Source organism: Toxotes jaculatrix, chromosome 18, assembly GCF_017976425.1.
Source record: "Toxotes jaculatrix isolate fToxJac2 chromosome 18, fToxJac2.pri, whole genome shotgun sequence".
Taxonomy (NCBI): domain Eukaryota; kingdom Metazoa; phylum Chordata; class Actinopteri; family Toxotidae; genus Toxotes; species Toxotes jaculatrix.
Window position 1 is genome coordinate 11,752,149 of NC_054411.1, and position 60,948 is coordinate 11,813,096.

A 60,948-nucleotide genomic window follows, 5' to 3' on the forward strand; every position below is an offset into this window, starting at 1 on the left:
TCAGCCAACGTGAGGCTTTGAAGTTTTTCATATTCTACAATTCTTAGCAGGTATCTGACAGACGCCTGCTCCCTTGTCTTAGTTTGACAAAACATGAAGGGAGCTCCAAACAAAACCTGCTGTGATACTCTTCTCTGTCTGTCGTTGTGAAAGAGGCTAATGGCTTCATCTGCTCCTGACAAGTGTTTGCCGGCAGATTTCTAAATATATAGAAATGATAGCATCAGATCATGTAGCACATGCAACAGCACAGCACTGGCTGGCTGCAGAAAGAATTATCTCTTTTTCCAAATATTGTTCTCCCTCCTTTTGGGTTATTTTGAGGAGAGGTTTTTGAGATAGTTTTCTTCGAAGGTGTTTCCATATGAAATAGCATCTTGGGATGAGATTTATGTCAGGAGGGGATTTGATTTGAATATTAGAAAATGTTTGCTGCTTAGTCTAAAGTTTTTACATATTGTGTTTCCCTCTTTGGATGGATACATTTGCCCCTCTGACAACAGACACAACCACAAACTAGACATGGCATTTTTTTTTTCACTTGTTGTTCATGTGAAACTGTTATCTAATGGTTATAGAATAAACTCCTACCAGCCAGATTAAAGCAAACACCAAGGATTATTCTTCTTAGTCCTATTTGGCCCGAGGTCACAAGTATTATATTTGCCACAAACACACACCAATAAACCTTTGCTGTGTTTATGATCAGCCATGAACAAAGAGGTGATTTCAGATAAAATAATTACTGTGTCCTCACATCAGCATCATAATGTGCCCTCTTAGCCTGACATAATGAAAATCTGGTAATGACTGGGTCGACGAGGGCAGTTTCAAAAATAGAAACGTTAAAAAAAAAGTTACTCTCCTTTAATAGGAGCAACCTGGGTCAAACAGAGACCTCCCCATTGCAGAGTATGCTGACTGTCTAATTAACTCTTAAGAGGAATATGTTCCTTTGTGCCTTGTGTTATGAGCATTAAATGTTAATAGCAAACTAGAAACAATCCCTGACTTTATTCGGCATGACCCTGGTGCCACTGAGCAATCATATTTTCACAGCAGGACATGTGGGTTTGACATGTCCTCAGTCTGTTTTGTGTTTAATTTCAGCACATAAATCCTCACAGCTCAAAGCCATGTTTTTATCAAAAACAAGGCAAAAATAGTCAAATTTCACCAGTGCCACAAACCATGCTGTGTAGAAAACTGAACTCTGCTTCTTATGCATAGATCAGAGAAATTAGAAAAAGCGATGGGAACTGGTTTTAATTCAAGTCACACCATCAAACTTCCCATTTGAACTGTGGATTTAAACTGGATTTGCTAATCCTTAAAGTCTGACCTCAGACCAAACGTGCCCTCTTGAAAGAATTCTAGTTCAAACAAATTCAGACACTGTGGATCAAAGAGTGTGTTAACATTTCCCCAATGCATTATCCAGACAGGTGTCAGGATATCAATCATTACTGCCAATATCATTTGGTTAAATGGTTGGTTGAATGTTACATTACATTATTATTTTCGGAAAAGGCCCTGAAGAGGCTGCAGGCTTCCAATACACGCATCAAAACGGATGACGACTGAATAAACCTTTTGGAGTACTCACTCTTTATGTGTTCTTGTTTGACAGCTTTGACATCTCTAAGCGTCGGCGCATCTAAACAGGTCGTAATAAGTCAATGAGACATACCCATAGCATGACTTGGATCCACCGGGATTCAGTGATGACGTGGGCTGAAGCCGAATAACCGGAGCGCACAGATGATGAGCGGAAGCGCCAGTGCGCACCTCCCCACAATAATCTGGCTGAGCAGCGTCGCTGTCTTTTCAGCACCATTCACTGACAATCCAGCCAAGCGGAGAGGCAAGACAGGCGAAACTGAGTTCTCTGCAACCAAATGTGGATTTTCCCCCTCGAGATAACAAATCAACACAACTTTTCTTGTTTTTTTCCAGGGGAGGAGATAACACATCCTGATTTTAAGCCACCTGCTGAAAGTAAGAATCTAGATTTATTGGTCCCTTTTTTTCCAAACAGGACCGACCATGTGGTTGGATGCATGATACAATATTTTTCACTGCGGATACTGCTTTGTTTTTTCCACTCTAAACTTAGTTTGGTCTTTTTATTACACTTTGGAAATCTAGAAAAATGTTCGCAACCACTTGATTTGACGCGTTGTTGTTGAGAGAAGTTTATTTTATTTTTGCTCCGGGAGTCTTCAAACGCTAAGACAGTCATTTTAGGGTTCATTTGTTTTGCTTTAATACGTGGAATTTGTGTATTTGGTCGGGATGCTGACTTTAGTAGTTGGACTGTTGTACCTGGTCAGTGGACACAAGGTGCGAACCCAGGATGCTACAGGTAGCCGCTTCGTTTGTAACGCCATTCCCCCGGGCGCAGAGCCAGGCTGCGGGTATGTTTCTGCGGGGAACCGTGTACAGAGCAGCAGCCCCGTGGAGGACGAGCTGCGGAACACGATCATTCAGCTCCGGGAGACCATCCTGCAGCAGAAGGAGACCATCGTGAGCCAGCAGGGAACCATCAAGGAGCTCAACTCCAAACTGGCGCGCTGCGAGGCTGCAGCCGACGTGTCGTCGCAGGGCAAGTCCCGGGGTCAGGGCTCTAGACGCAAGGAGTATGGCAAGAACACCATGGGGGATCTGCCCCGGGACCCCGGCGAGACCATAGACCAGCTGGGCAAGACCATGCAGAGTCTCAAGGGACGGCTTGAGAACCTGGAGGTAAGATGGGACAGCCATGCAGCTCCTGCGTAAACGAACCAGAAAAAAGAAATTACGTTTATTTTCCACCCAAACAAAATGTTAATATTGACCATCAGTGTTAATATTGCCCATCAATCTAACCAAGCACAGTATATTTTTCATGCATCTCAGCAATGTGTTTCAAACCATTCACCAGTAACATGCCTGACTATGGAGCATTGCATAGGCTACACGACTCATAACACTCTGCGCTGCAGGAGACCTCTCGGGGGGAGTCGTGAGATCAAAGGGTCACGTAATGGGCATGTCACATCAATACGTTTTTAAATCATTAAAAGAAAACTATGATGGTGAGACCCACTGCAGAAGAGTCATCAATAAGAAATGAGCAACAAAAAAATCTTGTCAAAGGTGTAATCATGCGTGTGGTGCAGGGATTTGCAATGCATGCTTGAATTATTTATGAGTAGCGTGTGTGTGTGTTCCACATTTTGTTTTATTTGCAGTCATGTGACTAATTATTCATAGCAGCTGATGAAATTCTTTCCCGCAGATTTAACCTGCATCAGTGCATTGAAAACGTTTAAATTGAACCAAATGCTTAAAAGTCTGGTTGATCATATTCAGGCTGACTTAGAGAACTACATCTCATTGAGATGGTTCCACTGTCTCAGCCAGCCCTTTGTTGGCTGGGGAACGTGTACACACACTTCTGCTGTGTGAATTATCTCCACAAGATTCAGAGATCACATTCAACTGATATTGAGGTCACCTATAGTGAAGTGCTTCACATACAGTGGAAGGTTGATAAAAGCCCTGGCTTTATCTCTTATGTCATATCAGCGGTGTAGCACATTTTTCACCATCTGACAGTCCCGATGCCATAAACAATCACAATACTGTTTATTTAAATTCAAGGTTATTTCTATGTACAATCTGCTGCATTGCTGATCCATCCATCTCTCTGTCGCCCCCCCCATCTCTCCCTCTTTCCTTGATTGGAAGCTTTAATACCTTGATCAAATCAAGGATATACTGCAGCTGTGCAGGATACATATTATATTGCATTTTAATCACATATCTATTGATCTGCATCTTCTTATCATGATGACTATTGCAGGTCTGGTGTTGCTAATGGCATATTTTTCCCTGGAGCAGGACCTCTCTCACTAATCAAAGCCATCTGCATATGTCCACAATTGCATTCAGTGCATTTGCAAATGCGTACTTTGGCCTTCAGTGGCAGACTATCAGGAAATCTCTCACTGGAGCCATTGAGATGGTTCCACTGTGTCAGGAAAGATTAATTAAACACAGTGAATGTGTCACAAAATGTCTGAATCCCAAAATGAAGCAGACAGCAGGGAAACATCAGCAGAGCTTTAGAAAATCAACATCCGAGGACATTTGGCAATGTCTCTGCGTGCCACCTATAAGTGATGACCTGTACAGTTGTTGTGTCCCCTTTTTCAAAACCATCTGTGACCACGCCCGGTGTGAACTCTGGGTGACGTCACATGTGGCGCCTACCTTTAATACCCAGCCCAGCCATGGGTGTTTGGCAGGTCACCAATCAACGTCCGCCAAGGGGACACTGTGTCTTCATTTTGAGATTGCTATATCAAAAACAATGGCACTAAAAGTATATTAGAACAAAAAGTAGATAAGATCAGTCGTCTACTGCAAATCTGGGTCTTTATGAAGACTGAATGGCTGTGTACAGGAGTGTACAGGATTAAATGGATTAAATGTCTGTGTCATTGTTTGTATGTGTCACTGTCCCCTGCCCTACTTCTATCTATCTATCTATCTATCTATCTATCTATCTATCTATCTATCTATCTATCTATCTATCTATCTCTATCTCTATCTCTATCTCTATCTCTATCTCTATCTTTCTCTGCCATTGTTTCCATCCATCCTCTTTTCTGCTGTCTCCTGCAATCTTTCCCTCTCTGCCTCCCAGCAGCAGAGTTTGCGTCTCCCCAGCACAAATGTGTCAGCTGGAGGTGTGTCTGCCTTGGCTCCCTTGCCACCAGAGCTGCGGGAGCTGCTGCGGCAGCGTCTGGGGGCGCTGGAGACCCAGCTCCTCCGGAAGGTGGCTGAGCTGGAGGAGGAGAAGAGCCAGCTCTACAATGAAACGGCGGCCCACCGCCAACGCACCGAGAGCGCACTCAATTCCCTCCTGGAGAGGATCACCGAGCTTGAGAAAAGTAAGTGATACAATGGGTGCTGTGAAACGTTGTCTGGATTGAATGCCAGACTTCTTCTTCTTCTTCGTCTTCTTCTTCTTCTTTATATATGCCAGATTTAGCACTAATTAGTGAATTCCTGTGCAAATTTCTGATGATGCAAGTAAAAATCTCACAACATAGTTTTTTTCTTAGGGCCATTCTCGAAGCAGCTCCTGGTCTTGAAAATAAGGCTTGGAAAGCAACATTGAATGCTTAATTAGTTTAAGAAATATTTGAGAGATGTCCGCACTCCGGGGTATCACTTTGATGGTAGATGTCAGAATAACACAAAGTATATAGAGCCCTAAAATTATTTGAGAAAAATATCTCTCTATTAAGTGGACATTTCCTGTAGGATCATGTCCCCTGAGGCTCAGTTGATCCAGTCAACGGGTGGATCACAAGCTTTAGTTTACGGAAACTAAAGTTAATTGATTAGATGTAAAGGGGGTGAATACAATAATACAACTATTAGTGAGTCAGTACAATAGCCCTTCAATTAATACTACCTGTGAGCCTTATTAAGTTCAATTTATAGTTGGTGCCAGACAGGTGTTGATTCAATTCAACAACGTTTCAGGCAAGAGTTTGTGGCATTGTTTTGTCAGCTGGAAATGTGAAGCTTTTTTTCTAACAATGAAAGCTCTACAGTGAGTCTGCAGCATGTCCTGGTTATCTAACTGCTCTGGGGCTTATAGTAAAGTATGCTGGGATAGAGTCCAGCGCTCCATGATCTTGAGAGCTTTGAGCCTGAGCTTGTGGAAGAAAGGCATGAACAAGGAGCTCAGAGTTAGTGGCAGGGGACTGTTCTACTTGAAACTTATTTTTATGTATGTTGCATTCTTTCTTTCTCCTCTGTTTTTTTTTTTATTATTGAGCTATGGGTCAAAGTGGCTTAGCCGGTTCTGCATAAAAGAACCCCGGAGTCAACACGTGCCCATATCATAAACCGTTCAGTGTTATAACTTATAAGCACCAGAAAAATGGTGGAAGCCCCAAATACTCAGCTCAACACAGATAAAACTGTGGTTCAATCACATTAAAATATGCAGCATGTTTCCTTGGTGAAAACCCACTGCAAAGTAGTACGTGCGTGGTTTTTGCAGCTCCTTTCTCCTGTTTTATCTTCACTTTATCTTTAAACTTTCAGTGAGCTTCTCTTCCTGTCTGTCTTAGTCTTGATCATCCATGATCTAACATCCATGGTTACTCCATTTCTTGTCCATTTCTTCATTCAGTGACTTTTAAATATTAAAATTCGTGTAATCTTTCTTTAAATGACCAACAGCCACATCATTTATAAACTGATCCCTTTGGCCACATAAAAACCCTGAGTGAACTAAAGCAGCAAAGTAAAAGCCTGATTAGAACAATAAGTTATGCATTATTATGGTCTGGGACTGCATGGAATATTGTTTTTCCTCTTGCAGCTGACAAGACTGGTTGATAGAATGACTTGTATTACATACTACCCTGTCACCTAGAAATTGCCTTCATTTACCACTAAACTATTTTCCCAATTATGTTGTGGTGGCAACATAATCAGTGGATGGATTATGCCAGATTTTTTTTTCTTGAATGAATAGGGACTACATTTATTAATGGCAGCAGAGTCAACAGGTGGTGGTTGGGGTGAATGGCGGATGTACAAAGCTCAAGACTGTCACACCAGAGACCGGGATTCGCATCCACAGTCCCACCTGTGGTTAGACGTGGGCAGCAAAAGCATAAACTAAAGTGCTGAAAAAACTAAAAGTTTGACCTGATAATAAAAAATAACAAAAGTTATTGCAATTCATGCTTCAAGGGAACATGACTATCTATAGCAAACTTCATGCCCATCCATCCAATCATTGTTGAGACATTTCAGTTCAAACCACAAATGTCACGGCAGCACTAGATGATTCATCCTATGGAGAACATGAATGTCCATGAGATAGTTGTTGAAATATATAAGTCTGGACCAAAGACTGTACTTATTTCTGATGTGATGTTAGAAATGGATGGCCAATCATTACCGTCACGGCATGCCATAAGTTTTGAATATGCCTTTGGGGAGTGATCCTCCTCTTCTTCATCTTAAATTTGATCCTAAGTCTTTCCAATCATTGCTGCTCCCATCCTCAGACATTTCTTCTTCATCATCATTATCAGAAGAAGAGGAGGACCTTCTTGATAAGATTAAGTCATAAAAAAAGTTCATCATAAAGAATATAACCATGTGTAATCATTATCCATTAACAGGTAATAATGCCTTCAAGTCACCTGAGGATTTCAAGGTGTCCCTCCCTCTTCGCACTAACTACCTGTATGGCCGCATCAAGAAAAGCCTCCCAGAAATGTACGCCTTCACCGTGTGCATGTGGCTCAAGTCCAGCGCCAGTCCCGGCATAGGGACCCCATTCTCTTATGGCGTGCCAGGCCAGGCCAACGAGATAGTCCTCATTGAATGGGGGAACAACCCCATTGAGCTACTAGTTAATGATAAGGTAAGTTCATAATGAGAAACTAGTGCCTTCAACATTTTCAGCCACTCTGATTATTTCATTCTGTCCAGATTTTCTGAAGAGGGAAGATTTAGTTGAGTCTAAAGCTGAGAATCCTTTATGAAATTGCCTGTAAACACGTCTGGCTGCAACGATGGCAGTAAGCGTGGATCAGTGCTGATGCTAATTAAATGCAAAGAATGCATGAATATGTTCATGTTAGCTTGGTCTGTGGTGAGAAACAAGCAGATAGTTACTGTATGTACATGTGAGCAGAATAATGATACAGCTGAGAGGAGATTCACTGACCATCAGCTCTGAATATTTAATTTTGCACCTTATAAACATTTAATATCACTGACCCACATTCCACACACACCCAAGAATAACAGAAATTCATTAGAGGACTTGTGCTGCCATGTGTGCTCATTTTCTTTGCTTTCTGTAGACACCATATCGTAGATACACAGTCACATACTGTAAATTTCAATTAACACAACAGAAAACAAAGTGGGAGAAACATACATGAATATTTTATTGCATTTAGTCTTAAAAGAAAGGGAATTGTAATTATTATTTCGATGTAAGCTGTACGATGTAATAACGTATTTCTCTTTTTTTTCTTCCTGATGGCACAGCTGCTTCTGCTGCAGTGTAATTTTGGATTTTGGGGGAATTTTGGGGAGAATGTTCTCGCACTTTTTTTTCTCATTATCTTGTTTACGTCGGGCGTTATTGGCACAGGCAGGTCTCCTCACAGCTTTCCCTTTCCACCATGCATTATACATGTGTTCAAGTCAGACGGATGAGAGAAAGATGTTGGGAGAAAAGGATGAGTGTGTGAGAGAAAAAAGGGGAAAGGGGGTAGGAAATAGAAAAGCTGAAGAGCTCTGGAGGTGATAGAGTGCTGAGAAGAGAGAGAGAGAGAGAGGGGGGGAAAGAGTGAAAGATCAGAGGATGCCAGAAAAAAAGAAGTTATAATGTACTGGAAACTGAGAGGGAAAGCAACAGAGCAAAAGAAAGCAAGATGGAGGAGAGTGAGATAAGACTAGTGAATATGATTACCATGTGTGCAGCAGCACATCCATGTGTTGAACTTGTTCACAGTGATAACAGGGTCCACTGGGGCACATTGTTTATGCTATTCATTTGGCTGCATAGTGAGAGGGAAGAAGAAAGCTGCCTCGACAGTATTAAAAAGTGCAACGTTGTCTGTATTTTGTATTTGTGGGTGGCTGTGCAGAGAGGAATTCTTAGTTATAAAGCAACATCTTCATCAGCCTCTTTGTTTGGGAAAACTGTTCATATCTCATGATTTTTTCTTCTCCAAAATTCAAATCAAGTTCAGCAAAACATACTTATGGCATCTCCATTCAAATGTGACTGCCAGGAGTTTAATTTGTTTTGGATTCAGCTGGTCTTGTACAACATTAACACTGAGTTCCTCTGGCAAGTGTGCATGTGTAATCTGATGCTCCAAGCTTTGTAAAGCTGGTGTTATTTGGAATTGCATTTTCCAAATTTTAGAAAAACTTTTTTTTTTTTTCTATTCTGTGCAGATTATTTCAGGGTTTCCAATTTTTTCCAATCATATGGTATTTCGTATGGTCCAATTCATGCATGTAAGCACTCCATACATCACTTTCACCACTCTCGGTTGAAAGCAGGGACTTGTTCTCTTTGTGCATGACCTTCTAAAAACATTTTACACCTATCTACGGAACCTTATCTACAGCCTTTTTGAGACAGAGAACAAAATGTCCTTTGAACCATGAGTTAAGTACATCATGGGCCTTTTTCCACAGCAGACATTTCGACATGTTACACCAGGAGAAGCATAGATGTAGCTACAAACACCTGTATTCCTCCTGGGCACTAGTATTGCAAATGTTGGCTTCATGGGATATAGAACAAAGGTACACCTGTGCTTTTCCTCTTATCACAAATCAAAATGTCTACACTGAAGGAAGGAAAATAACAATTTCCACTATGTAATAACTGTAAAATTGTACTAATCTTTTGCGAATGAAATCCTTTGCAGTCATCTAAATGAGTGAGCCATGTATTCATAGTAGCGAATGCCCTGTGGATATAGAGTTTTAATATAAAGTTCTTTGTGTACAAAATATCAGAGCTGTCACATCTTAAGTGCTGCAGATTATTTGACAAGGATTTATTTTTCATTTTAAGTTTCTAAATCTTTAAACATTCAGCAAAGGTCTCACTACTCCAACTCAGAGAGATTTTGTAATAATATTGCCAGCTTTCCCTGTAGTCCCAGTGGTGTAAAGATGCCACCTGGCATCCTTAACCAGGTCAATTGCTTTTGTAATTGCAAGCAAACTTGAAATTTATTCTCAGTGACTCTTCCCTTTCTTTTCAGGTTTATTTGTATCTTTAGCTGTATCTGCAACAAAACATGAGTGTGAAGTAATTCTGTAGGCTCATAAGAAGAAGGCTAATGAGTTACATGCTCATAATCTCATGTGCTGAGTTGTATCCTCAGAGGACTATGATGTCATTGGTTGGTTAATAACCAGTTGTTTTTCTTTGATCTATGAACAAAACACAAAAGCATAAGAGGACGCTGTTTTGCTGTTAGCAACCCAATTGCTTTGAAGGATGTTTTATTCCTTGATGTCACCTGGGTAATCTAAATTTTATATGTCATGCTGGCTCATCTGGAGAATTGTTTGCAGAGGGTTGTCTCTTTGAAGCCCTAACCCTTCTAATTGCTGTCCTTGTTTTTAAATGTGCTACAATTAATCTCAAACCTCTCTTGAATCATCTTGCCCCCTCATATTCCCCCTTCCCTGTTCCTCACACATTGGCCTACCATCCCCGCCCTTATGTCACTCACCCTTTGACCAACCAGGTGGCCCAGCTCCCACTGTCAGTGAGTGACGGGCGCTGGCATCACATCTGCATCACCTGGACGACCAGAGACGGTTTCTGGGAGGCGTACCAGGATGGCGAGCGTCTAGGCACTGGTGACAACCTGGCCCCCTGGCACCCAATTAAACCTGGAGGGGTGATCATCCTGGGCCAAGAGCAGGTGAGAGCAGTAGATGAGCTTAGCTGGTAGAGAAACAGGTGTGTGTGCATGTGTGAGTGTATGTGTGTTTTACCTTGTGTCAGTAAGATCCCTGTGTGTATTCTCCCCTGAGCTCAGTGCCGGAGGCGCAGAGCAGGCAGCAGGAGAGAAGAGGCAGAGAGACTCTTCTCACGCTATCATGGCCTTTTCAGTATTACCTCATTCATCTGCCTCTAAACTGCACCATTATGCCCTTGGGAGCTGCATTTGCTGGTTATTCTAGTGGTTAGCTCCATGACAGCTCCATGTATATACTTAAGAAATGTACAGTGACGTATGAATAAGCTCCACTGAGAGCCATTAAACTCATCCTGCATTAGTTCAGAGCCTAAGGAGGGCTGTGCTGCTTTTTGTTTCAGTCACACACACAAGGTGAGATTTCTGCAGATTGCACAATATTGGTGCTTGCACAACACTTGGAGGTTTTAAAGTGGCAGTACACTAAGAAATAACCAGCATCGATCAGTCAGATGGGGATCAAACAGAATTGATTCATTTTTAATTAAATTCTGTTTACATTTTCTTCAGAAGTAAACTTGTCTCATAAACTTTCATCTTCTGTTCCTATATGAAGGACGTAGTCGGAGGCCGCTTTGACGCCACCCAGGCCTTTGTGGGCGAGCTGAGCCAGTTCAACATGTGGGACAGAGTACTGCGGCCTGTGGACATCATGGGTCTGGCCAACTGCTCAGCTTACATGCCTGGCAACGTGGTTCCTTGGATTGATGCTAACGTGGAAGTGTTTGGTGGTGCAAGTAAAGCTGCTTTGGAGATCTGCGAAGATCGTGCTTTTGATTCCTAAAGGACCTAATGTTAGGAATCCAGTATGGCCACTGGGATTGAGAAGTTAAGTATTCTGACTGTTTGTTGCTTCTGTCAAATTCCCAAGGAACGGGTAGCAGTGCAACATTTTTACATTATTATACAGTCTGACTGCGTAGTCTCAAAGACTCAATGTTTACTGGGCCCACATGTTGATGTGTCCATTCAAATTTAATCCTGAAGACATTACAGGAGACATCAAATTAGTCTGCACATTTGAAGATACACTGTTGGATCAGTCTACTGTGATGGCATGACCTCCTGTCATTCTGTGTTCTCTCTTCAGTAGATCATCTTTCATTTGACTCCTCTTTGAAAACAGCTCTTTTCGGTTGCGTTCCTTTTACTGACAATGCTGCACTGTATCCATAGTGAATGTGAGCTCAAACAGGCTTTGATGTGCTGTGGAACACTATTCCTGAGTTACGTGGTTAGAGCACTACATGCTGTGAGCTTCCTCGATGTTTGAAGAGCAATGAGGCCCCGAACCAGAAGTGCGGTGAAATGAGGTGGATGCTCATGAGAGGACAAGAACAAACCCTTGCTGTAGATTATTTTGAGGCATCCTAATGTGGCAGTTTGTCTAAATTTTGTGCATGAGCCTGAGCGATGAATGGAAGTGCAGTTGACAAGTGACAGTGCATGCTTTCTGTCAATACACTGAGTGTGTGTGGTGTGTCCAAACAAGCCAATGCAGCGTGCTGACATTACGTAAGAGCGTGTGTGTGTGTGTGTGTGTGTATGTTGATGCGCGTATGGCTTGTCTTGCGTGTAAAAAGACCAGAGATTATGAGGGAGGGAGGACATTTTCATTCTTGTAAATCTATGCTTAATACCTCCCAGCCTCTTGAGCAGCTGCCATATCCCAAACAGCTTTATGGATGGGCTGGCTCCGCTCAGGTTAATAGTGATGTCGGACAGCTGCCCAGAGCTGGCGTATCGACAGAGCTGTGGCCACCAGCCGAGTGCCCAGTGAGGGCAGGGACTGGGCTTGACCTTCAAGGACAATCCTTAATTCCTCATCTGGGTTGTAATTATCTGTGTTTATGAATGAGTGTGGCAGTCGTTGGTTCGCCTATGTTTCTCTTGGCTAAGTGTGTCATAATCAATAAAACACTGAGATTTAAAGAGGATGTCAAATGAGAGCAGCACTCTGTGGACGTTATGAATGTCGCTATCAGATGGATTTTTGTCATAATGGCCTCTCACTGAAAAAGAAGAATAGTTTTGATCCATGGATATGATATATTTTTTAAAGATATAGAGAATCGATTCATTTTGGCACCGCTTAGTGAATAAAAATGACGCTTTTTGCAGCTTAATTTGTGTCAGTCCTTAATGTTGTGGTGGACATTTGTTTTAGCACTGTTTGTTCTTGATAAACAGAGTAAAATATTGAAAGCAAAGCCTGGTGCTAACACCCCACGAGGAAACAAATATAAAAGAAGGAACAAAGACATTAAATTTGGTGTCATCTCCGGAGCTTCTTTTCTGTCCTTGTGAGCTTTCCTTACCGAGAAGACGCTAAAACAAAAGCCATTAAAAAGCTTCTATTCATGTATGAAGAAAAAAAAAATCTATGATGCAGTAGGTTACTGGACAGCACAGAATGTTATTAAAGAGCGTGCACACTCAACATTATAAGGACTTGCTGAATATGTCACCAACATGTTGTGATTGTTGCTCTTGAGTGTCTTTGTTAACAATGTTTAGATGTAAAATCAAGAGTTTTCTTTCCTGTAGAAAATGTATTTTTCTTGCTTTTTCTGCTCATGATTTTTGTCCATTAGCAGCACATTATGTTAAAAAAAAAAAGACAGAAAAAAAGCAGAAATGCTAAAAATGCTTTGTTTTAATGGTGAATGGCCTTTTGTGAGAACCATATGTGCTTTTGCTTGTGGACGAGTTGAACTTTTTTGTCAGCTTTTACAGAACTAACAGCTCACTAGCAGCACAGACAATGAGGGAAACCAGAAAAAGAAAAATGTGTTTGCTATCATTCTTTTAAAGTCACCTTCATGTGGGGTACCCATTTAAGTTTTGCACCTTTCTGCCATGTGAATGTCCTTTTTTGCACCCAATAAAAGAGTGAACAAGTTCCAGAGGTGTGACAATTAAAGCACCGGATCTGTAATGTGACAGAATAACTGAACAGCTGTGTGAACAGTTGACGCATGTTTTATTAAAACATCATTTCATAGCATCAGTGATGCAGTTGGAGCTGGAGTGTAAGCCTGCCAAGGTCATACATTTTTTCTTAACTGGTGTTTCTTAATAAGGAAACTATACTTTAATCTTTGATGGAGATTAACAAAGCGTACTATTTTACTGTAACATTTCTTTTGAGCACATTAATTCCAGTGGAGATACAGGTGTTTCTTGGTAGCCATATCATTTATAGGACCAGCCATAATACACAAGGAAGGATACGTCCTCTCATCTGGGCAATGTAATGCTGTCATCAGTGGAGAAATCCTCTGGACTGGCAGACGTCCAGGTGGAAATGAAAAAATCTGCCCGTGCGGATTATGGGAGCTGCAACAATGTAGGACACTGTGAGCCTTCTTCGTTCTCCTCGACGCTGCGTGTTGCTGGTACTGCCAGTGTGTTGGTGGTGACGCGCCGGGGGGCTCCTGTTTTTTAATAGAACAACAATCAGAGGCCTTGGATGGAAAAATTAACAATGTGAAATGTGTATGAGTCATGTTTTTTTTAAAGCACATTCTACATCTCAAATTTTTCATTGCAATGCTACCATAACACCGCACATCTGATGTTCTCAAGAACAAATTAATTATTAAAGAAAACATTCCAACTTGCCTTTAAATAAATGATAAATGCATTAGTTTGTGTAAAACACACATCGTAGAATCTTTTTGGGAGTCTGAAGAAAAACAATTACTGCAGATATGATGACAATGAGTAAAGTGTGTTGGGTGCAAGAGAGGAGAGAGATGAAATCAGACATCTGAAAACTTTCTGATGATCATTTTTTTGCTACAAAATAGTTCCTAACTATTCTTTCTTTCACGACTGCTGCTGCTAAGCTGGTGCAAGGCGCGGCCTGGTGCAAGGCGCGGCCTCCACCACATTATTAGAAGAACAAGCCTGTGTGTTGGGAGATGATGGGTGTGATGGGCAGTGACAGGAACCCCAGCCAAAAATGTTTGTACTGGGGATTTCTGATAAACTGATTGCTGCTGTCACATCATACCTCCTGCTTTAATTGCAACCTTTCTCCCTCAGGTTTGTTGAGTGCGTAAGACAAATGATCTTTCAGAAGGTGTCGCACGGCACTAATGAAATCTAACTGAGAGGGGAATTGAACTGAAAAGCATCATCTTTGAATGTTGCAGATATCATCTGTCTCTCTGACAGTGGTATGATTCAACAGGACAAACAATGTGTGTGTTTGTGTATCAGTGCATGTGGGTGTGTGACAGAAAGCAACACTTTGTTGGTGCATTGGGTCTGAAGAGTAGATTTGTTCCAGTTATTGAGTTTGAAAGGGAGATTTCCAACCAGCAAATTCTTGGAGGGTGTTTGAAGAAATGATCTCAGCAGCTGCTGCAGATGCAGTGATATCAGTATATCACTAAAAACAAATTATCTGTTCAGTTGCCAGCTTGTCTGTTTATCCATTACACATGACTGGATGGAGTGACAGAGAATAATTATTTGGCACATATTTATTAAAGCTTTCTTTCACATCCATACACTCTCCTCTCAGTGCTCTGGATCATCTGGCTTTCCCAACATCGCCCAAGGTTGTATTAAAGTGTGTGAAAAGCCCATAATTAAAATCAAATCACACTGAGTGTATTTGAGTGTCACTGGATACATGCACAGATCTGTAGGGGTTGGAGGAGATGGGTGTGGGGAGGGGGTTAGAATTAAAGTGCCATTCTGCTCCTAGCACCCTCACTCTCGCACACGGAGTCCCCACGGAGCCCCAAAGACCGAGCGCTGTAAAGACTGTGAGAAAAACAAGTTTCAGAATTGAGACTAGAGAAGTCCTTTGGCTTAGTAATTAAAGCCTGATGGAAGAGAAGCCCGTACAGAAGGCAAGGCTCTCTGAGGCATTAGAAAACTGCTGTTTTCTTGGATGTCACAGACTATTAGTGAGACCCACAAACCCCCTTCAGCCTGTATCGCTGCCTTTATAAAATTATGCATCAAAAATGTTATATTCTGTTCCCATCTTTGGTTCTGTCTGGCGGCCATTTTTAAATTAGGCACAGAAGTACTCTCACTCTCCAGCCTTATTTTGGTTGTGCAAGACAATATGTTGCCTTCTTTCACTGATATATTATTAGATTAGCATTTCTATTATTCACTTACTTCAGGAGGTTAGACAGTACACAACTGATCTTTAGGGGAAAAGGTTAAACATTTCTCCTCTACCTTTTCAAACCATTTTACTCATTTGTGCTCAGTAGGCCGAGGACAGCAACTTCAATGTTGTTTTGGGGGAATAAGAATAAAAAGAGTGAAGACGGAGATGACGTGAGAGGAGGAAAGAAACAAATTAATCAGCACAGGAGAAGAAGCAGCTGCTGGATGACAGTTTGTAATGCCACCTCTCTGAGGATCAAAGAGCCTGTGGATTCTAGATGAAGATATTCCTTCACCTTTATTCTGTTAAGCATTGCACAGTATTTTCAAACATAGCAGGAAATCATAAATCTGACACTTCTTCATGTTCAGATTACAAAGCTGCAGAAATTCCCTGCCACAATATGAAGTGTTTAACCTGAATGAAGTCATTTCTAAATGTCTTGTCTCTGTGCTTTTTTCTCTATTTTTTTTCTCTAGGATGATATAACATATTCCTACAGGGGCCATTTACATTTATAAAAATATCAAGGATTTCTGCAGAGGAAACTTTAATAATAAATCTGGAAGATAGGCTGTGATATATAATTTTCTGGTTCCAAAGACAAGAGCTTAAACCTCTCCCACTACCTCTTTAAATCATGCTTTCTAGCACCTGTGTGGACTGCAAATGTAAAATCACAGCCCTCGACTGTCTGACTTGCGACAAGCAGTAAAGCTCTGCAGCTACAAATCTCTCATTGTGCTTCACTGAAGGAGCTCCATCATTTTCTCCAAAACATCTGTGTTCCCCTGCAACAAATAAACACATTGACTGTAAAATGGCCTTTGTCTATCTGTTTTTTTTTATCTAGTTTGTTTTTTTTCTCACCACTTAGCACTTCAAATCTCGGCATATTGTTGTTTTACGGGGGATAATTTGCCGGGCTGTGTATTGACTTGGAGCAATAACTTCCTGGAGTCTCCATGGCAGAAAGTGACTGTAAATAGTCAGACACACATCCACTATAAAACCATAATGGGCTGTACGCTTATTTTATTACCTTTGGACAGAACTAGGTTAGCTGTTTCCCCCTGTTTGCAGTCTTTGTGCTCAGCCAAGCTAACTGGCTGCTGGCTGTAGCTTTATATTAATAGTACATGTATGAGAGTGATATCAGTCTTCTCATCTAAATCTTAGAAAGAAAGTAAAAAGACCCGTATCCCAAAATACTGAACCATTCCTCTAAGCTATATAGAATATATAGAGTAGCCTATGTTATAAGAGAAGACTATCACTGGTAAGTTTTTAATTCATTCACATGAGAGCTTTAGGTCTGTCTGAAATTCATATATTCTTCAATGTTCTTTCCATCACCAGATAAAAAAAGTATGATCAATAACAAGACTCTGTGCTTTTGTTGTTGTCAAGGTGGGACAAAAATGAAGAACAAGACGTGATCCGATTTAAGCAGGTTTGGAAAAAAAATTCAGCTCATTTCCAGTCACTCTAGATAAAAAAGCGAAAGCAAGAAACAAATCACTACTCTTTGAATTGAGATTAAACACCGTTAGTCATCACTTTATTATCTGATGTTGATTCATGGGTTAGATTTCCAAAGTCACCCAGTAATAAACTAGACATGTGACTCTTCATGATCCTTTTATCTTTGTAGAATCTAATCATCTGTCTGTGGCTCGCGTTCTCCCAGAGGGGCAGTAGATAAGTGTATTGTATTATCTAGATCATTCCACCGCAGCTAACGAAATCACCACCAGCCAACGTTTCCTGCCCAGGAGATGAACCCACCCTCCCTTCAACCAACTCACAGAGTATACACACACTCTTGCTGGTGTGATTAAACCCTGCTCTCTACTGACATTAGCAGATCATGTGACTTTCATCAGGAAAGGGATCTAGAGGCATAAAACCATTTTTTTGTGGACATAAATCCGCAGGCTCTATTTATAGAGCCTGCGTGGCTGCTTACTATTTATGAATATGAACTTCCTGTTCCCACTGGCTGAACGTAAGCCCATCCTGTTTTGGATCAAACTACACACTCTGTTTTATTTCTTTGCTCTGAACAAAAGACAGACAAGAGGCTACAGGTTGACGAAACAGATGGGAGAACATGGCTGAGCATGTTTCAGAGAATGGTTAAAAAAAAAAAAAACAATAGTTTGAGCTTGATATCTGAGCTTTTGACACTGAGGGAGAGGATGGGATCAACAGAGTAACTGAGAGCATGAAAAATAAGCATCTGTGTGTCTGAGAGTAGTGTGAGAGGAATGGTTATGGTAAGATAAGAGTGAGGCAGCTGAGATCAACAGCCTTGCTGCCAAGGTCAGAATCATCACGTTACCCATATGTTCCTCCTGTGGACTCCACATGGCTGAGAGGATGCTGGGTAAAGCTGAAGCAGATGCACAGTGTCATCATGTATGCTTGACAGAGGAAAAGTGGACAGTTCATCATGTAAATATGTGTTTGTGTGTGTGTGTGTGCATGCTGTTCAAACACCTTGTTAGTGATTGCACGGATTGGATTAGTCAGTGCTTTGTGTGCCCGCGCTGTAAGATATTTGTCACTGTGGGATTTTCAAAAACGCTGGGACTTTGAGCCATGCACAGATGTACAGATGATGAGTGTTTTCTGCAAACAAGCCTTCATCACAAAATAAGACACATAGAATGAGTCCATGAGGCAGTACACTGAATCAAAGGAGAAGAATTACTTTTATCTGATAATGTTGAAGCCTTGTTTTTTTACATTAAAATGCATAATGAATAGCAGATAACCACATTAAATAATCAGGAAGTTATGCATTCTATAAGGAAGACAGTGAAATGCTATTGATATGCACTGTTGGAGGAGATTTAGTGGCAGGCAGGCACTTGACACAGGCTTGGTTTGTGCCAAGGAGCCCATCGTTCACCTGAGTTACAGTGGCCGTGATTGATTGCAACGAGAGTTTAGACTGACTCATTGTTCCAAAGCCCCACAGTTTCAAGGTTGCTCGCATTAACAGCACTAAATTTTGCATAATTGATAATAGAAATGTACCAGACAAGTCATCCTTCACAAGGCCAAAGACAACTACAGCCATCTTTTTCCTCACTAATAGCATTTTCAGCCCTGGATGTTATCCAGCTGGGTATGAATATTAACACGCAGTTTATGAACTTTAGAAGTTTGTGCAAAAACTTGTTATGGATGTCATTTTATTGCTCTGACATCGCTGGAAGGAGAGATGGAGACAATAATCCTGTGCTTAAAGGCATAGTTCAACATATTAGGAAATACATCTGTAAATTTTCCTGCCCAGAATTAGATGAGAATATCAATACCACTCTTGATTTTGCAATCTAAACATGAATCTACCGCCAGTTAGCTCATGTTAGTTTAGTCCTTAAAAAAACCCCCAAAGTTTTAAAATGACCATTTGCCATTTTACGGGTGTTACGTTTTTGCCTATTTACTTGGCTGGGAGCAGCAACTTCCTGGAATATTGGCTTGCATTTGCTTGGAACCTTCTCAGAGCCAAGAAATAGTTCTACAAATAAACTGCTGTAAAACAACAAATTGTCATTTTTACACTTTAGTTTTTGCACTCATTGAACAAACAAGACATACCATGTTGATTGGTAGAGAGGTTAGTGGGCAGATTTTGCTGCAACAGAGCCAGGCTAGCTGTTTTCCCAGTTCCCTGTCTTTGTGCTAAGCTTAGCTAACTGGCTGCTGGCTGTGACCTTATATTGAAAGTTTAATTGTGCTTTTTCTGGCCTAAGAGGCCTTATTTAACATAATCTATAAAACGTAATTTGTCTTAGAAACCATCCTATCTCTGTGTTATGCTCTTGTGGGATTCATGGACTATAGCTACATGGTATGGTGCTCAAAGGGCTGGAGGACACTGCATTATTCTCACTGCCTTCCACTGCTCTAACCAGTGCCCTTTGAGGAGCATTTCAAAGCTTGTGTAAATATGTACCCACTCAAGGGTGAATTACACATCCATGTTTAATCAGCTGCAGAAAAATGCACAGGCACGCACACAAACACAGCTTTAAACATCCTTTACCTTCTGTATAAAAAGTCTAATCATTCTTTATTCTGTCTGTAGGGCGATGCTGCTGAACTATGAATTAGTTAGCAATGTCTTGGCTGTGGTTTCTTGTGTGGTGGGAGCAGCACAAGTTATATCTCAGCAAGACACACAGGTAACACATCTCTATTTGACAGATGTCCTCAGGGACTATGACACCAGCTGAATGTGCTATTTATATAGTAAATAATATGAATTCAAGATTTGTTTCAAGGGGAAACTCTCATGCTCCCGCGTCGTATAAATCATACACACAAGTATGAGCTGTTCAAATTGCCGTCTATGCCCTGAATTGCAAATGGAAAAAATGAAACACATTAAATGGCAGACTGGTAATATTACACAAACAGTACAAAGTTTCTCTTGCCTGTCACAAGGCAGATTTGAACAGCATTGTAGATTCAGAGGGATTAGGCAGGTGTAATTAACCCAGATACAAACCTTGAGTATTTAGGGAAGGCATCGTGATGACAGAGACAGCAATTAGTGCAAGTGTGTGTGTGTGTGTGTGTGTGTGTGTGTGTGTGTGTGTGTATTTGTGTGTGAAGAGCCTTCAAACACACTCAATTGGGGTCCCTGAGCGAAGAGCTTTGTAGCTAAAAATGACAGCTCTTGTCTCATTCAGACAAGATTCGTGGGCGAGATGTCTCAGTGCCGCATTACGAGATTTTTGCAGCTTTGAGATGTTCGGTGTGATCAAAAAAGTCTGGATTCCACGAGGAGTTCTGCATAAACACAATGATTATGGGATCAATGTTCATGTTAATGCGTGCTGCCAGCAGGCATGGAGGTGAGTTTCAAAATAGTTGCTGTTTGGGACTTTAAATGGGAATCTACGCCCTGCATGAAGCTCCAGGCAGCTGTGTAGAGCATTAAACTCAGACACATTTCTCCATGTGTCTCTAACTCAGGAAAGAAGTTCACTCGTGATATGTGGCATTTTCAAAATTACACTGATTAACCGAAGAGGTCGAGAAAAGGTGACAAATTGAGGTCTGCCACATTCATGGCTACACGGCCTGTTCGCTGTCACCTTGTTTCACATTATTCTTCACCAATCAGTGGCTTTCCTCCATGACATTTAGTGATTATAGTCATACAAACGAACACGCGGCCTCCACATTTCTAATTCCAGCTCAAAAATGTTCAGATTCCTGTCTGAAAAATCAAAAGTCAAAAAAATGCTCAGTGATTTCTAACACGAGTTTATAAAACCAGTCTCCTGATGGGTAAAAAAAGACCAGTTATTGTTGATACAGGGATAATGGTCGCTCTGTCTGCAGTTTGTAAATGTTTTGTGGCGGCAATGAAGCATAGAGAACTCATACATGGCCGGGGACTTCCGTTTTACTCGACACAGCTGATCCAGTGAGATGTGGAGCCTGACATCAACTCTGTTATTAAATTTTCACACACTGCTGACCGCAATATCATCAGGAGCAAACACTCGCTGCTGTGTACTCTCGGGTGACCAGGCCTGTTTACTTGTCTGTGTGTGTGTGTGTGTGTGTGTGTGTGTGTGTGTGTGTGTGTGAGTGTGAGCTGCTTAGTGTTTACATCATTTTAAGTTGTGAGATATAGTGAATGTGTTATGCGTCCAGTGAAACTACAACACCAGACTTGATTCATTTTACACATGTTCACGGACCTGGCTCTGGGTCCTGAGAAAGGTTAGTTATTGAATATCCAGTTCACCTTTAAAAGAGTTTTTATTGGACATGAGTAGAAAAGAAAATGGTAAAAAAAAAAAAAAAAAAAAAGCGTGTGATTTACAACTGTTACAAGAATCTTCCTGTTACTCATTATATTCTTGTAAGCATGCTGTACACCAAATCAGCCCCTGCCTTTCTCAGTGCAGTGTTGAAGAATACCTGAACAGATGACTCAGCTGCTTGGTGAAACTGTGGTTTCTCCTCATAAGAATAGAAATTAGGCCTTTATTCTTATCACTTTGGAATAAGAATGACTTCTTGAAATATGCTTCTATACCTCTGAACCTCTGAATGACAAGGTGGACATTTTGTCTGTCTGCAGGCCTTTGAAAACAAAGTTTAGATTCCCTGGGAAGTAATTTTGACCTTCTTAAATCTATTCATTTAAAGATCTAGTTTTTCCTCTTAAAACTCAAGTACTTCCAGCCTCCTCCAGGCACTAGCACATCATCTATACAGGTTTTACTTTAGACTGAGATTTGTGTCTGCCTCAACTTGGAAAAGGTTTCTGGGAATAATTTGGTGCAGCACAACCCAAAAGCTGCTCAAATCCAGTTTCTGTATCCATCACGACAAGATCATCAAAGCTCAGTGCCTGGTGCCTACACATGATTTGTACCACGAACGCTGTGAAGCTAAAGAGGACTGTAAATGTAATGGATTTTTTTCACCTAAGCTGTAGGATGTATGCTGATTTTCTGCTAAATGCACTGTGGTATGTCTGCCTTACTGCTACTGCAGTTGTTTTATTGAACCACAACAAGAGCCTGTTGTACTTTTTTTTTTTTTTAAACTTTCTGGTCAAGCTGTTACTTCAGCACAATGTTATATACGGGAATTACTTGTTTGGCTTTAGGTCCTTCGTCTGCCCATTAGATTAAGGCTAGATTTATGATCTTGCTTGGTGAAAGTAATGAGCACCAGCATTGCAGCTCAGTCAGGGAAAAATAGTGTTCTTAGTGCACTAGGCTGTGGTTTTGGTCAAAATGGATGAGTTTAATGAGGAGTTTTGTATTTTTTCCTTCCCCTGGATTCAGTCTATCCTCACACAACAGTGTGAAGGACGTCAATAACAAAAAGAACTGAAACAAAGAGTTTCCGAGAATGAGGGTTAAAATAAACATACTGGAACATTATTCTTTCACACGTCTACCTCTGATTAGACTCGCTAGACTTGTTGTAAACTGCAAAATCATGTAACATCTTTCAAGGGCGAAAAGCAAATTCTTAAGCCGTCTCCATTGTCTACCCACTGCCTCTGTGAGGCACTGCCAGGAGAAAATATGGCATGTCTGAAAAGGAGGTGGCCTTGCTAGCACAGCATAAGCAGGCTGTCTTTTGAATGCCTTGGTGCACTTACCTACTCTGTCACAATGGACGGGGAGCTGTCCTTGAGAAGACATGCAGAACAGAGACAGTGAATGAGAGGTCACTAGTAGCTTGGACAAACCTGACAGAACTTGGGCAATTGCAATGTAATGCGTACAGAATGTTTTGTGCACTTTAGTTTTACCATTCCTCAGTATTTTAAGAGTAACGAGACAGAACTACAAGACCATTTTACATAAACTGTGTTCCTCAGAGGTGTAGTAACAAACTGTGCAATGCTTTTATTTTGTGCTTAAACTCATCTGATTTATCTTTTCTCTTCTTCTCCTCCGTCCCAAGCCAGTGCTCACATAATTTTTTTTTTAAATGGGTTGACAGCTTTATGATTGGTTGACTCATCTAAGCAATCAGTAAAAGGCATATTGAAATATAGCGAGCTTTATATATGAAGTTCCTTAAATAGAGAGTGCATTTAAAATATATTATCACCTCATTTGTGTTGGTGAAAGCAAGAAGTTACTTTTCAGCCCTGCAGAAATCTTACTGGCGTGTTATAATTGACCCTCATATTGCTTTATCATATTCCTTTAATATTGAATCCTGCCCCCAGGAACATAACACAGTGGGAGGTTGTTAGGACGGCCATGACGGAGGAGATGACAGCAAGAGATAGAAAAGTGAAATACCTCTCACGTAGTGGCTTTGGAGACTAATTACGTTGTATGTGTCACCTCACAGCATTTTCAGGGCTGAAAGCAGTGGTATGTGTTCAGAGCCTGAGGGCACAATCTCATTTTACATTCTGCTCCTCTTGTAGTTCCCCGTCACTGCAGGGAGCTATCTAAAGTTTTGACATCAAATGACATTTACAAAGCAAAGAATGGGCTTGTTTACTGTCAGAGTTGGTACTCGTGATATTTGCCATTACTTGTTTGATTTGTCAGCAACATGTCCAAATAACACGAGCTGATGCGTTGGTATTGATCATGTCAGCAAAGTCATAAAAATATAAAAAGAAATATTCAAAATACTACCAAACACTAAAACATGAAAAAACAAATTAACATTTAAACAAGCATACAGGGGATTTACATTTATAAATGTGTCAGGCACATGTATGTATTCGTTTGATTTTGTGTCTCAAAGGTTTTGAGGCCTCTCTGAGCTTTGAGAGGAAATCAGCTGACCATGAGAGACATCTAGTGGTAAATCATGAAACTTTCTCTGATGCACCTGTCACTTTCCCTGTCAGATGCAACTGCTCCACATGCTGTTGGTTGGAAATAAAAATAAAAAGGTCATTGTACTGAAAACAATAGATAGCTGAAGTGCAGGTTATGTACCCTACTATTTGAAGCTGTTGTCTTGTAATAGTGAGAGCAACTTTAAATACATAGAAATCCATATTTCTGTGTAGGAGGACGGAATCAAAGGCAAAACAATGAATGAAGATAAATACAGCTCATATTTCTAATAGTTGTCAATTTTGTATATAGCACCCCCTGCACAGTAAACAAGAGTAATCAGAGAAAGTTACAGCTCTCCATTATCCGATACTGTCGTGGTTTACTTCCCTAAACTTTGCCGTCCCCTCTACACGTACAGTGGATGGTGTGAGGTGTGTTTTCATTGTATTACTTGCCTCCAGGGAGCGCCCGTCTCCAGTATTTTGCCCATTGTCCACCTTTTTCTACCTGCGTGCAGCAAGTGTCAAGTCAGCCAGCAACATCCAGAACCGCACTGGAACAAGCCCTTCAGAATAAAAGCGCAAAACAGAGACATACAGAAAAAGTTAGCTATAAAACAGGCAAATATAAAGGGTTGTATGTAAGTAGCTGGAAATAACAGAAGGTGACACAACAAGCAGTGTGGGTTATTTGTCATTCATCCAAAGGTTAAAACTATAGCCCTCTACTAGTAGCATTGAAATGTTTACAATGGCTGTAGATTAATTTCCTCAGGGTTAAAAGAGAAAAACTTAATCATATCAAGCTTATAGTTTTAACCCAAACTTCATTCAGCAGGTTAACAGATTTCACATATGACACGGCCAAGAGATTTAATTTGAAAGTATTTTCAACCGGAAAAGCGTTTAATTCTTCTTTTTTTTGCCGGCAACTTGACACCCGTCCACCTTTTCCTACCTCCCCTGGCCTCCTCCTCTTCGGCGAACTAACCACCTACAACAAGTTTGACAGCTCAGCTTTTTGCGCTCACACTGCAGCAGCAGCAGCAGCAGCCGCATACAGCTGGACTCTCTTCTACTGGGGTTACTTTTCTCCTTTTTCTTCTCCCTCTGCTCTATCTTTTTATTTTTTTTCCTTTTGGTATGTGTGCGTCTTGCGTCTCCTGCTGGCTATGAGGAATTTCATGTGTCCGTAGGTCTGGTCACTTTTCCCATTTGGACCTTTTTTTTTCTGTTGTTGTTATTGTGGGATTTTGTTTTTTGTTTTTGTTTTTTCTTTGTCGGGCGTCGTAAGGGATCTAAGTTAAATATGTCGAGGAACGCGGAGGAGGTGAACAGGCTGACTGAAAGTACATACAAGGTGAGTGAGAATACAACAGGTGCGACCACGACACTAGAAAAAAAAATCTTCCATATATCCATGTGTACCACTGTGGAAACTGTCACACGGTACTTCCATACTTTTCAAACAGTGACCACTTTTACCAACTGAACGTCTATCAGGTATTTTTGTAAGCCTCGGTTTATTCAAGTAGCTAGTTGAATATTTAACTGTCCACTAATTATACAGGCAAAGATGGAGTGAAGGGTAAACTCAACCAGGAGTCAGAATATATAGGATAATATAAGTCATGATAATAAGTGTCTGTAATACTGTAAATAAGTTGTTTTTTATAACAGAGAGTAATAGAGTAACGTCTTCTTTATTTACTTCTGGATCAGTATAATAACTAGAGCACAGACCCACAACAGGGTATGAACAGTTTACTGTGCTGTTTACTTAGAGTTTAGAGGCTTTCTGAGAGCCGGTAACTGACTGTTAAGAGAGTTTGGATCACTGGTTTTGAAGAAAATAGCCCCACCCTAGGAGTGCCATTTCCTCATTAAAGTGTTCCCTTGGTTGATCAGCATCATTTGAACCACTCTGTAGCCTCCTCTGGCATCTGTGCCACCCAGTAATTAACTTGAACTTATTTACTTAAGATAAGTGGGTGCTTTTTTTTTTTTAATGGTGAATCAAACTAATTACATAAACTACTTAATTGAACATGAGCCACCACGCTCTCTAAATCCCACCAAGAGTTGTGACTTATCACACTCTGCATACTGCACTCCACAGGTGGGAAAGAAGAGATGTGTGTATAAAAGAGGCTGGAGAGAGAAAAAAAAGACAGACTTAATGATTTTTCACAGAAGCATTCAGCCTTCTTGAATAGTTATTATCTACCGGGCTCCTCTCGGGACAGCCCCCACAGCTCCTTGGTGTGATGAAATGCAGGCAAAAGACTCCAGGTTTAATAATTTAGCTGGCTGTGTGTGTTGTGTGGTAAGATTATACAGCAAGCTCCCCTGGCTTGCAGCTATAATCAACAGTGGCCCAAGGCTCTGAGAGTACTGTATGTTTACATGAGTAGAGCAGCAAATTAGGGAAGAGTTGAATTGTCTTTGTTGCCCAAAGATTTTTGTTTTGTAAATGATTTCGCCATTTGCATATTTCATGAATTCTGAAAATGAAAGATGCAAGTTGTCATTATTTAAGTATAACCTTATCAGAGTGACAGGATCTGGAGCTTACATGTCACAATGCTCGATTCAGACCTTTGTCAGTGTTTGTCTTAAGGTGGTTTACTGAAGTTTTATTCATTTTCTTCATTCTGGGCTTTGTTGTGAATTAAGCCAGAATATGGAGAAAGAATAGCAGAATAATTTACATAATTACAGAGATAAGTGCTCAGTGAAGGATATGATAATTCCACTCTGTGACATTGATCAAGGAGTGTTAAGAATGAAGATCTCACTCATGCTGGTTTTTGTCCCTGTAAAAGTCTCTAATGATTTATTGAAAATATCTTTCTTTCTTCATTTCCTCTTTGGGTTTGTTTCCTCTCATTTTTGCACTTATTCTTACTCCTTTTCTTAGTAGTATTTCTGTCTTTCATTCTTCAGTTTCTGTGTCATTTAGTTTGTTTCCAGTTACGCTATATGACAAATAAAAGACAAATCAAGTGCACGGATTCGGGTGAATTTGGGCCCAAAGGTCACGGGGCTTAGCTGCTGTTAATAAATAATCAGCAGGGTTTAACATGAGTGTGTGTATTTCATTCCTCCACCTTATTCACATTTGATGTCACTCAGTCGGGTGGGTTAAGTCTCGTGTTTCAGATCAAACCAAAAAGAAAACCTTGGTTGAAATTATTCCAATCTGTCTGTCTTCTTTTCTCCTCACCCTCCCAGAGTGTGATGGAACAGTTCAACCCAGGACTGAGGAACCTGGTCAACCTGGGAAAAAACTATGAGAAATCAGTGGCTGGTGAGCATTTTTACTACATTAATAAACATTCATAGCAACTTGGAGGTAAGAAAAACAGCTAACTAGAAAGTGAAGAATGGTGAAAGGGTGGCCGAGAAAGTCTTCCTCTTCTTCCTCATTTGTCCACTCCATTCTTTTATGTCTTATGGCCAAAGCTCATTAAACATGTTGGGTCTTTTGCCGTTGAGGTTTTGTTTGACCAGACTTGAGTTTTTTTTTTTTTGTTTGGTTCCAGGTATACCAGGTCAAACCTTTTTTATAAGAATATTTTGGGTGTTAACTGGTCCTCAACTGGTATTAGGGAGCCTATATTTTCTAACTTTTCTAACAAACATTAATGATCATTTTATCATTTTCCCAGCAATGACCCTGGCGGGAAAGTTGTATTTTGATGCAATGTCTAAGATTGGGGAGAATGCTGCAGTGTCTCCTGTCTCCAGAGAATTAGGTAAGTTTCCATGTTGCCCTGTCCTCTGGTTCTCTTCTGGGATAAACTAAGGGAGATCTGCAGACTGTGGAGATAGTTCCTGCTTTGCTGAAATACTTGTTTATCTCACTTGGGTCTCAGAGGAATGTGTTATTTGTTTCCAGGCGCTGGTTAGACCATGTCTGCAATTTTGCACTATTAGCTGAATACTAGTCTACATCAGATATATCAGACAAGTTACCCTTTTCAGGAATGCTGCTCTAAAGTCCACATTAATTATACTTGTGGTTTTCATCGAGCAGTGCTTCACAATCAATAGAGATGAAAGACGGACAAATGGTACATTTATTTAAGCAAAAGATCGAAGAGGTAAACAGTCATAAAATGTAAGATAAAGCAAGGTAACATAAATAGCTCCGGTAATTGATCTGAAACTCTGCCAGCCCAGTCTCAGAAAGACAAGTAAAGCAGTTTCCTAAAAGCTCTGATTTAAAAAAAAAAAAAAAAAAAAAAGATGTGCCCACCTTTATTCTTCAGCCTGGACAGACAGTCGCCTGGTGGTCTGAGCCTCACAAGAAATCAAAAGTTTGGATAAATATCCACTGGAAAATCTGTGCAAAGACACAAAGCCTTGAAATTCATTTACTAGAATATTCAACAGATTCCAACAGTTGCAGGTGTGGCTGTTGTGATACCTTTTCTTTTCTTTTTCTTTGATGAAAGAAGGTAAACACACGGAAGTAAATCTGTGTATTGTCAAATCTTCTCGTTGTCACTGCGATACACAACTCAGTGAGCACTGTGGCTTGAACACAGCAGTAGTTATACTTTGATTAATGCCAGCATGGTGCTTGTGATGGATGTACAACTGCATGTGTGTGTGTGTGTGTGGTGAGCATAGAAATACACTGTGACTAGAGAGTTTGTTTGGTTCTGTTTGTTTCTAGCCAACTCCCCAGGCTTCAGCTCCTGAAGCTCATTTGCAGTCCAGAGATGTCTGGCATCCTAACTCACTGTCACTAGTGGCACACTTTGATTTAACCACTGTATGTTTCTCATCTCCCCTGCTGATTAGCAGCAAAACTGCTAATTAAATTCAGAGGCACAAAGGGAAGTGCCACCTGGTGCTGTACGGGTGTCAGTCTCCTGGCACACACAACCTACCCATCCCCCCTTCACAGTGTAGACTTGAAAGGAAACTGTAAAAGTTTGTAAATTGCTTCATAAAGAAGAAGTGTAGCTGGTCAGCTTGGCTTCATGTTTGCTCCAAAGATTTGTATGATTATAAATCCACATCTCAGCTTTCTCCACAAATGTTTAACAGCCAGCTTTTGTCCAAATCTACAGGTGGTTGATAATTGTTAGAAAATCAAAATATTGATTGAACAGATAGTGTTTTGTACAGGATGTGGATATGACTGTATCGATGTTTGTTGTATTTTAAAACAGCCGGTAATCTTCACACACACTGTGGACAGACATTTTTTATAATATATGCAAACATTATCACATGGCAGAAACACTCTGGCCTGACAGCTGTGAGCTATAAAATGTGTTCAGTGTGCTGCATCCAAAAATTAGCTGTTGTTGCTGTAAGATGATACAAATCAGAGCAGTATACAGTAAATCAGGTCCTCCTGTAGCTTGGAACATGCTTCCTGTAATAGGAAGTGAAGAGGAAATGAGGGGAGGGACACAAACAAACTGCTGATTCTTATCAGGGTCCATTTGAGTAATTAAAAAATGCCATTTTTAGTGTCACCTGTATTAATATTCAAAATCAGCACAGATGAATTCTGATTAAAATCATAACGATAAGTCCGAGGGATAACACAGACATGCTGTTAGCATTACAAACCAGTTTTATGTAGGGTGAAGTCATGATGTCCAGGCTGAGTCACACTCACCTCTGACCTGTGGATACACTCCACTACCCACTAATCTCTGTATGGGAGAGACAGACAGAGACAGAGAGAGAGAGAGACACTCGTGACAGATCAGTTTAGTCTGAGTCATTATGGGGGATTATGTAGAGCAGGGGGTGATTAAATACACACTGCAAACAGTCATCTAATCTAACCCGGGCTGTAAACCTAAATGCATTGTAACTGGATTCTGCACCACACATCCCTTATAACCAGTCAGAATGTCCAACTTGCCACACTAGATGCTGTCAGGATTTCAAGACTATGATAAAGTCTCTGCACCTTGCTTCTGAGCCTGCTCTTGGACGTAGTGGATGTGCACCGTCAGAAACCTGAGCTTCAGTGACGCATAGCCAGCCAGAAACCAGATACTCTTGAGAGGCACTGGAGGACTGGTGTACCTCGTCCTCCTACCTTCTTCCTCTAATTCCTTTAGTCTCCTTCCTCCTCCTCCTCCTCTGCCGGAGTTCAAATGTCAACAGTTCTTTCATTCAGGTGCTCAGTTATCTGACTTGTTTCATTCTCTGGTCAAACAAGGAACAAGATCTGAAAGACCAGGATGTAGAAACACATCTAGTTTAGACCTTGCTGTATTCAGTCTTTGTACTCTCTAACTGCGTTTGAGGTGAAACTAAAATATATAAACACTGACAAGTGGCCCACATTGTTGCCAAAAATCAGAAGAGCATTTAACAGCCTGTGAGCATGTGAACATTTTGTCGTCCACAGGGAATTTAATCTCTTCCAACTGTGTCCTTTTACAGCAAAAAGGGCTTTATAGATGCTTCATAGACACACACAAACACAGACACACACACACACATGCCGTCCTTTGATGGTCCTGGCCCCTTCAAATGGCATCAGGCCCACTTTACATAATCCAAACATGTTTGCATGGTGTGTCAGGTGGCTCTCGCCGATGCCAAGATTATTTTGTCCACAGTCAAAAACAGTGGAAGAACTGTGGGCCGTTTTGCATGCTACCAGCAAAATGTTGTTTTCAAAATCTGCTCAAAGGAGGGAGTTTTTTTTCCTCCTTTCTATTTTTTGCACATATTCAGTTCTGTTTATTTCACTCTAGACTATATTTCTTTACTTTCCCTCACTTGTTCTACTTTATCTCTGCCCTATGAAAGCTACAAAGCTCATGTCACAAGAATAGAGCTTGATAACCTTGATTGCTATTATAATACAGAGAATACATGTCTAATGACAAGGCTGAGTCTGTCCCTACACACACACACACACACACACACACACACACACACACACAGATGAGCGTGACCCATCAGTACAACACGGATTATGAAAGAAAGAAGAACAACAACATTTTTGCGTTGATGCAGCAGACCCCAACCCTCCGGTTTGTTTGATATTTGATTTACACCTCACCAGTATTTTTGGCAAATCGTCTGTGTTTTCATATCACCAGCAGTGGCTGATGGACGATCCATTTGTGGAATGGATGTTGGGGGTTAGCTTTCAGTCTAATCACACATTTTAAACATGTGAGCCACTCTCACAGCACAGCTGCTCTCATCAGCCCATATTTTGCCTCAGTTTTATCAGTGTAGTGGTCATAAAAATATAAAGCCTGTCTGCCGCAACAGCTCAGTTCTCCTGAATGGAGATTTCTCTCTCTCTCTCTCTCTCTCTCTCTCTCTCTCTCTCTCTCTCTCTCTCTCTCCCACGAAAACCGGTTCTGCAGTGCGTAACTGAAGAAATCATTTTAACTGTCAGAAATTACAAACATTTACTGAAGATACGCTGACAAGTGAATTTCAGGCTTCAGCTGCAGAAGCGAGCTGGCCCGGCAGGAGCAGACCGGCATGTAAAGATAGCAGTTGCACGTGGCTCGCACACACTCCAGCTAGAATCAAGCATTTGCAAGCAGGCATATGGAGGATGGAGATACAGGGTTTTGTCAGCGAGCACTTGTCAGGATTGTCAAATGGAAAAAGGGGGCACAAACAAATTGTTTTAAATTAAGGAGCAGAGTCACTTGGGCTGATTAATAGTGATTGCCGATTGGAGAAGAAGAAAAACCAGTGTGTTTGCATCCTCTGATTGGCAATCAGCACAAACCTACTCACCAGAGGTAAAGACAAACTGATTTAAACCACTATGTTGTTCAAACAGCACATACTGACACTAAAATGTGAAGACTAAAATATATAAATAATAAAATGTGTAAAATACATAATATAATAGCTACAGTACCCTGAGGACTGTAGCTGTTCTTCTGGGTTTCATATAACTCGACTTTGTGAAAAAGGAACTGTAACAGTGACAACATGGTGCCCAAGGTAAAGTTTGGTTTTTTTTATTCAAATTTTCTATAATCCTGAATCCTTTTGCTTTACTTCCCACTCAAGCTGGCTCACTTGTCAGATTCTACCTTGTGTTTGAGTAACAGTTATGACTCCTGTAGCAATTGTAAAACGACTCCACTGAGCTCACTGTGTCCAGCTATGACTCCAGACCCATCGACATCCTGGGTAAACAGGGCTGTAGGCAGCCTGGCTTTATTATGTGGGTTTATCTCAGTTTGGCTTTGTTAGCTAATGGCGGTGCATTGGCTCTGGTGTTGTCCACATCATGACACACTTTTTTGCCCTCACACCTTGCTCGATTGAGCAAACCTGTTGCCCAGCAACGTTTTGTACAGATCGTGTCAACAATAAACAAACGAGTGTGAGCTGCAGGAGGAAAATTTCTGTTTCCTGCAACTGTAAATAAGACATCTGTGTGCAATCAGCTACATGCCACATTTGCATTAATTTCATTATTCAGATATCGTGATGTGTTGATGACTCATAACTTTTGTGTCCTACAAATAAACCAGCCTGTCGGGTATTTGACTCAATTCCAAGCCTGCTGATTATGATTACGTTGTTCTTATTGTAAGATAAGAGGACTTTAAGGTCAGATGTGTTAGGCATTCAGTTAGCCCGACTATTTCAGTGCCTGGTTTACCTTTTACCCAGCATCCTTTTGGGGTCATGTGGTGCCTCCTTAACACAGTTCTTGTTCTTCAGCCCCCCGCCCTTCAGTGTAGTTTCTCCTGTGCCGTGAAAGGACAGATTTACTGGGATGATCTGTTGGCCTTTATCTGCCGAGCTGTTTGAACTGTGCTGAGGGAAAGAGACAGTATGCCATAAGCCAAGGTGGAGCAGGCTGGGTGTGAAATGACAGAGCAGGGAAGGGCAATGTTTACATACTGATGAACGTACAGGTCATAGTGATGCATCAGACTGGCAGCCTGTTGAACATCTGTAAGGGATTTACGCAGTAAATTTATACACGTCAGAAGGTGGTTGAGTAAAGGAAACTGGATTGTTTTTTCCATCGGCTTTCTAGGTTTGTGGAGGTTTGCGTGAGGTTTGTGTAGGCGGCTCCTTTTCACATAGGTTCATTAGTTGCAGTGTTGGTCTACAGCATCTACAAACCTTAACAAACAGAAATATTTAAGAAGTGCTGTTTATTCAACCAGCCAACACCTCCCCGCTGTGATGGCCCAGGTCGTCTATTTGTAACAGACAAACTAGCTGTTCATGTGCTCTCAGGCAGAAGCCGCTGTATCTGAACAGAGAAAAATCTGTTAAAAAGCGTCAAGGTCACACCACTGTTAACACGCCCATATACTTGTTGGCTACTAACTACTGTTTTGTATTGTGACATTCACTCACTGGACAGGAAAAAACTAACATCTCTGCGAAAAGTTAATCAGGGGGAAAAAGTCATAACATGCAGTCTCAAATTTCCATTCTGATGATTTGCATCCTGTTTTCATATCCAAGATGTCACATGATCCAATTTTTAATCAGAAAATGTATTGCAGCATACACAGAAAAGCTATCCAACATATTTAGAACACTTTCTAGAATTCAAATTATATTTGGAAACTGGAAAAGCAGTGTATCCTAATCATGTCTCTCAAAGGACTGTCTTCCAAATTATTTGCTGATTTACAGTACTGAAAACAGAATAAAAATTTTCCAACCTGACATTGGAGCCACATTTCAGCTGCTGTTGTTTTCCTGATCCCCCATCACTGTTTCACTTTCGCTTCCTGCAAGAAAGTGACTCCCCATCTGTGCTAAGACATGTTATCAGATTCATTGGCACACAGACATTTTGTGCACACACTCAAATTGTTTCTCCATGTCTACCAGTCATTTGAGGGGTGTTAAAAATGGTGTTTGTCCAAAAACCAAATCAGCTGGGTTTGTAACCACAAACACACACATGCAGACGTCTTTTCAATCCGTGAACAGCACTGTCCAGGCCGCTGAAAATATGTTAGGAACAGACAGCTTGAAGGCCATCTGGCTCAGATGTTCAGATGCTCACAGTTATTGCTCTTAGTGGTGCAAAATGCTGCACAGCCACGAAGCATGGGCTCACTTTTATTAAATTTGTAATCTTAAAAAAGGTCTTGGGCCTTTTTATGTTTTGGTAGACATGTAACTTTACAGTGAGTCATATTCATGAAATTGTGTTGTGCTGGTTTCTGTATTTTATGTCTTTGTTGTTGTGAGAAACACCTCTGTAAGATACCCAAAGTACTGTGAATTTTGATGATTTAGAGTGCCGTGCAGGTCAATAGGAAATTTAATTACAGTTTTTCACTAAATGATTGTATTCCATAATCCTAATTTGATTGCTTTTTTGAGCAACATGCAAAGTCAGAAGGTTATAATTTGTGGCTGCCTTCCATCTGAGCTCTTTTTGATTAGCCAAACAGTAGGTGGTCCAGTTTTTCTGGTCCAGGCACATGTATTTATGTTTTGTTTTTTTTTTCACGTCAGCAAAAGAAATCCTTTGTAATATAATCTGCAGGCGGTGACATTTGATGGTTTTTGCAGTTGCAAATGACACACATCATTTCACAGCCATACATTCTTTCAGATGCAGCTTATACAGTATATGCAATGTGCTAATTGTTACTGTACACTGTTGTCAGCATTTCAGAATATTTTTCCACAAAGCCACAATTGGATCATGCAGGCATGTGTTACATCAGACATTAACCTGTGCATTGTTTCTCCTCTTGTTCTCTCTGCCTTGCAGGTGTAGTGCTGATGGAGATCTCAGAGGTCCACAGGAAGGTCAATCTTGAGCTGGAAGAAAATGTGAGCAGTAGATATGTTTTTGAACTTGTGTAAATGCTCCCTGCAAATTACTGTGTAAAATAACTACCCTCTAATTGAGCTGCCTCACCCAAATGCACTTTGTCAGACCCTCTCATTCTCTGAACCTGTTGCTCAATGAATTTTCAGACAACTGCAAGTGAAGCCTCAATTCACCAAGCATCATTTAGTGGCACACACAGTCAGCCCACAGCTCACTCTCTCTCCTCCTCCCACCTGTTCATAGATAGACACTGCCTCTCCTCTTTCCCCAACCTACACCAACTATCGTAGCATAATAGACAAGCAAAACACAGAGAGATTGGATGAGGAAGGGAAACAGGTTTGGGTTGGAGGAACACATGTTAGTTTTTTTTTTCCTTGCCGAGAACAGAGGGCAGGTCTCAGCTTGTCCTGGGAAAACACCAGCTGGAGCTCTTACAATTTGGTGCATTAAGAAAATACAGCCTATTTTATGCTAATGGAATGCTAATGCCACAGCAGGGCTCCAAGTAATGATTACTTTCATGATTAATTAATCTTTTATTTTTTAAATTAATTTAAATTGTTTTAATTGTTCAGTCTGTAAAATCGTAGAAAGATAGGACACATGCTCTGTGGAGGTTCCCAGAGCCCAAGGTATCGTCTTCCAGTTATTTATTTTGTCAAAACAAAAGTTAAAAACTCTAAAGGGATTAAGCTTGTAATGAGATACAGAAAAGCTGCAAAATCTCACATTAAAGAAGCCGGAGCACACAAATGTTTGAATTTTCCTCTGGTAAATTGCTTAAAGCAGTTACTTGATTACTGATTGCTGTTGATTATAGCGTTGTCCCAACTACCCAATGGGAATCCTCCTAAATGAGTGTGTAAAAGGGTCAGGCTGGGTATTGTCTCTTCATTTGACATCCAGATTAGGACCTATCATCAGTCTTTTTAATAAACAAGCCACGTAACCAGCTATGCCATGAGTTTGAAAATAACCTGTTAAAACTCAACTTTGAGGCAGAGAAGTTGCGAGGCACTCCTCTGAGACATTGCTGTTAACAGCATCAGTGGGTGGGTTGACTTGTTAATGGACTCCGGTTGGTGAGTCACATCATCAATTCAGGTCAAACGATGGAAAAAAACCTCTCGTCAGCTTCAGCGAGGGTGTGTGTTGTCTACGCGGCGATGTCTCAGTGGTCATCTTCTTGCGGCTTGTAATGGGGTCTTGCAGTTCATTGATCCGCCCCATGTGGGTGCCGACGCTGCGTCGCATCAAGGCTGTGGTGATGGGAGCTCATCGACACCCTCACACTGATGAGAGAGAGCTGGAGAGAAAGGGAGAAAGTGAGAGAAGTCTGTGGGCATTCCCACGCTTTGTTTCTGACTCATTCATAAGCACAACCTTGGACTTGGCTCTCACCCCCGCACACATGCGCCGATACACTTTACATGATCGCTCTTCATTTCTCTCCGTGAGACGTACAGTATTTTCCCTGTGTGCCACTGACAGCAAAGCTGACAAACTGCAGCAGTCCATCCTCCCGTCAAGTTTCTAATCACCCATGTGTCTTCTCCCCCTCTCCTCTCTATTCTCCCTCCTCCTCACCTGAAGTTTAAGAGGTTCCACAGGGAGATAATCGCCGAGCTGGAGAGAAAGACCGACATGGATGTCAAATACATGACAGTGAGTTGTTTCTTTGTGTATGTGTGCTTGCACAGCTGCTCAAATGCCTCTGTATGTTTATTGGTGCGTGCACTCCATCCACCCCACTCATGAGAACACACACCTCCATATGAAAATATCTTTTGTTATTGTTTTTTGTTCTCATCATCGGTTTGTCTAGTACATTTTGCGTGTTTGTTAGCTGGCTACAGGGAATGATTGTGAAGCCCAAATAAAATCACGTCTGCAAGCTCAAGGCCTCAGTGTAAAACATTTGATTATCGATAATTGCGATTATTAAACTGTGATCACTCGATGGCATGAGGGTTTCATTCACACTTAAAACACTTAACCCATAATTTAATTATGTGTGGCAATTCAGTGCTGCAGTCACAGTAATTAATTTATGTTCTAATGGGAGTTATTGCTGCAGCACGACACAGAGGAAAAACAAGGTTTCATTTTCCAGCAGCAACACCAGTCAAAGTGCCGCACCACACATGTTTTTTTTTTTTAAAACAATCCAGACAGGAATCAGTGGTGGTTGATGCTTTGACTCTGGCTTTGCGGTGCTTTACAGATGCAAATATCTGTACAAAGGTAGCTGGACATATGTATCATTTTACACAAACTTTAATGTTTTATTACAATTCATAATCATAGTAAGGTTTTTATAGTCCACTGCCAAATTTGCATTTTCAGATGGAACCAGTTTACCACCAACCCTCTGTATCAAAGCTGTGCAAGTGAAATAGTGAGAACATGCAAGTGAAGTAGTGATAACATGTTTCAGAAATGATTTATTCTATAAAACATGACAGCAAACTTGATTATGTGACTCATGTTTGTACTAGACATAATATGTGGGTTCGATTTCTTTCACTACTTCACTGAAGTTGCAGCATTGTGCCAGTTATTGTAAAAGTGCAAAATTCACCGCTAATTGTTGCTACCTGACATGATTCTGGTGTTCCCACTTTTACGTTCATCTTTCCTCTGCTTTAGGCCACATTTAAGAGATATCAGATAGAACACAAGACGAAGCAGGACTCTCTGGAGAAGTCCCTGTCAGAACTGAAGAAGCTGAGGAGAAAGAGTCAAGGCAAGAATGCCAACAAGTACGAGAACAAGGAGAGCGAGGTGAGAAGGGTGTGGAAACACCCACAGACACGTGACACACACACATGGATGCTCTTTCTGTGACACACACACACACACAGGTGTGTTCATACGTGCATAGGCATAATTACATAGACACTCATTCATTCACAAACCTCGATACCTGAGACGCATCATGTCAAAGCCAGTGTAACAGTAGTTGGGGGACAATGTGTGAAGTGTCTGGTCTGTGCAGTCATGCAGGAGAAGATCTGTTTGTTGTTGGCTTCTTTCTTTCGCTCCTCAAATACACCCGCATGCGGTCCTCTCTTCCTCCACCTGCATGCACGCTGATAAAAATGGACACACACATCCACAAACAAGCAAAAAAAAAAAAAGAAACAACAAGGAATGTTAACGCTTGCCTAGAGTTAGTGGATATAAACTACTGTAAAATCTACAGTTATCTGCATAGACTTGGAGACAGGTGCTGCATCTTCTCCACACTTAATTATCTTTACAACCACAGAAAAATGCTTTAAGTGAACAGTTGCATTTATAGCAACACTTTCATGTCACGCTCAGAAGAAGTATTAATCCATTTAGACCTCTGAGACATGTTTGTTTAATGAAGAACTGAAGCTGCCTAACTTTAATATTCCTCTCCAGTTTTATATCTAAGCTTGATTAGTGGTGTGTGTCAGGTCCCTTAGCAGTACTGCACTGTAATGTGTTTTGAACTTCATGTTTGTTTTGCAGTCTTGCAGCACCGTGTCTCCATATTCAAGTTTACACAGAGCCTGAGGCACTAAAAAGAAACTTCTGGTCCAATTTTGGTATTTTGTTCCAATTCTGACCACGAGTCAGTTGGTAATACATAATCACACATGGTCCATTTTGGCAAAAAAGACTGCTCAGATTTTTATCTTTGATACCACAGGTGATTTACCAAAGTGTTCACAGTTAATCACTGTGGAATGTTAAGTCATTGCAGCCAGTTTAAGTTGGTATTACATGGTGCCACCACACTCTGACGGTGACTGCAGAAGGAAAATTGCAGATGAGTTTGATCTCGAGGCTGCGACCCCAAGAGCAGAGGCAGCTTCAGACCTTACAAAACCTGCCTACCATCGATCCCGTCGGGCAGCCTGTTCGCCTGGGTGTGTGTTTGTGTGTCTGTGAATGATGTTCAAGGGTTTGTGTACTCTGTCAGCAAGGTCAACCCTACCCTAGCCTGGCAGAGGGAATGGCTCAACTGACACAAACACACATAAAAGTGACAAAGAGGTAGATTGAGGCACCAAAAAAGGATTTACACATTTTAATAAATGAGTGCATTGCCATTATTTCCTAAAGGGTATTGCAACTTTAATCTTCTATATAGTCTTTGAATTATCATATCTCACATCAGTTTACTTCAACAGTAATAGTAATAGTAGTTAAAAAAAGCTTTTCATTCCCTTCCTCAAGTTATATTAGAGTTTATATAACATGCAGAGCTGTCACGCTGTGAATTAGAGCAGACGCAGTTAGTAGATCAATCAATTATTTGACTGACAGAAAAAACATCAACTATTTTGATAATGAATGAATTGCTTCTGTCATTTTTATTAAGTTATCAGCCGAAAATATAAGCAATTAAAGTATATTTTACAAAACAAGCCTTGAACATAGTCATGAAAATATGATGAATTCTTTCCTAGTGGCTCCTTAGAAGTTGTAGACTTCCTTCATCTTCTTTCCTGCCTCTGACTCTGTTCTGTCTTTGTCTATTCCTTCATACTCTCGACACTTTTCCCTTCATCTCTGTCCCTCCTTCACTTTCCTTTGTTTCCTCTTTTCTTGTCACCTCTCTCCTCCCTTACCTTCCCACCAAGCCATGAGTCAAGAGTATTCGCTCACCGCTGTGCTCACTTATCTGATTTAAGGCCAGGTATTTGGATTTAGACACCCGACAGAAGGAGAGATGGGCCGGCAGTCAGACAGACATGGTGTCGAGGCTTAGAGGCAGGAGCTTACAGCAGCAGATGATTCACCAAACACCAAAGAGACTTCAAAGCCAGGGAACAATCTGTCAGAAAGTAGAGACAAGATTAAAAAAAAAAAAAAAAAAAGTTGGAGAGCTGCCACAGCTGTCACACAATTGAGACTCTCCAGAAAAAAAAGTGAGCCCAAGTTTTTCTCTCTGTAAACAAGATTAAGAAAGATTTAGATGTGTATCAAGGGTCTTATGTGTCAAAGAGGGAAGTGTGCTTTTTTTCCCCAACCCTATCTTACCTATAGTTCTCTGATAAACAGGCTATCCATAGCAACAGGCTTGCTGCAGTGTTGACAGATGCAAAGTGGTTAAACGGGTGATCTAGGTGTGTGTGTGTGTCATAATAGCATTTCACACTCCCCCCTTTTTTTTTTCCTTCATCCACTTGTTAGTAGAGATTATGCCGCCCACTTCCACAGTTCTGGAAAGGTGTTCTTTCTTTTCCTCTTTCTCTGTCTCTCCCTTAATTCTGTTCAGTTCTAATTATCTATACTGGCATGAAATGCAACGGTCAAAAACCACAAGAAGATAGATAAAAGGAATTCAAGTACTTTAAATTCATGTGATATATTTGGTTAATAATTTCAAGGCCAGTAGTGAAATTATAATTACTCCATAAAACATTTCAATAAGCTAAATGAATGTAAATGATGAATATATGTTTGGAAATTATGTGTTTCCTCCGCGTTCATAGTGATAATCACTTCATATGTTGGAAACACAATGTTACATATTGAGCAGCTAGTGTGGGGGAAGGGTTTTTGCATTTTTCATTACACTGACTACATTTATAATAATGAACCCGTGTCTTTTATTATATAAAACAGTCCGTTCAAATGCTTTCTGGAACATTGATTCAAAAGCCGAGTCTGACTTTGGTGTTACGTTATGTTCTTAATGGATACTGATTATTTGTGCGTTGATAATGCTGCAGTAAAGCTTGCCCTTAGAGCAGCGGGGTGAGAGTGTTGGATGTCCCAGGTGAATGCAAACACTTGGGACAGAAGGGCGGGAAAAGAGAAATAAAAGGAGAGAGCCAATGGGCAGTAACTAGAAGAAAAAATCTATGTCTGCTATTACTTGTGTAGGTGTGTGTGTTTGCTTGGGAAATTTGCATCTGCTTGTTTGTTGACACATAGCCACAAAGGTAAGCCGGGGTTCATGTGAGGGCTTCCCGGCATTAGATAAACAGGCAGGCAGAGAGACAGATTTTCCTTTGGTCAGACAGGCAGATGACAGTGTTTGGACAAGGATGATATCACTCTGCTGAGAGCTACTTAACTTTTGCTAGTAAACACACACAGGTATACATACAGTTGTTTGTATTTTTTATGCTTCCTGCTGTCGAGGAAAAATATTAATTAGATTAATTGGATTATACATAGACTGGAAATATCAAGAGATTAGATATATGATGATATAGTTATTAAAGAGATTAGTGGAATCCCCTTCATCCCATGGTACATATTCATCATATTCTGCACTCATTCTGTATTACTTGTGATCCTCTCTGACTGCTTTTATAGTAATAATTCAACAGTATTGTTTTCTTTTTCTGTATGAACTGTGAGGGCATGTTTACTCTGGGTATTTTAAACCCAAAGGAACAGTTAAATAAACAGTTGTGGTTAAGTAACTACATGGAAATTATGCATGTTAATGATCTTCTTTAATTTTTACACCCTAATGTGTCACTCCACATTAATTAGGTTGAATTCATTAACACTCTCCTACCTGATGGCTACCACATTTACATGGGCAACACATTTCTGGGAAAACAGTCAACTGAACTTCTTATACATAAATGCATTTTATCCACCACAGATTCCTGGTAAATAAAGCCCTGAGGACGGTTATAAGAGCTGAATAGAGAGGGTGTGTGCCTTTGTATTAACAGCCGTTAACGTGCCAGTCCCAGCCAGTTGGATGAGGATGACAATATGGATCTCATGTGAAGCTTTCACAAGGAATCAGAAAGAAGAGAAAGCGCTAAAAGAAATCCTCTTTTTTTGGTTCTGACTGTGTTGTGAATTACTCTTTTTTTGAAGAAGTTAAAAGTAAAAACTATGTTTTAAGTAGCTGCAGAATCATACAAATACATTGTATGAGCCAAAATTCAAATGCACACAATTGATATATGCTGGGAATGTTAGTGAATACTCACGTCAGGACTGTAGGAGCCAGGTAATGATCCTGCATCAGCATTACATTAAGAATACATTAATATAATACGCTGTTGTTACATCTTTTTTTCTAAAACTGTTCTTTTCAATTCAGTTCACTCAGTTCTCCATTTACTACAGTAACAAAACTCTGAAAATTAGTTTGTGAGAAGCTTTATTGTGTTCATTCTCGTTCACAAAAGGAAAATCAAATAAGCATTAAAGATGGTGAAATAAGTTTTAGATTTAAAAATATGTGTATCGAAGCTAAAGATGATTATGTGATTTCAGAAAGCGTGCAGTCACTTTCATGCACATGCCCACGGACACACATTAGTCTAAGATCCTTTCAGTGGGCCTCTGACCTTTTATAATCGCAGGCTGTCAGTGTAGATAAGACTGACCCTCTCTGTGACTGCTGTGCCCTGTCCCTCTTCCTCCTGTTGCGCTGTCCTTTCACTAAACACTAATGGCAGCCCAATCTGTCAATACAGTAAACTCTAGTCTAATAATACCTGTTCTCCTGCAAGACAGAGATTAGGATATTCAGAAAAGAACCCTGCTCCTTTCATCTCACTTGCCCTTGTAGGATTTGTATACAGGTCGGTAGTGAAAGGGCCTAGATGGCTGCAAACCGTGTGCACAGGAAGATAACACAACATGATTATTTACTCAAGATGGCAGTTTGTAAGACAGTGCCGAATGAAAGAGCATTAATCCATTCAAATTGACTGGAATTATATTTGCCTTCGCATCTGCACCTGTTCATAGACTCAGAACTTGAATGTATGTATGAAGTATTGTATAGAAACGATGGCCAAATGAATCACCTTTGTATGCACGTGTGTGTGTTGTCAGTGCCTGGAAACATTGACGAACCGTCAGATGGACATGCAGTTGTTCATCGCAGACGGATGTAAGGAGGCTCTGCTGGAAGAGAAGAGGCGCTTCTGTTTCCTTGTGGACAAACACTGTATGTTCACCTATCAGATCTCTTCCTTCCACGACAAGGTACGAGACACTCCTGCTCCTTTTTATGCTGGAATCTAGCAACAAATTTTACTGTCTTATGCGCAGTGTTTGTGAAAAGCTACCTTTATATTAAACCTAATATGGAGTATAGATGACAAAGTCTGTAAATCTTCAACAGCTTTAAATCAAAACACCAGCCAGAACACCCACAAGGCATCATGTTACCATAGTGATGAAAATGTGTGCGCTGTTTCTACTGATTACTCTTTTTTTTTTTTCTTTTAATATATTTTCCTACGTCCATGCCTGATCGACAGGCCAGAGACATGCTGACGGCAAAGCTGAGCAGCTGGCAGGACCAGTGCAACGACGCCACCGTCATGCCCGAGAGCATCTTGTCAATGATCGAGGGTCTGCGGACATCTGTCTCCATCACTCCGCTGCCCTCGCCCTCCCCGTCACATCGCAGCGTGGTATGATGAGAGGGATGAGGGTAGAAATAAAGACATGTTCTTGTGCTGTGAAATGTCGCTTCCTTCTTTCACAGTGCATTTTCTCTACATGTACACACTGTGGTACATAATACCTGTACAGTATTATGTAGCTTAACATTCAGTTAATTTTTAATAATAACATCTTACATATGTTTAGAATATCTGCAAGACATTAATAAGTTCAAATGCCCGTTGTTCAGACCTCACAGTATTGTAATTCCATCCATCTTGGTAAATATGCTTTATAGGTTTATGTTTGGCTTTTGCGGCTGCTACTACTGTCACCACTTGTTGTGGCAGAGGCTCATTTTGATGTGTTTAAATAGCTACAGTGGCTTCACACCTGCACAGCTGCTAACGTGTTAACGTATAATTAATGTTCCTGTGACAGAACGCCGCTGCTCCCCCGGCTCCACCTTTGAAGCCTCAGACCAGCCCACTGGCTAACATGTTCACCCAGGAGAACAACACTACCAATGTAACCACCACTACCAACAACAGCACAGGTATTATGAATACAGCACTGGTTTTCATTTGACACCTGCCTCTGTGATGTAGCTTGTGCTTTTTAAGGCAGCGGGTGTAGCGCGAGAACGGTCTGTTCTTTCCTGAAATGTGACTGGCCTTTATCTTGCCTAGATTAATAGCATCAGCTTCACATGGGTCTGCATTTGCATATAGTTCTTTTTTTTTTTTTGAAAGTGGCTTTGCTGCTCTTTTATTGCTACCAAAACCTATTCCAGGATAAAATGGTTGTATCAAATAAAAGCATTGTTATTAATGTTGGTAATAAATTATTTTTGTTGATCTTTGTCTTCTCACCATTACTCTTCATCCTTACCTTTCTTCCTTCCTCCCTTCCAGATCATGGGAACAGCGAGGAGAGCAGTCTTGCCAGGTCTGTGTCTGTTGCCACGGGTCTCAACAACATGGTGAAGAGGCCACGTGTGCGCACCATCTTCCCACACAGCGCCGGCAACAACAGCACACTGCTCAGCTTCGACGAGGGAGACGTCATCATCCTGCTCATCCCTGATGAGAGAGACGGGTGGATGTACGGCGAACTGGAAAAGAACGGAAAGTGAGTCGAAGCGCACATGTAGCATTTGTCTGGAACAGATATGGAACACCAAGGACGATAATCAGGAAAGCTATGTGCACATGCAGTGCTGTACATAGGAACATGATTACATGTGTGATGCATACACTCACAATCAGAATATGCCTCAGCTGCCTCATATAACTGCCTCAGAGACAGTCGTTTTAAACAGGCCTGTCATGTTCTTCTGTCCTGCCACCAGTCAGGTGATTCATATGAGTTGGACTACACTGTCCTAACTGGCCAGATGGTCCCTTGCCTGATTATAATGCCGGCCATGTACACATGCACACAGCTCCTGGGCTCGTCGAGCGCTGCCTGAGCTGGAACGCTCACTGATAAGGAAATCAAAGTAAAGTATGGCCTGAGGGTGGGATGTAAGATAGCGGACTGGAGTGAGGCAGAGAGAGAAGTTCAGAGTACCACCTGCTCTCCCACACAGACAGGCGCCAGCCATTCTCCCCATGTCTCTGATGTCTGACTTTTTAAACGGGGATTTGATCTGAAGCCTTGGGAAGACTGTTTTTGAATTTTAATCATTCATCAGGTTTGATCTTTATCACTATCAGGGGAAATTACCTGGCAGATAGATCCGAAAAACTGATCAAGGCCAGAAAAGAATCATTTTTGAGTGTGTGGCTGCCACAAACTAAATCTTTGGTCTTGCCGCCTCTCGGCAGCAAGCGGGGCAAGCTGAAGTTCCTTAAGGCTTAAAAAGTGTATGTCATCATGTTTATCAGAACACAGCATCTGACAAGATGGGCTTCGTGTCCCGCAGGAGGTTTGGCTTTGATGCATTTGGGTCTCTCACTGGTTCCTCCCTTTGTCTTATATCAGCTTTGATAGTGTATCCCAGCAACTTGCCTGGCAACAACTAGCTTGATTCAGATACCCACACACAGTATTGATGGACTGAGCGATGAGTGTCAGCAAGACAGAGCCACATCTGAATCACACTGAGTGAAAAATACACTTGTAATATGTAATACGCCATGGAAACATTTGACAAAGAATGACTTCTGATTTGTGCCTGTGCATATTATCATCAGTCTCTTTCCCTACGTAAATTCGATCTCCCTGTCTCGTCATCCAAGCAGGCCTGTGTTAGAGCCTTGCTTTCCTGTCCAGGAAAAATCACTAAGGAAAGTGAACGCCTCCGGCCACTGGTATTAGTCAGCTGTCCTTGAACAAGGTTTTTATTAATGTCAGGTTGTTTCAGTGAACCTGCTCAGTGGCCAGCAGTAACAATGGTGCTGGAAACGAAACATGTTCTCAGTGGAAAACCCTTCCCTAAATAAACAACAGCTATTATGAACACGAGTGTGATTCAGTGAGGTGTATTTTCCAGTAGGACTTGAGAGTTTTTATCGTAGGTACACGAAAGAAACGCCTGTTCTTCAGGCCAAATGTGCAAATATTAACATTCATCCACATGGATGGGGAGAGGCTGACTGGCTACAGACTGATTAGGAACAGTCTTGTACCCTAGCAGTACAATGACATACAGTCCTTGGCCTGAGCTTGTGATAGAGGCTAGCTGTTGCTAATTTTTTTTCTTAACGTTTTCATTCTCTCGTGTGAATTCTTGAAATAAACCTTCTTTTCTTTTCAGAGCAAGGTGAGAAATTGTAGGAGCAAAGTCGCTTTTAATTTAATTTAACCATTTGACTAGCTTTATCACATTCTTGTTATGTTTCTCAACTCCATAATGAAGTCAAGTTTATTTTGGTGAGTGTGTGGGCAGGGACAACAGGCTGCATGGTTTCTCTTACAGAGGCCACTAGAAACCTCATAGGTCTCTGATGTCTTGCTGAGACATTGACTCATTTATTAGACAAAGATTTGTTCAAGTTCCAAACAAACACTTGGTGATTGTGTGTTCGCTCAGCGGGTTTGAGATAAGATTTTGCCCACAAGACCTTGATTCATTCAAGTCATTGATTTCCCTTGCAACTCAGGAAAGAAAGAAAGAAAATAATCAGGCTCCAACCAACAGGGAAGACTTGTTGTTAAGAAAGAGAAAATCAGAGTAAATCAGAGTAAAGAAAAAGGTATTTTAAATTGTTCCCTTTGATGATATCTGTGTACAAATCAGAGGCATCCATTCATCAGGATGTTTTTTCTTTGATTCATTCCAGCTTTCTGCTACCATGGTTACCACGGACATACCTTCATACAGTATATACAACAATCAAGAGAGCCATAATAGCTCTACAATATCTCACTAATACTCAGTGTGGGAAAACAGAAGCATATTTTCCACTGTAACTGTCTATTTATCCCTTCTGTCTTTCTCTAAAACTTCTGATTGAAAGATGGAGGAAGCCGCTGAATAGAGGGCAGAGCAGCAGAGCTCTTCACCAATCATTTAGAGAGGTTTTTGTTAAGTGAGAGCTGATAGGGAGGCTGGCAGTAGGGAAGACCACAGATGTAATCATCCCTGACTTGGCTCCTCTCTCTTTGTCTCTGTCTTGCAGGAGGGGCTGGTTCCCTTCATCTTACTGCCTTGCACTCTCCGAGCCACTCGTGAATAACAACAGGTAAGGAGACTCCACGTTCCAGCTAACACACACACACCCCAGCAGGTTTCATGTTGCAGCCAGCTGTATTGTTGGCACTGTTTCCTCCAGTTACCCCTGGTAGAGTGATAACCTTTCTAATCCTATGGGGGACTCTCCCATTCCCCAACCTTTGATTCCTATTGTGCTTAAGTCACATTCTGCTTTCAGTCTCCTCATTTAGCCACATGAAACCCTTAAGTTTAAAATGTTTTTCAACACTGAATGTGTTGTATTACATGACATGAAACTTTTTTTTTTTTTAGAATTCTCAGAACTCTATAAAGCTTTTAAGTATCTTTTGCTCGTATAGGTTGTGTAACCACCAAATCTGTGTAACTGAAATGAATCTAAAATTGGACTTTTCACGCAAGCCCAGCAAAATATCGGGAAACAGGATGCTGTGTGCTGATGAACAGATTTTGCTGCTGATGAGAGAGAGAAAGAGAAGGTTCAGAGAGTCGACTCCAGGCTTTTCTTCAAAGAGACTAATCCCTGTCGGATTAATTTATTAGATCTTAATGTGCTGCACCTCCCACAGAGAGGCTGCCAGCCAACTGCTACCAGTCACGGAAACACAAAGTTTAAATTATAACCAGCACTCGGGGGCACAACAACACACATATACATCCTCGTCCTTTTGTCCTTACGAGGTACCTCCACTGACCATATTTAGTCTGTATAACCTTAATCTTAAAATCATGTCTATAAACCCAGCATCAACTTTAAGATTATCCTTAATCTAATCAGGAATTCTAAACCCAAGTTACAACCCTTGAAATACAGAAGCACACACACGCCAGCGTGTAAATTCCTGTATTTAGTTTGATTAATTGGGGGTTTTCTTCCCCTCTTTTACTGTCCTCTCACTTCTTCACTCCTCTCCTTCTGCTCCATCTTTTATCCTTTCTTTTCCTTCGTGTATTTGTGTTCTATTTTTGCCTTTTTTTTCTACCCTGTCCTCTCGTCTCTCACAACACCCCTCCTGTTTCTCCTCTTCCTCCTCCACAGTGTGTCTGTTGCACCGTACCGCAGTAGAAGTGTGGTCAACCTGCACCATCAGGACACAGAGACAGACGAGGCGACCATGGTGCTCCCCCCGGCGGACTACTGCGACACCCCGCAGCGCACCATCATCAAGAACAACACCTCGTCCAGCAACACCGTCACCACAAATAACAACCACCAGCACTCTCCCACGCCCTCCGCAGCCTCCTCCACCTCGTCCAATCACAACATGGTCAGTCAGTGGGACGGGGGCCAGGTTTATGTGCATTCATCTGACATTTTCACGGTTTTGGCAAGAGTTTAAGCCATGTGTAAAATGTTCCATTTCTTGGTACAGTTAAGCCATGCCTTTTAGAAATGATTGTTCCAAGAAATTTAATCAGGCAAGAACAATGTGACTGTCTTCTTCAGGACCTTACCTGGCAGAACCCTGGCATAGTGCTGTGATAGTAATGGCAATGTGAGGTTACGTCTCACCTGATACCTGCTGTAGCGCGGCCAATGTACCCTCAGTTGAGCGGCCCTTATCTTGACTGCTGATGACAGTACCTGTGTGTCTGTGTGTGTGTGTGTGTGTGTGTGTGTGTGTGTGTGTGTGTGTGTGTGTAGGTGGTGTTACATGAGCTTTTTACGCCTGCATTGGAAACCTGACCACACTCCAAATACACACTCAGTGTCGGCTGACATATACAATAAAAATCAATTATTGGGACTCAGGGCCATTTAACACAGATGTTTGTTGTTGGTACATTTACTGTGGTGTGATTATCTCACAAAAAGCTGCATGTGAGCCACAAACACAGACTGAATATTGCTCATTCTGGATATATTCATTCTCTGTTTTCACAAACAATACTGATTTCAACCTGTTCTCTAAATGCTTGTGGTTTAGTCTAATATTTTATTTGGAAGATAAAGTAGCATGTTCAGTATATCTTCTATAAAAAACAATTAAACGCTAAATATCACCAGTTTTGAGAATTATACAAAAGCGGGGATTTTCCTGGCTCAACATGAGGCAAAGGTGGCACAGAATACAGATGCTTACCTTCATTATATGTGAGGTTTAGGTTGCCCAAACTACGAAGGGCACCTGTCGCTCCTCGAAAAAGCAGTATTCCTGTGTAAAAAACAAAAAAAACAATCACATGAAAACTTTAAATTACCTATAGGTATTAATTAATGTAGGAATATGTTTGTCTGTCTGTGTGTGTGTTAGCTCAATGACAGACTTTCAGCCTACCCAGGCTATTCCCAATCATTTGCCCAGAGCATTTTGGGTACTTTCAAACCCCCCCATGACCCAGAACAGGATTAGCCGGTAGAAGATAGATGGATAGATTTTAACTGTACTTAGAATGTCCAACAGAACACTTTGAAGACTCACCTTAGATTAAGACAGGCACAGAAACCCAGTTTTCAGGGAATAAAATGTCAAGAAAAGTCAGCTAATGCCAGCTCTACTCTAAAAGCCTGTCTTGTTTTCCAAACTTGCAGTCCCAGGACTCATCCTTACATGTAGTGGATGAAGACAGAGGCTGAGTAGGGCACAGCTGTAAAGAAGATCGCCTTTGTTACAATAATCCCTAGTGTGCTTATAATGGGTCTCCTGGAGGTTCCAGTAAGAGGCAGCAACACTGGGATAGACCTGAGAACAGAGCCTGGGTCAGGTTGGGTGCACACACCGCACCCTCACCTGATATAATGATGAATGAGGCTTTCTGTATCTCAGCAGGAGATGTTTATAAATATATCCATTACAAATGTCAATGTACTTAATTCTTGCTATATTATATAACACATTATTTTAGCCATTTCCCATTCCAATGTAATCCTTACTTTACAAGTTGTTCTTCCATTTGCATACCATGCAAAGTCTCAGCCAAACTTGCGGTTCCTGTCTGCGAAAGCTTTTTTAGTTCCCGTGTGGGATAAATGTAAATGTGTTGCGGTACGTCAGGGTCAAATACACCTGCACAATGATCTACACACACACACTGCACTACAGCACTCTGACGGTGCTTTTCCAGACCACCTGTAGACTTGATAACATTTCACACTCGTCAGTCATAGTGGCGTGTTGGACTTCGCACATACATCTTTCCATGCATGCATTCATATTCAAAACACGCACACCAAGAATTTCAGATCTCTTCTACAATTAGTGTCCAGTCAAGTGGCTGCATCCAGTTAATCATACACAGCTACAAGTAGAGACTCATTACCTTCTTACTCATCCCTAACAGATAAAATGCTTAACCAGTGCACTGTTCATATCACTGACTTACATTCATTACAATCATTTCCAAAAGATTATAGCCACTGTGGCTATTCTGGTAGGTTGTGATGTTTGACCCAGATGGAGGTTCAGTGGTCAGATGGCGAAAAGGAGATCCTTTTCTCTTCCTTGCCTCTGCAGTATTTATTATTTACCACTCATTTGGTCCACAGCCACACGCAGACATACAATAGTAGTGTGTGTGTGCGTGTGTGCGTGCGTGTGTGTCAGGCCTGTCAGTCCACATCCGGTGTACATATCTCCGCCACTGGCTCGGCATAATGGTGGAATTCCACTCTGGATGAACCTGATCCCAACCGTCCCTCTCTGTCACTCTCTCTTCATTCTTTCAGTTTCTCTTGATATTGTTGTCTGTTTATCTCCACATCTGTCTCTCACACTTGTCTCTCCAACTTCATTACATACCTCTCTCTCCCTCTCTCCGTCCCTCCCTCCTTTTCCACAGTAAATGAGGGTCACATGCAGGGTAGTCTATCCTCTATTCATTTCTAGTGACTCACAAACCCCTGCTTCAACTCTATTCAAAACACAGACACACACACATGCACCGATCCCAGAATAGACTTGTGTGTGGGAAAAAGTTTGTTACAGCTACAGCTACCGTGGACTATAATACACTGGTTTATGTTCAGCTCAGTGTATGAGTGGGCGGCTGAGGCTGCGTGTTGGTGTGCACACGTTAGAGTGTGTGTGTTTGGTTAGTTATTGACTTGCTGCAACTTTCATGAACATTATTGTCACTATGGTATGTGGTCTGCATCAGTTTGTGATTTCCAGGTAATAAGCTGTGAATAGATGTGGGCAAGTGGAGAAGTGTGTGATTTCTCTGCAGTGATGGATGTGAGGGAAAGAGAAAGTCCAGAAGATCTGTAATATCACAGTGCTGTTTCACTTGCTTGGTGTCATCAAACTATATCAGCAAAGTCTTTTTTTTTCAACGCTGTATGTTGGTCAAGTAAAAGGAGAGGTGGGAGGAGGTGGAGGAGGAAGGGGAGAGGAGACGGGAGGGGGCCGGGGGAGGTGGGGTTACCCTGGAATGCACTGTCACCATGAGAAAAAAATGCACCCTCACTGGTTTGGTTCTTTGTCTGGAGGAAAAGATAACAACTCAAGAAGAATGACTATATTTATAGAGGATGGAGACTGAGAGTGAGAGAGTGATCTGAGAGATTGAGATCTACGGAGAAAGTTAAAGGAGCAGGCAAGGTTTTGACCTCAGGGTTGAGTATCACTGAAAAGGGACATAAAAACATATTGAAGATATTCTTGCTTCCCTAACTGAGCTATACACTATTCTATATTAAAATATGAAACCACAACATATAATATATAAGATACACAGAAACACACACACAGAAATATACTTTACCATTACCTTATTATAATCCAGACATCTGTAACAGGAGGACAGATGTGATCCTGTGTGGGCCCTATGGGAAATAACAGCAGTGGGACTGTGCCAAAGCTGAAACATCTTAGACAGCAGCATCAGTCAGTCTATCCACTCCTGACCTCTTGTGGAATCTGTGAAGTACTGCAGGTTGAAGGCATTTTAAATAATCCAGGACAATGAGACCTGTTACCAGAGAGATCAACAATTTATATTCAGCACTTACTCTGACATACAGGCTGTGGTTTTTCTGACAGAGTTCGAACCTCAAATAAAGTTGGACAGTAAATGCAGAGCACCATATAGTAATTAGGGAATGATTTTGGGAGCAGCCCAGGTCGACACTTCTGGTGTGTTTCCCAAGAAGAGACATTTTTTTCCCCAGCTGCAGCAAAAAAGAAGAAACTTCATACTTAGTTGATTTGAAAAGCATGTCGTGCTTATGTGTGCATGTTTCTCTATTTGTGCAGGTGCTGGTACATGTGCTCAGTCTGTACCCAACTTCCTTATCTCGATTTTTGTTTTCTGTCATTCACAGTTTCACTGTGGTTCTGGTTCACTGTGAATCTGGAAGTGAGCCGATCACATGCTCCTTTTTTGCCTTTGGTTTGCTGATTTAATAAAAGATGTAAACTGGGTGTAAATGCAATATGCATCTATTCTAGACTTCAGTCTGCAAAGATTAGCAAAAACAGCTTATTAGGTTTATATGAAAATAGATGTGGAACATTCTCTGTTCAGATACGGTGGCACTGCCTTTGGCTCGTCATAAGAAAACTTTATGTGGTTGACTGTGGAACAGACTTGAAATTCCAGAAGGTCCAGATTTCACAGACTGTCTCGTGACATGACGCAGCACGTTGTCTTTCCCACGCTTTCCCCCACCCACCCGTTCATCCTGTGCATCCAATCCTTATGCAGCCTAAAAGATTTCTGCGTGTTTGACCTAAGGGAAGTAAAGAATGATTATGTACATCAAACAGATGTAAACACACCAAACATGGCAGGAAAGGGTTTGTGTGGGGCATTCATAATGCAAATGTGTCATGGTTATGCACCGTGCTATAACAGATTGCGTTACAGTGAGTGTTGGTCTTGTGACCTAAAGATGATGGTGTATCTGTGTTTTCTCCACAGGCAGTCCAGCCTAATGGCATCTCAAGACCTCCACCCGCTTACCTCGCGTAAGTCACAGAAAAACATGAAGAAGACAATGTAATTTCCTCTCACTCACACATGCTCTCATCACTTACCTCCTCTGCGTTTTCACAGGGGAGGGAACCCGTTTGCCACAGTCAGGCTACGTCCAACCGTCACCAACGACCGCTCCGCACCCGTCATCTGACCTGTCCAAATATACGCCCATCCTCGGTTCGCACAGCTCTTCATCAACCATCCTGTGTCATCTACGCAGGACATGCAGCTCTGCCCTGGCTTTACTGTTCAGCAGCTTCTCCTGGTCTGGAAGAAACCAGACAAAACTTGGCCAGCACTGAGAAAACAAAAAAAATGCCATTAGAATCTGGGATCCCCTTTACTGCTGAAAACCCTCATGTGGAAGTATTTTGGGACCATTTTATTTACAGAACAGATTGCTCGTATATTTAAAATAATGTATTTTCTATGTCTATTTTTGTCCTTCTGTGTGTGGTGGTGATATTTAAATGACCACATTCCTACCTGCACTTAAGAGACAGACGAATAAAAATGGTCAAAGAAAACATTGCAATATATTTATGCTATTCATGTTGCTTGTGCATCGCCAAAACGAAGAAATCGTTTCTGTTACCATAGGACAGTAGAAGAATGTACTGTAGAGGACCTCTGCATTTCACATTCAGGTCCATATGACAATGTTGCAGCTCAGCGTTGATACTAAAATGATGTTGAGAAGATTGCAAACATTTAAAGAGATGCATCCAAAAAGGCTCACAAGTGAACTTTATCCTTAAGTCTCTCTTGTATATACATTTTTACAACAGATGCTATACATATTGTCCTTTGCCATCTAACTTAACTGTTTGTAGAGCTAGAAGACAATGGAGACAGGACTTTTGCCTTAATGACACATACATACCTACTGTAAAATACTACTTACCTGTTGCATCCTTCAGTTTGTGGACATGAGTTGTGACACTCAAACCTGTCTGCACACACAGTGAAATTATTTCTGCTGTAACCATCACATCACATGGCATTTTAAGACCACAGTCTACACCGTTTTGGTCTTTGGCACATGTTACACCCTTAATAGAATTTGCTGTATGAAAATAAAGATTTATTTCTTCAATTAGCTGCTTGGTTTGTTGTCATGCATAAGTAATCTACACAGTGTCAGCATTATTCTATTATTATAATGCATTCCTTTGTTTATATGAAAAGCAACAGCATATTTTGTATTACAGGAAAAAATCTAATCAAGGAAGTACTCAAACTTAAGTAGCATTCATTTTTAATTACAGTAACTCATATAAAAAGTAAGAACCTCAATCATTAGAGCGTGCGTAGTGTGTTTTCTAAAGCAAGAAGATTTTTTTATTTTTATTTTTTTAAATCTCTCCCACCCAGCTTTATCTTTTCTTCTGCCATGGACAGTTATATAACATCTTGCTGTGATGGAAGACGTAGACATGGAGATACTGCAGATAGAGGGACATAGACATTCTTGATTGATTGTCTGGCTGGGAAGAATGGGGCAGGGTGACTTGTCACAGAGTACTAAGATAAAAATCCAGAGGTTATACACATTATTGAGAAATTCCTTCAGCTTTTGCTCTCAGCATGCTTCCTCGAAGTGAAACTCCGCACATTGAAGGACGAGTCTGCGCGTCAACGCATGAGTTTCTTACAGTAGGCAGAAGTCTGAAGTCAAACAGTGATTGAGGTTGTAAAGTCGAGGGCGTTTCAGATTGTATGTACCTGAGTTCTGCATTGGCCCTGGAAAAGCACAACCCAGCAGAATAATCATCAAACAAACGGTCAGTGCAAATATGGCCCCAAGAAATAATATCAACAAAAACAGACAAAATGCTGCGGCCTGTCTGTCTGACACGAGTCCATTGTTTCAGCTGGGACAGTTCATGTTCAGGGATCTTGACACATCTTGGTTTTTTTTTTTTTTTTTTTAAATACGTTGTTTGTGTTTTTCCGTGTCACACTCAGCCAAAAAAAAAAACAAAGGAACTAAACATTTCCAAAAAAAAAAAAAAGTCTGCATTTCTTGCAAAAGCTAATACATCAGTGATCATATGGATGCTGTCACTAAATTGCTAAGCACAATGTTAACCAAAAAATATGTACGCAGTGTGCCGGCAAATAAAATAAAAAAGAAAAGAAAAAGAAAATTTAGGCAGAATAACTACACGTGCCTTGGTTATTTCTGGCTTGTCAAAACATATAGGAATCTGCTCAGACCCTTGGATAACTGAGCTAAATCTACAGAATAAATCATGATGAAATCTGATGCTCACTCTGCATGTAGTGAAGGCACTGACAACAGCTGGATGCTTACATATGCTAGAATACACCCTCAACTAGCAGATGAAAATAGATTTCAACACGTGCCTCTGATAAAAACTCACATCATAAATCATGGTAATATCTTGATCATTTCTTGTACATAACATAATGGCAACAGCAATGTGCAATATTAAGAAAAAATAACAACAACAACAAAAAAAGACATAAAAATGCTGGATTGTGTGTGTGTGTGTGTGTGTGTGTGTGTGTGTGTGAATGCATGGGAGAACAAGCATATGCATGAGCTGTGGTTTGGTCCCTCTAGCCGAAGGTGGCGCCACAGTTGGGGCACCTTCTCTGACGCAGTGCGAAGCAGAAGAGGATACCCAGGGGGAAGAAGAAGATGGCACACAGGATCCCCAGGCAAGTGAAGTCGTCCTCCAGGACACCAACTCTGCAACACACACACACACACGCACGCACACACACACACACACACACAAGAAAAAGATGATTAGATGATGCAGGATCACATTAAGGTTAAGATGCTGATAAGCTGTCATTAAGTGCACACAAGACCAGGTCATGTCTACTTGAGGGAATCTTCAAAAATAGCCGAGATCTGACTAGCATCACATCGTCCAAACAACATTGTACAGAATGCTCCTCTGAAGGCTCTCTCTATCATCTCCAATCTGAACCATGTCCTGACATTTCACGGTAAACAACCACTAAGGAGACACAGCTCTGTTTGAGTCTGACCTCGCTGTAAGAGAAGAAAAGTTTCATTCACACTATAGATGCCAGAGAAAAGAAAAAAACATCTATTTGCCCACAGCAAAAAGACTTAAATGCCTTTAAAGAAAAGAAAGTACAATGTAGAAAGGGTTTTTTTTTTGCCTCGGATGAGGAAAAACAACGTTGTCAGAACATGGAGCAACTTGTTTTGAAGTGAGAGTCTTGAAGGCTGTGTCTGAGAGCAGCTTTAATCCACAGTCACGGTAAACAAAGTGCTAACCATGGTCTCATGACTGCACCACGGCGACCAGGGAGCCCAGTAAATCTGCTGGAGGCCCCGAGAAGGAATTAACAAATGCAACATGTCAAGCAAAACCCTGAAGAGATGAGAAATGAAAAGCTACTGTACTTTGGAGAGCACTTACTGCTAATGCTATGAAAGCTTGTCACAGAACTATGGCTTCTTTTGGGGAGGAGGGGGGGGGGGGGGTGTTAATTAAATAGAAATAATCTTAATAAACAGGCTTTACTCACTCTGATAACATTAGATTCTGCTGTGATGATAAAATGGGTTTAACCTTATTAACATAATTATAGCTCCTAAAACAAGGTTTGCTTTTCATAGCATTTGGACTCAAACCCTGTGTGTTTGGGCTCTTATGGCACCACACCACACTGTGTGCTGCTGTTCCAAGTCGAAACTGTTTGCATTTGCGCAACTTATTTGTACACCGGTGCCAGGGACTGTAACATTCACATGCCCAGGCAGGATGGCCAAGATGCAAATACTGACTAAAACTGTAACAGCCTTTTTCAACTCTCCTGCATGTTTTACATGCACAATAGACATACACAGTATACTGAGGCTTATGTCTACTGTTATCACAAACTGTCAGAGAGCAGCACGTCTATGGCACTTTTAGAAACACGGGCTAGATGCAAAGTGCTTCATAGAGTTGAATACAGTGATAGCAGCCAAATAAGGAAAAGAATAATAGGAAGTGAGTGTGGGTAATCCTCACATTAAGGATTAACGTGTCACTGTGCTGTGTGGTTATTTCTAAGTTTTCTAAACTTTTAAGAAAGTATTTCTAAAGCCGATTCTTGTTATGTATTCAAATAAAATACACAAGCCTTCACTGCAGTTATTAGATAATTACTAAGTTGAGTCACTGAACACCACTATCTTACTGATGACTGTGGTGTTCCTCTTTCTTTGGAAATAATTTTTAATCATACTACAGGAAATTTCAGAGACTGCCAGTCATTAAAGTGCACAAGCAAATACGTAAATAACTATTTAAACTTTCGGTTCAAGTAAAACCACCAGAACTGCACTGGCAAGGTATTCTTTCCCCTCGTGACAATGAACAATCCTGCTGCAGTGCTGTGAAATGAAAAGCTACACAACCTGATTCCTTAAGCTTCTGTAACAGATAGACAGATTTCATTATTCAAATTCAACCAGTGGATGAGAGTACATTTGATTTTCCTCAGGTGATCTTGTGCATTGCAGCCTGTAGCCACCTTTGGCCCCGTGTGGCCTGACCAGCCACCAGTCACATGTTTGAGGCTGAAATCATCTGACTGACAGCATGCTGACTTAGGCACAGTGAAACCCATGTGAAACCTCCCCCTAAAACTGAAAGTTAATTCCGCTCAACATCGGATCATACTGTAGGCTTGACAACGTACATACAGGAACAATAAATATACACACCTACGATCATTATATCCCTCCATGATACACTGTGGTATATTTTAAGTGTGTGTGTGTCCTCACCTGCAGGCAGGGCAGCCTCCCACCACCACTACAGAAGGCTGGATGATGGTGTAAGTTCCAGCGTAGGGCTGCTGGGATACGGCAGGGCCCATCTGGGCTGATGGGTATCCTGTGGTTAACAGAAGGAGAGTAGTGTAAATACTAAATAGAGAAATTACTGTACAATGTTTTCATTTTGAACTTTTATTCAGGGATATCTGTATGAATGTGAAATGTGATTGTGCACACTCAGAGGTGACACGTATTCACAATCAGAAGCTACACCTATCACTGTCAACAGGTTCGGACGACAGTTACCATCTGTTACCATTCTGTTACCATCTTCTGAAGAAGATGGTAACAGAAGACAAGGGACAGGATAAAAGGAAGTGACACTTGGTTTCAAATGCAAGTTTGCCACTTTAAAGTTAAGTTAAACTAAGCTTTAGTCTAGTATTAAGTAATCTGGAATTTATCTGCTGGTATGAAAATAATTTTCTCTGTGTAGATGTCATGTTACACTATTTTGTGTGTTCTTTTATATCCAGGTTAGAATGATTTACGGCGATAAAGATAATTAATGGTTACAAGGAATGTTCACTCATCAGCTGAGCTTTTCAGTAATAAACACATATCAGACCCTCAAAAGGCTCACCTAACCATCAAGCTAACATAAACATGAGAACGCAGGAGAAACTCAAAGGTCAAAGATAACTAGGCTGTGGCAAGTTCAGAATCAGAAGCCTTTATTGTCATTGTACAAGAATACAACGAAATTATAGCAGCCTAGAAGTGGTGTTACTCCAAATCTAAATAAATAAAAAACTGTGTACAATAGTCTAAATAAAAGTAGAAATAAAAATAAATAAAGAATAATAAAATAGAAATAGAATAGAAACGTTATGGTGTTAAGCATGTTTGGTTCATTTCATTTACACTCTCAGGCCATACTGTCTTTTTTTGATATTTGTGTGACACATTGAACTTTGATACCATACCTGCATTCTCTGAAATGTTTAGCACCACCTCCTGTCTGATAAGGACGCAGCCTTTTGAGGACACTACAATTCTCACAAACAACAGCCACAGTCAGGTGATGTGATTGTTGCCTCTTCCTTCACATACAGCACACGTATTCAGTACAGAGCCAGGGGCTACAGTGGCACAGCTGTGCTCTGAAATGGTGGCCCTTAAAGCTGCCCGCACAGTGCCAAAATTTTAACATTAACATATTTCACATTCTGTTGCTTCCTGTAAAAACACTTTATGCCCATAGACCAGATTAACTGCTGACAGTAATGATAGAGTTTATTGTTATTTGTGCTGCACTGAACACTCATGGCGTGCTGCCATACAGGAGCACATTTTTACTAAATTATGCAAAAAAAAAAAAAACGTATTAATAACAGACGTCGCTGCCTACATGCTGCGCATGCGCGACACTGTAGCGGATAAACGATACTAATTGGTCTTTCACAGTACAACTTAAAAGTCTCAGATATGGTGGTTCATAAAATACATCTGAGGACAAAAATACTTTGTGACGCACCCAGACTCCGAGTCACAACAAAGCGACATAAGCTTGTCCTTTGAACGAAGACGGAAGTGGGCAGGAGTGAGAGCTCTCTTCCCGTCTGGCTGCTTTACTTTCTGGTAAATGTGTGGACCGTGTGTGTGTGTGCGACACGAACGGAGCTACTTGCCTTGGCCGTCTGGGTACGGGTAGGGCGGCGGGGCCGGAGGGGGGATAGCCCCATAGCTCTGCTGCTGCGGGCCGTACTCATAAGCCCCCGGGACGGTGTTGTAGGCGGGAGGTCTGTCCTGAAGAAGAGGTTTGCTGTCCACCATCTCACCCGACGTAATGCGTCCTCCAAGTTGTCTCGTCCTCTGAACCCACCCCTAACTTTAATTCTCCAGCAACAAAAAGGGTCAAAACTGAACTCCAGCTACTTTGGTTCAGAAGCCGGGCGACGCTGGCTGACACGCAGTGGCGACCAAAACAAAGAAAACAAAGAAAAGACACTGCGCAAAAATGAAACTTCGTCCCTCTCCATGCGCCAACTTTGTCCCCGGCGGCGCAACAACCCCAAGTATTCACCAAATGTTCACTTTAAAGGCAGGAATGGTCTGAGTCAGTCTGATAACGGTTAACTTAACTCCATTTCCCTCCTCGCAGTTGGTCCTTTGGTACCAAAACAACAGTTCTCTGTCATCGCAGCAGCTAACAACTCAGCTGGAAGTCAGAAAGGCTTTTCCTTTCTGTCTGGATTGTCACAAGAGAAGAATCATGTGATGAGCTGCTGTAGCGCCTCTGCGCAGGAAAGGCTTCTTAAAGCGACAGTTCACGAAAAATAAAACATTAAAAAAAAACGCTGTAGTGCAACAGCTGCATGCAGAGCACTGCAGAGCCGGGAGCTTTATCACCGAAAAGCACACGGTTTCCTCCAGCACCAGCTGATTTTAGTGATAGGCCTGAACATAATGCAGTCCCTGGAATGACATGTAATAATTAGGTTATTACTTCACTGCGACAGAGTTTGAGTAAACCCCATGTGTGGAGGGCACACTTGTTTACACAGTGACTTACATAATTGATGTCCTTATTATGAGTAGGCTACCCCTTCAGGTTGCATAATATTGGTTTAAACAGAGGACGAGGCTGCAGGTTATGAAAAGTGAATGAATCAAATGCCAGAAGAACATAAAAAACTGATTAAAAATTTTAGTTTTACTGTTAGTTAGTGTAAGTATATTTAACGTAGGATCTGAACATTTCTTCCATCACTGCCAATAGATCAGTCTACTGTCTACAGGAGGGACGTGCATGTATCGACTGTCTGCAGGGTTTCATTCCAAAGACCTTGCCTCCTGATTAGCATTACTTCTACTTGAAGTAAGAATCCATCAGAGAAATCATCTGCTGAGGTGATGGTTGTAGTGAAAACCTGTTGGGTCACCATGACATGTGATGGACCACCTCTGGCCTGCAGCTCAGGAGTGTCAAAGTGTGTCAAGACCCGTTTCCAGGATGCTGAACCTGGAATCACTGGGGATGAGGGAGCTGTCTGATGTACTTGGTGTTCACCCTGACAGCATGGCCAGATAAACGTCTAATATTGTTGGACCCCTATTAACCCCCACTAATTTATTATTATTATTATTAATAATAATAATAATAATAATAATAATAATTTCTTCAGGCACCCAGAAACTGTCCAGTGCTCGAGAGCTGATATGATTAGTTGATTTATCAGTTTGTCAGTTGACAGAGAATTAATTGGTAGGTCATTTTTTTAAAAGCAAGAAGTCCAAAAATCTACCTTTTCCAGCTTCTCAAATGTAAATATTTTCAAGTTTCCCAGCCCCCCCAACATTTTGGGCTTTTTGACTGTTGGTCAGACCAATTAAAGCAA

The 60,948-nt window shown here is 41.1% G+C and overlaps 3 protein-coding genes across 4 annotated transcripts; 2 read left to right on the plus strand and 1 right to left on the minus strand.

The window, feature by feature from the left end:
- The first annotated feature begins 2,295 nt into the window (after positions 1-2,295).
- Positions 2,296-11,343, plus strand: nptx2a (neuronal pentraxin 2a). Its single transcript, XM_041062878.1, has 5 exons — positions 2,296-2,745; positions 4,694-4,940; positions 7,206-7,450; positions 10,323-10,502; positions 11,116-11,343. Exons 1-5 carry the CDS (start codon positions 2,296-2,298, stop codon positions 11,341-11,343), a joined length of 1,350 nt encoding a protein of 449 aa, XP_040918812.1.
- Positions 11,344-25,031: 13,688 nt separating this feature from the next.
- Positions 25,032-53,866, plus strand: baiap2l1b (BAR/IMD domain containing adaptor protein 2 like 1b). Its single transcript, XM_041062001.1, has 14 exons — positions 25,032-25,373; positions 27,248-27,323; positions 27,685-27,771; positions 34,749-34,810; positions 36,408-36,479; positions 37,464-37,598; positions 42,615-42,767; positions 43,046-43,201; positions 43,614-43,728; positions 44,087-44,303; positions 46,799-46,861; positions 47,891-48,119; positions 52,714-52,760; positions 52,849-53,866. Exons 1-14 carry the CDS (start codon positions 25,323-25,325, stop codon positions 52,919-52,921), a joined length of 1,536 nt encoding a protein of 511 aa, XP_040917935.1. The 5' UTR covers positions 25,032-25,322; the 3' UTR covers positions 52,922-53,866.
- bri3 (brain protein I3) lies at positions 48,450-59,814 on the minus strand. 2 transcript variants are annotated; one of them, XR_005896321.1, is made up of 4 exons: positions 59,239-59,814; positions 57,557-57,665; positions 55,276-55,489; positions 48,450-48,494 (listed from the first exon to the last, which is right to left on the minus strand). XR_005896321.1 is itself a non-coding variant. In XM_041062002.1 (3 exons), exons 1-3 carry the CDS (start codon positions 59,381-59,383, stop codon positions 55,357-55,359), a joined length of 387 nt encoding a protein of 128 aa, XP_040917936.1. In that variant the 5' UTR covers positions 59,384-59,814; the 3' UTR covers positions 54,012-55,356. The 2 variants fall into 2 exon arrangements, 1 of the variants encoding a protein (XP_040917936.1); XM_041062002.1 differs by lacking the exon at positions 48,450-48,494 and having other exon boundaries at positions 54,012-55,489.
- Positions 59,815-60,948: the final 1,134 nt, after the last annotated feature.

Excerpts from the sequence above, each read along its gene's own strand:
- nptx2a (XM_041062878.1), top strand. The coding sequence starts at position 2,296 with ATGCTGACTTTAGTAGTTGGACTGTTGTACCTGGTCAGTGGACACAAG. Across the intron at positions 7,451-10,322 it reads AGCTACTAGTTAATGATAAG|GTGGCCCAGCTCCCACTGTC; the intron begins GTAAGTTCATAA and ends TTGACCAACCAG. Across the intron at positions 10,503-11,115 it reads TCATCCTGGGCCAAGAGCAG|GACGTAGTCGGAGGCCGCTT; the intron begins GTGAGAGCAGTA and ends TCCTATATGAAG.
- baiap2l1b (XM_041062001.1), top strand. The coding sequence starts at position 25,323 with ATGTCGAGGAACGCGGAGGAGGTGAACAGGCTGACTGAAAGTACATAC. Across the intron at positions 48,120-52,713 it reads CCTCGTCCAATCACAACATG|GCAGTCCAGCCTAATGGCAT; the intron begins GTCAGTCAGTGG and ends TTTTCTCCACAG. Across the intron at positions 52,761-52,848 it reads CCTCCACCCGCTTACCTCGC|GGGAGGGAACCCGTTTGCCA; the intron begins GTAAGTCACAGA and ends GCGTTTTCACAG.
- bri3 (XM_041062002.1), bottom strand. The coding sequence starts at position 59,383 with ATGGTGGACAGCAAACCTCTTCTTCAGGACAGACCTCCCGCCTACAAC. Across the intron at positions 57,666-59,238 it reads CCCGTACCCAGACGGCCAAG|GATACCCATCAGCCCAGATG; the intron begins GCAAGTAGCTCC and ends TGTTAACCACAG. Across the intron at positions 55,490-57,556 it reads GGAGGCTGCCCTGCCTGCAG|AGTTGGTGTCCTGGAGGACG; the intron begins GTGAGGACACAC and ends TGTGTGTTGCAG.